At 38.1% G+C, this 57528-nt stretch overlaps 3 protein-coding genes across 3 annotated transcripts; 1 reads left to right on the top strand and 2 right to left on the bottom strand.

Annotated features, from left to right (window-relative positions):
- Positions 1-4088: 4088 nt before the first annotated feature.
- On the top strand, positions 4089-13009 carry slc47a3 (solute carrier family 47 member 3). The gene is made up of 17 exons (XM_088345168.1): positions 4089-4521; positions 5991-6092; positions 6173-6241; positions 7648-7796; positions 7860-7902; positions 8108-8152; positions 8222-8319; positions 8617-8714; positions 8864-8977; positions 9051-9118; positions 9188-9296; positions 10432-10507; positions 11255-11324; positions 11394-11526; positions 11611-11705; positions 11969-12002; positions 12127-13009. Exons 1-17 carry the CDS (start codon positions 4390-4392, stop codon positions 12330-12332), a joined length of 1641 nt encoding a protein of 546 aa, XP_088201294.1. The 5' UTR covers positions 4089-4389; the 3' UTR covers positions 12333-13009.
- Positions 13010-14341: 1332 nt separating this feature from the next.
- Positions 14342-30434, bottom strand: LOC148357753 (multidrug and toxin extrusion protein 1-like). The gene is made up of 16 exons (XM_088345167.1): positions 30252-30434; positions 28622-28723; positions 27456-27524; positions 27237-27385; positions 25387-25429; positions 25267-25311; positions 24746-24843; positions 24578-24675; positions 24361-24474; positions 21685-21752; positions 21500-21608; positions 19097-19172; positions 18035-18104; positions 17828-17960; positions 16906-17000; positions 14342-15318 (listed from the first exon to the last, which is right to left on the bottom strand). Exons 1-16 carry the CDS (start codon positions 30360-30362, stop codon positions 15028-15030), a joined length of 1671 nt encoding a protein of 556 aa, XP_088201293.1. The 5' UTR covers positions 30363-30434; the 3' UTR covers positions 14342-15027.
- Positions 30435-31666: 1232 nt separating this feature from the next.
- On the bottom strand, positions 31667-54574 carry LOC148357752 (multidrug and toxin extrusion protein 1-like). Its single transcript, XM_088345315.1, has 18 exons — positions 54524-54574; positions 50034-50324; positions 49858-49959; positions 48445-48513; positions 48210-48358; positions 48104-48146; positions 46334-46378; positions 44501-44598; positions 41966-42063; positions 41648-41761; positions 37498-37565; positions 37313-37421; positions 37171-37246; positions 35538-35607; positions 35333-35465; positions 35161-35255; positions 34310-34408; positions 31667-32454 (listed from the first exon to the last, which is right to left on the bottom strand). The coding sequence occupies exons 2-18, from the start codon at positions 50190-50192 to the stop codon at positions 32215-32217; spliced, it is 1767 nt and encodes a 588-aa protein (XP_088201441.1). The 5' UTR covers positions 50193-50324; positions 54524-54574; the 3' UTR covers positions 31667-32214.
- Between the last annotated feature and the right edge of the window lie 2954 nt (positions 54575-57528).

The raw sequence follows: 57528 nt of genomic DNA, 5'->3' as shown, positions 1-57528 counted from the left end.
TGTTGCAACACATCGGTTGAGTTGAGCAAGGAGGCTGGGAATCCCCTCCTCTGTATCAATTTCCTAGAAAGAGTCAAATCTGTAAACGTGTGTTCTTGAATCTAGCCACCTCCCACGAGGAGGGATATGGCTTCATATGTTTCATATATTTCATCCATTTTCAGCACCGCTTATCCTGAGTGTTTTATGTGTCGGTTATGTTAAGCATAAATGTTTTAACTAATAATGGAAACAATAATTTTGTTTATTAATTTTACTACATAAAAGTCCAAAAAGAGTGTTATTTCTATTAGACTACTACCATTCTTTTTCCAGTACTGGTGGGGATTTTTTCAAGCAGAAATGTTTATTCGTAATACGTTTTACAGTTTGTAATAATATTGTACTTATAGTGTTAACTAAATACTTGCTACATAGCGCAAAAAAACAACAACTGCTATAAAGCACAATCGACCAAAAACCCACCATTTTACTTTCAATTTTTGCCAACCCTTTTTGAAGTTTTGGGATGCAGGTAGCAGCATAATGAAAGACAATTATGTCAGCATCCTGTAGGTGAGCCTTGTGTTATGTAAAATAAATGCTAATTTCTTGACCCACAAATACTTTTAAAAATGCGTCTTTGTATAAATATTTAGTTATTTTTGCTTGTTATATAATTCTTTTTTGGGGGGGGGCTGAAACTGGCTTACCACTAGGCGACACTATATAATACAAACTGTCCATTTAAAACCTGGGTTCAAGATCAAAATAGAGACAATTACTGAGGCCGATACTGACACTCATATCCTTAGTAGTTTATATGATAGTTCATGTATTTTTTTTCTTATTATTTAAATCAGTACGGAACTGTCTTTTTTTTCAATGAATGACGTTTTTTATCCACTCATGGTTGACTATTGTCAAATCCCGTAACCACCTAGGTTATCGGTGCATCACTTCCTGTGGTGTGTCTCGGCCAAGCACTGGCTGGCGGCGCTCATCCCTCTTAATGCCTTTAATTGGGTAGGGGTTCCTGTTGGAGGCCACTGCACATCACCGAAAAACATCTAGCGAAAGAATGTTTTGGATTCTTGTGGCTACAAAAGAAAAACTTAACAACCTTAAAATACTTGTTGAAAATCAGGCCCAATAAGCTTTAATGCTTAACAAAAGAAAGAAGAAAAGAAGAATTTACTTTTATTGTCATTCTTTGTGACCATGCACACAGAACGAAATGTCGATACACCTGACCCGTACAGTTAAACTGTAACGAGCCGATGCAGCCGCAGCCAAACAAGGTGCAGCCATTTTAGTCATTAGGTGACCAAACCCCCCAATTCCAACCCTTAATGCCGAGCGCCAAGCAGGGAGGCAATGAGTACCAATGTTGTAAGTCTTAGGTATGACTCGGCCGAGGCCTGAATCAGCGACCTCCCAGTCTCGGTGCGGGCGCCCTACCATCTAGGCTACCGAGGAAGGAAGCCCAAGCAGGAGAGCACGAGACATCCCTTTTAAAAAGTTCAGACTCCTCTTCACCCCTACGAGTTGCTAAAAATTACATACTGTCCTTTTAAGTGTAACACTAACAAATTGAAGTACAATGCAGTACAATGCTGTAGGCTAGACCAGTGTTTTTCAACCCTTGTTGAACCAAGGTACACTTTTATTTATAAAAATGTTCCGTGGCACACCGTCCGTCAAAAATGTTTGAAAATGAAGTTATGTCAAATATTTCACTGTACTACCTCATAGGTAGGTAATTAGTATATAAAAAGAATAAAATAATACTTTAAAAATGATGTGGTTTATTTACGTTTTTTTTTTACAGTGCAATTTTAAACCGCTTTGTTGAACAAATTAAGTTATTAAATGTACTGTGCTACCTCATGAGAAGATAACTAGTATATAACAAGTATATAAAAATCTACTGCCACCTACTGATATGGATGACTATTACAGTTCTTCGTCTGAAGCAAAAATACTGAATGATGGTCTGATTTTTTTGGAAAGATAAAATTAGGCAAATTCCAGCAGCACATTAGGCGAGGTACACTGGGCTAGACTATCTCTAAAATGCAAAAGTCGTTAGAAAGCTACAATAGCGTCGACTCCTGGCAAAAACCAGACTGCACAAGATGACCCGTACGGGATCGGTCGTTTGATTAATGTTGAATGGAAGGATGGAGTATGTTCGTAATTTTGATAGAACAACCGATTTGAGATTTACAAAACAACTTTATGGGTCGGATACTAGCCAATAAAGGTATACATGTATTAATTTTTCGTATTTATGTAAGTGTAACCCTCGGTGTTCTGCTGAAACGTCCGTGTTGACGTTCGACCGTAGGCTAATCTGACAGAAAAAAAAATGTTTTCCTTCTTATCAAGTACAATTAGCAACACTGAAACCCAGAATAATTGCAAACAAAACCCCACAAGAAAAGGCGTTTCGGCAGAACACCGGCAACAACTGTTATGCCGAGAAATGCATCCCTGCCGAGATTTGCATCCCCTCGCTACTACAACCACTTTTACGTCGTTTTATCTCACTTTTATGTCACTTTTCGGGAATGTAATGGCGAACATATAACCAAAACCTGTCCGTCTTGCATTTGTTGGGAATGTAATCGAACGGTAATGCACACCGTATACAAATCACTTTTGAGCAGGTAACGTGTTCATTTTGCCTTTTTCAAATCGCTCGCATTGAAACCGTTATGCACTCTGCCATAAAGCTTATTCCTGCACCATAAGCTTAACGGTAGAGTGCATAACAGTCCTCAAAAATGATTTATATACGGTGTACATTACTGGTCGATTACATTCACAACAAATACAAAGACGAAGTGGTTTGGTTATATGTTCGCCATTACATTCCCGAAAAGTGATATATATAATAGTGAGATCAAACGAGGTTATAGTAGGTTATAGTATAGAATAGAATAGAATAGAATATACCTTTATTGTCATTGTTACAAAATGGGTTAACATATTGTGACAACGAAATTGGGCATGACACTCCAGTTTTACACATTCACAGTGAGGTATGAGCCAAGAAGTTAAAGGAACAGAGAAGATAAGGTTATAAAACAAGGGGGATAAGGCTATAGTTATAATTTACATGGTATTTACACAAGAAATGTCGGCATGTGGGATGTTACATACAGTGTTGTCGTGATACCGTTGGTATCGTAAGGGTTGTGCAATATTGCATTTGGTGCAAAGTCATCATAGTGCAAAAAATAGTCAGCATATGCATTGGTGCAAACATAGACAACATAGTGCAGAAAAAAGGAAATGGTCAGACATTGTGCAAGGTGAGCAGTAAACTAGCGAGGGGATGCAAATCTCGGCAGGGATGCATTTCTCGGCATAACACCACCAGCACACTTTGAAGTCTGCATTGTCTTCTAGGTTGATGTTGATATAGTGCAGAGGCAACAGGCTCATAGGTCGAAATGGGGCTGAGACGTTCACCTTTACTTCCCTTGTGAAACCAAAATAAGCACTCCTTACATTTTTGACGAATAAAAATCAACAGAAAATAAAACACCTAACTTTCACAACGGAACGTGCGAGTCAACATATCTTAACAGCGCAGAATTATTGACATGTCACACACAAGATGTTAAAACCACAATTTTACAGAGACAACCCCAGTTTATGAAACTGAAAGAAACACAAAGCGAAAACTAAGGTGTCTTGAGGTTTTTAGTTTTTCCTTGCCCTCATGTCGGTTTTAAATCAGGGGATGGCGTCATAATAGTCCGTGTTTTGCAATAATCGGTGGTCTGTGCAGCCCTTTGAAACTCTTTGTGATTAAGGGCTATACAAATAAACATGACTTGACTTGAAACGGACAAAATAAAACCCCTTGCTTTAATTGAAAGACAACACTGAAACAATAGACAGTGTAAGTGCACCTCCTAGTGACGCTTTTTACGAACTGCTCTACATATGTATTGCTTGAAATAATCTTCACACTTTTTAGGCATAAAACCCGCAGCAAGACTAGTACGCATGCGCAAGATCTGTGTAGCGAATAAAAAAACGTCAGCCGTCTCAGTCTGTCCCGTGGTGACGTCACAAAAGTAAAGAGCGGTCTTTCTCATCTGAGGCGGCACTTGTCATCTTATTCATTTATGAAAGGACGCGTGACGTTGTTCGTTTCCTTTCTGGAAATAACCGGATATAGAACAACATGGCTGACCATTGTAGCGTTATTTCATTTTACAGTACTTGATTATTTATTTGAAATATGTACTTCATACTATCAACATGAGTACCTAAACTGAAACCCCTAGGTTTTGTGAACGACTCATTTTCCTCTTCTCGCTGGTTTTGGTACTTTGGTCATTTTTCTTATGCCAAAAGGGAAACAATTACAGTAGTTTGGGGGGATTGAAAATGGAGATAAAAACCTGTTCGACGTCGTCGCCCCCCTTGAGAAGAGATTCTTTTCTGAAAAGATTTTGTCCACCACTCCCTGTCGGCTTCCAGGCAGAATTAAAAAACTTGCTCGTGTTGGCCGTGCCTTCGGTAAGTCACATTAACATTCCAGACAATAAACTCCTAAAGTACAATTAACATCCCGGAAAATTCAAACCCTACGGCCGGGGTGTCAAACTTATTTTATCCCGAGAGCCACATGGTAAAAAAATACATTTTTAACGGGGGCAGAATAGTAAATTAATGCAAATTAGTGTGTCTTAGCTGGAGGGCTGTGGGTCTTTTTGGAGGCTCACAGTTATCATTAAGAAATCAATCAGGGTTGGTGGGTTACTTTAAAAATGTAATCCAACACAGTTACCTGTTGAAAAATGTAATCAGTAACGTAATCCCGATTAGATAATTGCAGTAAAGTAACTTGATTGCTTCTAATTACCTTTGGGTTACTACAATACCAAACATGCCACTAAAAGAAAATAAACAAAAATAAAATTATTACAACTTGTCTTACCGGCAAAATACATAAATGTATACTTAATTTAGTATTGTAGTTGCAGGAATTAAAAAATAAATCCTTTACTGGCAAAATAAGAAAATGTATACTTTATATACGTAGCATTACAGTTGTGTTTTTTTTTTCTTATCTAGTTTTTTTTTGTGTTTTTTCGAATGCAAGATTTCATTATAAAACGATTATTGATAAAATAAGACACACACTCCAATGAAATTACATAACATGTAATGTAAATGGTAAATGGTCTGCATGTCTTGTTTAAAACAAAAGTTTGGCTTGAAAGCATCATTTAACTATGGATGGCCTTTTTTAAGTCATCAGTATTATGGTCGCTGATACCACTATCTGCTGCCTTTTAGTTGCTATTTACCAATCAGGAACATCCCCTATTGTATTGGGATTTAAAGGTATTTTACAAAAATATTTATTTGCAGAAGGAAGGACATTTTCTGTACTAATTGTATCAGTGTGTGGTATTAGTATCATAGACTACTAAGGATATCAGTATCGACCTGAGTAATTGTCGCGTCTCTATTTTGATTCTGAAACCAGGTTTTAAATGGACTGTTTGTATTATATACAACTAGCGGTAAGCAAGTTTCAGTCGGAAAAAAAACCAATATTGATTTAAATAACAAGCAAAAATAATTAAACATTTATACAAACATGCAATTTTTAAAAGTTTTGTTGGTCGAGTAATTAGCCTTTATTTTACATAAAGCCCACCTAAAGGGAGCTGACATAATTGTCTGTTATCATGCTGCTACCTGTATTCCAAAACTTCAAAAAGGCTTGGCAAAAAAAAAAGAAGTAAAATAGTGCGTTTTGGTCACTTTCAGTCTCTGCAGTTTTTATTCCTCATTGTGCTTTTTAGGACTTATTTTTGCTTGCACTAAACTATATAGCCTCAACTAATAATCAAATAATATACACTGTCCCTTTAAGACCTGAATCTTAACCCTCAAACATGACTGTACCTACCTCTTGTTTTACATTCAAACCTGAAGTGAGTTTGTAATCCTAACAACTTGAATCCATCCTGCAGAGTCTGACTGAGCTCTTGGTGTATTCTGTGAGTTTGGTCAGCACTGTCTTTTGTGGTCATTTGGGAAAAGTGGAACTGGACGCAGTAGCTCTGGCTACAGCAGTAAGTATCATACATTATCACTTTGGTCTTAGGTGCGTGTCATTAATGGACAACTGGACAAAGAGTCATTTCATCCACAGGTTGTGAACGTTACAGGGATATCAATCGGTATTGGACTGACATCAGCATGCGATACTTTAATTTCTCAGGTATGAGAACTTGACTGCCTTACAAAGAGAAAATCCCCTATCAAGAATTTCTATTTTGCATAAATTATCTTAAAAGATACTTCCATTTATTTTTAGTTTCAAGATTATGTCATCTGTATTTGTAAATAAATGTTCTCCCCAATTATCTCTGATATAAAGTTTATTTTTATAAACTTAACAAGCAAACGAGCCTTGCCAACTTAGTTTCTCATGTCGTGAACTTGCCTGTTACGTGAAGGCAAATTACTTCAATGCTATGGGTTATACAAAATTTCATGTTGCTCTTTTTTGTGTGTGTTATTTTAGTTAAAATATAAAGGGCACAAATTCCAACAAAGACAAGTGGCAGTATAGGATTTCTCATGAGATGCATCTCATTAGCTGCACTGCTTATCCTCAGTAGGGTCGCGGGGGTGCTGGAGCCCATCCCAGCAATCATCGGGCAGTGGGCAGGGCCACCCTGAACTGGTTGCCATCCAATCACAGGGCACACAGGGACAGACAACTCGCTCGCTCATTCACACCTAGGGACAATTTGGACCGGCCAATCCACCTGAAATGCATGTCTTTGGAATGTGGGAGGAAACCGGAGTGCCCGGAGGAAACCCACGCAAGCACAGGGAGAACATACAAACTCCGCACAGTAAGTTCGGCAGCTGGATTTGAACCCACACAGGGGGTTCCCAAGACCTTAGAACTGTGCCGCTCACGCGCTTTTCACTGCGCCGCCGTGCTGCCCAGTATAGGATTTTATAAGTTTTAATGACACGTCTATATTGAATACACAGTGGTTTCTTGTGTTTGAGGGAACTTATGATTGGTAAAATCGGTGGATTAGTAACTTTTATTTTACAAGTATTATGCAATGACATATTCAAAATCTAAGCTTAAAATACACTTCTATTCTATAGCATATAAATAACCTATATTTTAGGTTGACAATATCAGGGTATGGTGTCATAATCGTCTGTATAATAGTTTGCAATAGTCTTTGATCTGTGCAGCCCTTTGATTCTTTGTGATTAAGGGCTAAACAAATAAACATGACTTGACTTGACTTAATCATTGAAACCAAGAAAACATTCTTTTCACAGGCTCAAGCATTTGTTTAAGAAATAAAAATACTGTATATTTGACCTGCAATTGTTTTTGTACAGACAATTTCAATGCATGACAAATTACACAAAGCATATTTGTGAATCAACGTGAGAAGGATTATTGTAAATGGAATCCCTATATTAAAACTATTATCGTGTAACCCACAAGGCCAATTTCAAGGTTAAAATATTTATCAAAAGGGCACTTAAATATGCACGACTTTCAAAATGGTTGCACATTTTATTGTGTATTCCCTTTGGGATGGATATCTGTTTTGTAATTATGCTCAAAATGGTTTCCTGTGTCAGATGTACGGCGCTCGTAATCTTCTAAGGGTCGGCGTGATTCTTCAGAAGGCCATCCTCATCCTCATTTTGACATGTTTCCCATGCTGGGCTTTGTTCATCAACACCGAGCCCATTCTATTGCTTCTGAGACAAGAACCCGAGGTTGCCAGGTCAGCCATCAATTTTTTTTCTTCATCTTGATCTATGTTACTTTTGTGGTCATTGCCTCTCAGGTTGTCTCAGTTGTACGTGAAAATCTTCATGCCAGCACTTCCTGTGAGTAGGGAGAATAACCTCAAACTTTAAAGATGATTAATCAAGATGTTCTGTATGTTGGGCCTTTGCTACTTTGAGGTGGACACCATTTTTACAATTGCTTCCTGGCTTCGAGACTTAAAAAATCTTGACAAGCAACCTGTATAAAATTGGCTTGAAGAAGTACTGTTTTGCTTTTCATGTCCTATTAAATCTTTGTTTACAGGCTACTTTCATGTATGAACTTCAGTCGAGATACTTGCAAAACCAGGTGATTTACGGTCAGTCTGGTTTGATGTACCGTATAAACATACTAAACCACCCTGCATGTCTTTTTCAGGGAATTGTCTGGCCCCAGTTGATCACAGGCTTTGTGGCCAATATTATCAACATCTTTACAAACTACGTCTTTGTTTTTTCATTTCAATTGGGAGTCATGTGAGTATCAGCCATGTCAATTGAAAAGCAGAATGTAAAACCCCAACATGATTTGCAGTATTTGTTTTGTACTAATTTGACCACGATATTCCATTTGACCGTTTTTGGAATACCAATGTCATCCTTAGCCGTCAATGGGAGTAAAAGAGTTATAATTTTTTTCTCATTTGATATAAATGCTAACTTTAATGGGTCACACGCAACACATATTTGTAGGTAAAAACTTTAACATGTGATGTATACTTACTTTGTTTGACTCGACTAATTGCTCCCCCCACTTTAAAATGTCCTTGCCAGAGGTTCTGCTGTTGCTAACACTCTGACCCGGTTTTGCATGGCTGGCATTCTCTTCGCTTACATATTGTGGAAAGGTCTTCACAAGGCCACTTGGGGAGGTGAGTGCCAAATACCCAGGGAGTGTCATTTTATCTTGTAGGTATTGGCAAATTTAAGAAAAACACGAATTTATAACAGCTCCAGGTTTCGTGAGGTTTAAATTTAAAGACAAACATATAATGGCAAGTTCTTCTTGGACTGTGTGCAGGTTGGTCCTGGGATTGCTTGAAGGATTGGGGCTCATTCATCCGCTTGGCCATCCCAAGCATGGTCATGATGTGTGTAGAGTGGTGGACCTTTGAGTTAGCTATCTTTCTAGCAGGTACTGCCACCTGATACATTCTTGCATGTTAGTTTTGCACAGCGGCCTGTTTAAAATTTGTTCCACCCCACAGGTCTCATCAGTGAAGTCGAACTTGGAGCTCAATCAATCATTTATGAAATTTCGAACTCCGCTTACATGGTGGTTCCGATCCGATTTTGGAGCGGATTTCAAGTATGACAGAGTGCTAATATTGCGTTTTCCTGTTAGCTTCCTGTGGGGGTGGCTGTGGCAGGGTCTTTCAGAGTGGGAAATGCTCTGGGATCTGGAGACACAACGCTGGCCAAATTGTCTGCGAAAGCTTCCTTGTTATGCACAGGTAAGCCTGACAGCAAACTCTGCTTCTTTTGTTTTGGAACCTACCGAAAAAACAATAGTTCTGCATTTTTAAAATGTTCTGCATTTCTGCATTTATATAGCACTTTTCAAGTCAATGAAGACCTCCCAAAGCACTTTACAATGTGCTTCACACTTTCCCTTTTACACACTAAACCATAGCAGCGTCAGCCATGCAAGGTAACTACCTGCTCATCGGGGGCATTAGGGATTCAGTGTCTTGCCCAAGGACACTTCAACATATAACTCGGAGGAGCCAGGAATCAAACCTGCGATCTCTTGATCCCAATACGAGTGCTTTACCTCCTGAGATACTGCCGACCTAAAACCTGAGACTCTTGTTTAACGGGCATTTATGTCAACACGTGTAAACGCCCGGTCTTAGGAGTTTAAATCCCAGTGAAGAAGGTAACCCGTTAGATAAGCTGCATTCACTTTACCTGTACCTATTTCCGTGCATACCGTTGATTTTGTATTAATGAGATGCACTGGTTTGACTGTTTTTACTCAGACATAAACTTGTATTTTCAAGTGTTTAGCTCTTTTCTGTAAATTGAAGACACAATTAGGGGCTGATGATGGCAACCACTGGTTAAATTATGAACATTTTTCCGCATATGGTTGCTTTCCAAATATTTTACATTTGCAGAGCACATTTGGCTTATGCATGTTTTATGTATTTTTTGGGCGTATTTAGCCAATATTTAGAGATGGGACCATGTCATGAGATGATATTGTACATGAGCTTTTATCCCATTATCACCCAAAAAATCTGGTAGACATATGCAATTTGATGATAGTGTAGTTTTAGGATTTTTTTCACAAATGTATACTTTTTCTAATCAGGTTCATTAGTGCAAATCTTGATAATTCATATAAAATCAGGTCATTGGAAGCCTACTTATTTCGATAAAAAAAACAAACATTTCAAACATTTTAAGTACAGATCTACACTTCTGTGTGAATACAGTATGATCACTTTTTTTTAAAGATTGATGTTTTTTTTCATACTAAACAATATTGTATTATTTTATAATTTTCTATTTTTCAGTTTTAAAGTTCAACTTTACAATGGTCTGCTATTTTTAAATGCTCAAACTTGCTGCCTTTCTCTACAGCTTTTATTTCTGTATGCTTGGCGAGCATTTTTTGGAGCCTGAGACATTATCTAGGGTGGATCTTCACTTATGATGAGTAAGTATTATAATATATGAAGCAACCTCTTACTGAATATGAAAACCCCATTGTGCATTTTGCAGCCTACGTTGTGATACTTTGACTTTGACGGGTTCGTGTAAATATTAACCTGTTGTTGCACCCGGCAGCTTTTCTCATGTAATGGTGTTTGGCCTAAGTTTGTTTACGGACAGGCCCACCTTATACAATACGTGTTGAAAGTAACTGATAGAACCCAACAAGTAAATATTATAAATTGAATTCTACTCAATGCAAATTTCTTTTTTAATGTAGACTCTAGAAAAATGTCGCTTTTGGAAACTCATCTTGTCATCAGTAACAAAGTCAATGTTCTCATTTGATTGCTTTCTCTCTCGCTTTTTCTTTGATGGCCTTCCGTGCCTGAGTTTGTTTTGACCCCAGCTTCCAAAACAAAGTTAATAAGTATGAGGACATATGAGGAACGCTACGTGGCATTTGCATCTCTTGGTGTTAACAGACAATGATCGAGTTTGTTGCTTTATTTGGTCCATCAGTCAATTCAAAATCCTCTTAGCAAGAGTAGCCATCAATCTATTATCTGGCAGATATGTCAGCTTGAATTCTTTTTATCCCCGGTTTGTTTTTATTGTGCAAGGGGACTGTCACCCTAAAATAACAAAAAATGTATAGATTTGTATTTTTCACAACAGAAATTTCTAATCATTTTTTTTATTTCTAATTTTATTAACACCCTGCCTTTTCTTCTGGTTGTGTTTCTCAAAGACAAATCCAAGTAAAGGTGGCTGAGATTACAGTCTTCTACGCTCCATTTATGCTCTTAGATGCGATTGTGGTAAGCACATTCAACATATTTTAATGTTGAAGGTTGCTTTTGCATTATTTCCGAGGCTGTCTTGTTTAGGTGGCAGCAGGAGGGATCATCAGAGGGATGGGCAAACAGAAAGTCGGGGCGCTCTTCATCATTGTGGGTTATTATATGGTGTGTCTACCAGTTGGTGTGCCGCTGATGTTTGCAGCCAAATTAGGGATCAAGGGTATGTAACCCTTAGGTTACATAGCTACATAGCTAGATGATTTGGATGGCTATCACTTTCTTTTCAACCACTTGTCATATGCAGGTCTATGGATTGGTTTCTGTTCATCTTCGTCTGTGCAATGTTGCTTCCTGATTGTCTACTTGGCAAGGATGAACTGGAAGCAAGTTACACTTGAGGTAATGCTTTCAAACATATTTTTCAGTGGTTATCAAAGAAATCACAATCTAATGATGAACTTTTAACTGTGTAAAAGTAAATTTACGTAACCATGTAATTTTAAGAGTGATCAAACATATAAAGGATAATATTCAACACACGTGAGTATTGCTTTTGTTGCTGCACCGTTGTGTTCATACAATTAGTTATAACAGTTCTATACCATTTTAAAAATGTTTTTCTTCTTTTGGTTCTTCTTAAAAATGTATTTCTTGCTTCTCAGGCTCAGATTAGATCTGGCTCAAGCAACACTTCAGGTAACGCTTTTAAACCTATCTACAAGATAAAAAAATAAAAAAAACTCCTAAGAGCAACTCGAAAAAGCCACCATTCCTGACATGTCATTTTGGATTTGGTTATCGCTTCCCCACCTGACTGCAGACGTGCAGCATCAGAGTGAAGGACTTGAGCTGTTGCTCGCTGAGGAGAATGGGGAGGAAGAGGAGAAGCAGACGGCAGAGGTGGCGAGTGCTCCAGACCAAAAGAAGTTAATCCTGCGTCGAGGTCTTCTTGTGGTCCTCATGTTCGGTATTCTGATTTGCGGAATTGTGATTAATCAGCTGTTGACAAACCACTTAATCACCTGATACACTACAAGTGTTTAAACACATGAAGTTCCAGTTTATTTTTATAAAGCACTTTTTTAAAAACACTCCTTACAATCATTCAATCACTGGGCACACTGTCGATTGCTGTGCGGGAACATCCAGTAGTTGATGATATTTACCTAGAAAATAGTGATGTGTCTTATCATGGTGTGGTTAACAGTTGTTCAGCGCTAGTTAACAGCACCAAGCTGTGAAACCCTTAGAGAAGTAATATATTAAAATAATATTCAAACACTTGAGTGGTCTAATAAGGTTCTCTCATTAATTTTTTTACCTTTTTGTTAAATTATATTCAATGAATTTCCATACAGGGATGAATAAAGTATCTATCACTATAAAAACACAAGTCTTTACCTAGTAGCTCTTATGACTTCTGAGTTTGAAGGGCAGTGAGTAAATTGTGCAACACTCCCCCTTTTTATGAAGCTGTTTACAACATGTACTGAATGTATTTTCCGGTAGAAACATCTGTGTAAAGTTTTTGAATGATAGAGCAAAATGTGTTGATTTGTGACAATTTCTGCAGTGGTCCATTTCTTGTATGTTATTTTGAAGGTTTTCTGCCTTGAAGAGTGGTATTCGTGTATCACTGAAGTTTGATTTGTCACAGCAACCGATTTTGGCAACTTTGTTTATTAAAAACGTAGCTAATATAACTCACATAAGTAGGCGCATATATGTAATGTTAGGATATGAAGATTATTGTTGTTAACAGCCGTTCTGTGTGTTAACAGAAAAGTAAAAATTGATAACAGACATGAACCACAAGACAAAGTGAGCCGTACTAAATAAATTGCATTATTCCCAGTTCAGATTTAAAAAAACAAAAACTAATAACAATAACATGTAAAACTTGTGCTGGAATCATACAGGGAGTGCAGAATTATTAGGCAAGTTGTATTTTTGAGGATTAATTTTATTATTGAACAACAACCATGTTCTTAATGAACCCAAAAGTCTCATTAATATCAAAGCTGAATATTTTGGAAGTTGGAGTGGGGCTTTTTTAGTTTTAGCTATTTTAGGAGGATATCTGTGTGTGCAGGTGACTATTACTGTGCATAATTATTAGGCAACTTAACAAAAAACAAATGTATACCCATTTCAATTATTTATTTTCATCAGGGAAACCAATATAACAGCTCAACATTCACAAATATACATTTCTGACATTCAAAAACAAAATAAAAACAAATCAGTGACCAATATAGCCACCTTTCTTTGCAAGGACACTCAAAAGCCTGCCATCCATGGATTCTGTCAGTGCTTTGATCTGTTCACGATCAACATTGCGTGCAGCAGCAACCACAGCGTCCCAGACACTGTTCAGAGAGGTGTACTGTTTTCCCTCCTTGTAAATCTCACATTTGATGAGGGACCACAGGTTCTCTATGGGGTTCAGATCAGGTGAACAAGGAGGCCATGTCATTAGTTTTTCTTCTTTTAGACCCTTTCTTGCCAGCCACGCTGTGGAGTACTTGGATGCGTGTGATGGAGCGTTGTCCTGCATGAAAATCATGTTTTTCTTGAAGGATGCGGACTTCTTCCTGTACCACTGCTTGAAGAAGGTGTCTTCCAGAAACTGGCAGTAGGACTGGGAGTTGAGCTTGAGTCCATCCTCAACCCGAAAAGGCCCCACAAGCTCATCTTTGATGATACCAGCCCATACCAGTACCCCACCTCCACCTTGCTGGCGTCTGAGGCGGACTGGAGCTCTCTGCCCTTTACCGATCCAGCCACGGGCCCATCCATCTGGCCCATCAAGACTCACTCTCATTTCATCAGTCCATAAAACCTTAGAAAAATCCGTCTTGAGATTTTTCTTGGCCCAGTCTTGACGTTTCAGCTTGTGTGTCTTGTTCAGTGGTGGTCGTTTTTCAGCCTTTCTTACCTTGGCCATGTCTCTGAGTATTGCACACCTTGTGCTTTTGGGCACTCCAGTGATGTTGCAGCTCTGAAATATGGCAAAACTGGTGGCAAGTGGCATCTTGGCAGCTGTACGCTTGACTTTTCTCAGTTCACGGGCAGTTATTTTGCGCCTTGGTTTTTCTACACGCTTCTTGCGACCCTGTTGACTATTTTGAATGTAACGCTTGATTGTTCGATGATCACGCTTCAGAAGCTTGGCAATTTTAAGAGTGCTGCATCCCTCTGCAAGATATCTCACTATTTTTGACTTTTCAGAGCCTGTCAAGTCCCTCTTCTGACCCATTTTGCCAAAGGAAAGGAAGTTGCCTAATAATTATGCACACCTGATATAGGGTGTTGATGTCATTAGACCACACCCCTTCTCATTACAGAGATGCACATCACCTGATATGCTTAATTGGTAGTAGGCTTTCGAGCCTATACAGCTTGGAGTAAGACAACATGCATAAAGAGGATGATGTGGTCAAAATACTCATTTGCCTAATAATTCTGCACTCCCTTTATTGATGACATCAGTTTTGTATCGCACTTAAAGATTATAACTGGACACCCTACATTTCATGAAATAGTCCTTTGAGACTTTTTGTAATTAAGGACTATACAAATGAATGTGACCGATGTACATAACGATTTTCAAAAGGAAACAAAAAAAAAACCATTTGTAACTACTATGTGAAGACAGCAGATTCCCTCCAAATAAACTGTGAGTCACATAAACACCATTTCTAACGTCAAAATGACCTGATCAATAGCACGTTCGATTAGGCGGGTTGGATGAGGTAGTCAGATTTTTTAGGGGGCATACGGCCACTGGGAGTGGTACGAGGACGTATATGCATGTGCCCGCCCCCATCAGGGTGAATGCGGCCACCAGCACCAGGCCTCGCCGAAAAAGTAGCTGGCCAGTAGAGAGCAAGTCTGCGTCCGCCTGCCTCTGTGCAACAGCGTCTTCTTCGTAAACATCAGTTTGGCACTGCTCCTCCACAACTGGGCTCATTAAGGCCACGTGTGCGTATTTCTGGGCGCGTTTTACTGCCTTGAAAATAATAAACAAGGAAATTATTAATAGAAAATAATATGTTGTCATTGAAACATGTCAAATGTATTTTCCGCACTATAAGGTGCACATCAGACTTAAGGTGCATGAACTGTCGAATTCTGTAAGAGCTACCATGCTTATTTGTGTATAACCAGTGTCTGAAATAATGTCTGCCCGGAGTGTGCATCTTTTACGTCGGGTGTACAACTTACAAAACGTCTCTGCCCGGGTGGCCGACAACTTTTTCAAGAAAAAAAACGAAATCTTTCCTTTTTTAATTTTTTTTAGACAGGATGGAATGGTAGCTTGTTACAAACAATTGCCTTATTCCGATTTCGAAATGTTCGTTCGGTTTGGAAATTTCGGTTTGTTTGGCAATTTGCATAGTCTGCAGCCAATGAAAAGCCTGCATCGAATAACTTCGTGCTTCCGGAATTTCCTGACAAGGATAAGGTCGTGCTTTTTCACATTATTTTCCAAAGTAGAAGCACAGTGAACACAAAACATGGTAAAGTGGTTAGGAATCAAGCCAAAACCTCAGCCCCAGAAGAAAGATTCTAAAGAAGCTAACAAAATTGATGACGCTACAAAACATAAACATACATTAAAAGCATCGTGGAAAGAGGAGTTCACGTGGCTTGTAGCAGACGACGCAACGCAAACATTGCATGAATGAAGATGAGTAAATGGTACATACTGACGGCAGATGGAAAACAGCGGTGTCATGGTTGGGCAGGCAACTTTTCAGAGTTTTTGCCCTGGTGTCCGGTAACTTTTTGTCATGAGTTTCAGACACTGAAATCATTGGGCTCTTTGTACACTTATGGCACATAATTGTGCCATGAATAATCTGTTTATTGCAGATTAGAAACACCGTAACAAGAATCAAACCACCAAAATCACGGTGGTTAGGGCATTAACACTACCAATAAACCACCAATGTTGCAGATGACATATGAAAAATGTATTAGAGCTTATCTCATCGTCACACTATTTTTACAGTTCAAAAAACACTGATTTGCATAGTGCATTCTGATGGGTTGAACTGTCTCTCCACTTCTGCACCTGTGCGTAAATAACCTTTCGGTTTAATATGTATATGTTTGTAAAAGAGCTTGTATAGTATTTTTTTGAAAGACTTCCTACTTTTGTCTTTTGCAACGTTATTGACGCACAGTTAAGTGGAAATATTGTTTAACCTATCAGAATGCACTATGCAAATTATTGTTGTCATCACCCAGAATAAAACCTTACAATGAGATGAGCTTTAATTTCTTTTTGTGTGTAATGTGTCAAGTGTTGACCCCCTTACTGCCACAACCCGGGTTCGGATAACTTTGCACACACTGTATTTCAATTTGAGCCAGTGATGGGTATCGATTGATCAATCATTGCTCAAATACAGAAGTATACAGTAAAACATCATATAGTAACGTACACCTATAAATACTGTATGCATTTCTGTATTCTGTGGTATACAGTATAAGGCACATTGAGTTATAATGCACACTTTAAAATTTCTGGCCAATCTATTTTTTTTAAGGTGTGCCTTATAGTTCGGAAAATATGGTAATTGACATTTACCTCCTCTGTTATTTTTTCCCAGTCCAGCTTAAAGATGATAATGATGTAAATGGTGGACTGCAAGATCAAGCAAACAAGGATCCCCAGCCAAAAACCTTGGAAGATAAAATATCAGTGGTAGTGTACGGGTATTTTGGATGAAGCAATATTCTTCATTGCAATTCAATTAGACACATGAATTAGCAGTGTTCCTAATTATGCTCATCCATACGTTTTGCAGGTTTTTTGGAATACAATGAAAATACATTTAAACACATTTAAAGACAAAAGGGAGGCAATTTAAACAATGAATACATTTTTAGATTCATCCATTTTACAACCAGGGCAAAAAAATTAGCAATCTGTGTCATCGTAAACAAATGTTATCTTGTTTCACAAATATAGAGTACGTTAAAAAATCATACGAACACATCTCTTTATTTACTGTTGGGATAATTCTATTTAGAATTACATTTGCATTTATTGTCATTGATAACGCAGTGAACTTTGTTTTAAATGAGATTAGACATGGCACTACAGGATAAACACAAAATGAATAATAAAAGAAAAATTAGATGAAAATAACGTCAGTATTAATAGGCAAAATTATTTACAAGTTAGTCCTTGTAAAGTTGTATGTGCATTGCAGCTATATTGCTGGATTAACAGGATGACATTTATTTTCCCACCTGAAAAACTATAGTTGTGCTAAAACTATCCTAATTTAATACTTTCAAATTCAAAGTAAATAATGTGCCTAGTTGTGAACATTGGATAGTACAACAATCATCAAAAAGAAGGAACGGAATTGATTTTGAATTCTTATTTTTGATTCTCTACAAACAAAGGACAAACAAAACATAATTAAATCTTTATGAACCCGAGATGTGAGTTTAAACTTTCATGAAAAAGAAATAAAAAGCAAAAACAGAACTTGACCTACCTAAAATTCCAAGCTTTGCCGCAAACATGAGCGTCACACCAAGCGTGAGTCCGACGCCATAATAACCGATCAAGTTGGCCACGGCTGGAATCTTTTGCTTTCCCGTACCCAGAAAGATGCCCGTGCAAACTGACTAGACCAATGCAGATACACAAATATTGACTGCTTGTTTGCTGTGATTGCTCACTAGATTCATGCAAGACTCACCACAAGGCCATCGAAGAACTGAACGAAACAGTAAGCGTTCATCACGCGAGATACCAGAGAGACAATCTTCCTGTAACAAGATAAGGATCCTATAGATTTTCATGTCCAACCCAATATCAATCCATGTTTCAAGGTATTTATATTTTCACGAGCGAACATGCTAGAGGAGAGGAGTATTTTATTTATTTTGTGCCAACCTATTCGAAAATATTAAATGCATGATACCCAAATGTAAAACAGCAAACAATTCAAATTAAGAAGTCAGAGGGAATGTATTGAAATGCCATTTAAAATTATTGAAGAAAGTAAGGCTGGAAACTATTTTTTTGAAAAAGAAGAAAGGTTTTCCATATCAAAGTCATATTTCTGTCAGGGAAGCTTGTTATTTTAACAAAATAATATTTGGGAAGTGATTCAACCCTGACTGATTTTAAATAAATTAAGCACAATAATAATTTGAGTAGGGCAGCACGGCGGCGCAGTGGTTAGCGCATGTGCAGCACAGTTCATGTCTTGGGAACCTCCTGTGTGGGTTCAAATCCAGCTCCAGACTCCCTGTGTGGAGTTTGTATGTTCTTCTGTGCTTGCGTGGGTTTCCTCCGGGCACTCCGGTTTCCTCCCACATTCCAAAAACATGCATTTCAGGTAAATTGGCCGGTCCAAATTGTCCCTAGGTGTGAATGAGCGAGTGAGTTGTCTGTCCCCGTGTGCCCTGTGATTGCCTGGCAACCAGTTCAGGGTGTCCCCTGCCCACTGCCCGATGATTGCTGGGATGGGCTCCAGCACCCCCGCGACCCTACTGAGGATAAGCGGTGTAGCTAATGAGATGAGTAGAGATGAGAATAATTTGAGTAAAACAATAAATTTTATGACAATAAATATTAGAGATTTTAAATTCAAAGATGATTTGAAGCAGGTAGACTCATAAAACTTGGAATATATATGTTTTATGTTGTAGTTTTATATGGCATGAGTCAAAATTTACCAAGAAAAAACTGTGTTGGCAGAAGTTCTGTTTCAAACTTTGCACAAAGTAGATTGTAAGTGATTTTGTCTACTTACTCATCGGAGGTGAAGATGAAGCCGATAACTGATTTAGTGCAGCCAAGCAAGATTCCTTCGGCAACTGTAATTGCAGCTGAACACACGCACAAAAAACCTCGGAATTACAGAAAAAGTAGTAGTGACAAAAGACAAAAAAAAATTGTTTTGTGGGATTTAAATAAGTGACTTTTTGGGGGGAGCAGGTGATAGATAGATAGATAGATACTTTATTCATCCCTGCAGGGAAATTCACATTTACAGCAGCATCCCTTCGCTGAAACAATACAATAATAAAGCAAAAGGAATACAATATACAAATACCCAATGTGACGTGCTAATACCCACTGTAGCGTGTTGTATAGAGTATGCTATGCAGCTGGGTTTCAAAAACAATGGCTCCAAAATTTTAGAGCATGTATATAAAAATAAAGAATGGGATTTACTCCCCTGTCTGAGTGAAAAGAAATGTATTTTTGTAATACCAATTTATCTTTAATTTTGACTTTTATTTTTGCCACAAAAATGATCCTCCAAAAAATCAGGAAAATTGTATGAAAACAACATTGTTATTCTTGGAGAAGTAAATATATATGTCAATCAATTTCTATGATTTTTTTACCTTTCCATTAGCCAGTGCTATAAGGTTATTATTCCAATTTTATAGCGAATCTCAAAATATGCATTTTTTTTTTAAACTTTTTATTTCTCACACCAATTTTGACAGAGGTTTGATTCCACCATCTTACATCAACACAAAATATATACACTTGACACACTCATAAATAACAGAAGGAACAACAAAGAAGAAAAAATACTATTAATAGAAAAGAAGAATAAATGTTCATACAATACATCCATACAAAAAGAAATATATATATATAAAATAATAAATAAAAATATACACCCAAAAAAATAATAATAAAAAAAAAAAAATACCATAATAAATAGGGGGAGGTGTTTAGACATCAAGTAAAATTTGTGTGATAGGCTTCCATCTTTTCTCGAATTGGTCAAGTTTCAGTTGAAGTCTTGCAGTGATTTTTTCCATAATGTACATTTGCTTTAATTTGTCTCTCCATTGTTTTATGTCAGGAGGTTGTGGTTTCAGCCAGGACACTGTGATCATTTTTTTTGCTACCAGAAGCATTACCCTTAGTATATATTTCTGTTGACCAGATAGTAATTCTTCTGGCAAAATTCCTATTACGTAAGCCTTTGGGTCCAACCGCAACTCCCAGCCAGTAATTAATTTTATTTCTCTCTGGATACTTCTCCAAAAATTTAATATTACAGGGCAATTCCAGAAAATATGTGTAAAGTCTCCGACCCCCCCACAGTTACGCCAACATAGGTTTGAGGTATTTTTATATTTTGAAGTGATAGAGGGTGTATAGAAGAATCACATTTTTACTTTCCATTCAAACTCCCTCCATGTCGGGCTGTTGGTTATTTTGTGTCCCTCTTTCAATGTTTTTTCCCATTCGTTGTCTTTTATCGCTACATTAGTTTCTTGATCCCATTTTTCCTTAACTGCCATGTCCTCATTACTGAGATCCATTCTCAGGGCTTTATATAGTTTTGATATAACCCCCTTTATTGATTGTCCTTTTGTATATGATATTAATAATTCCTCTACCTTAGTTGGCTCCTTACATATTTTCCCCCATTCCTCGTGTTTCTGGAGGTAATGCCTTAGTTGCAAATATTTGTAAAAATCATTTCTGGGTAGGTCAAATTCTTGTTGGAGTTGTTCGAATGATTTCATTGCCTGTGCTTCCAATACTTGGGTAATCAACATCAGTCCTTTTTGGGCCCATTTTTGAAACCCTACCTCCATAACCCCAGGTTTAAAGTCTGGGTTTTTTGCTATTTTGGTAGCCCTATTCACAGATCTTGATATTTTTAATGAAAACTACAAAAATTGAGAAAAAAAAAACATCAAGAAATGCGCAATTTTGTATTGACGATGTTTAATGTTCCTTTATGTTTATTTATGGTGTCTTAATGCTCTCTGCTGGACACTTGCAGTTTTGTTAGGCAGTTTATTTTTGTCTTAAAAGCACTTTCGACTTAAAATGGTGCTCTTAAATGCTAATACAAAAAGTCAAGTCATGTCAAGTCATGTTTATTTGTATAGCCCTTAATCACAAATGGTCTCAAAGGGCTGTACAGACCACAGATTATTGCAAACTACGGACTATTATTACACCATCCCCTGATCTAAAACCTACATGAGGGCAAGGAAAAACTCAAAAACCGCAACATGAGGAAAATGAAGAAACCTTGAGACGCGAAAAACACTTTTAAAATCTGAAAATTCTCTTTACACATTCTAAATGTATGATTTTCCATATTTGGCAGGTCTGATAGTCCTTCAAACTTAACCTATATGAATATAATATTAAAAATATGCAAAATTACCAGAGAGGGTAAGCGCCACCTTGGAGGCGAGGATTGCTCTGCTAGTGTCGCCGGCTCCGAGTGCATTGCCTACCCGAACGCATGCCGCGGCCTGGATTCCGAAAGGCAACTACAGGTACAAAACATGTGACAAGGAAACAAATTTAAGAAGCTAAAACATATCTGATGGTTTAAAACAATTTTACCATGTAGGCCATTGTGGACACCATAGTCACTGCATGCTGAGCGGCCAGCTCGTCTTTACCCAACATCCCTAAACAACAAACATTTCTAAATAAAGTACACCAGGGGAAAAGATGGTAAACTCAAAAAGTAATGGCATGTGTTTTGATGGGGTTTTTCTAAAATATATAAAGACTTTAATACTAATTTATGCTAGTGATAACTAACACATTGACAAAAACGTTCCTCGCCAAAATTGAACTGCTGGATTGAAGTACCACCAGAAGAGGCTCAACTAGCATAGTGGAGTGAAAATGTGAATTTTTTACATGTGTGGCCAATATGTCAAAGTCATGGCTTGCGGGCTGCAACGGGCTCTCAAAAAGGTTTTCTGCGGCCCCTGAGATGATCTTTTTTCATCGTTGTAAAGCAAGAATCGTTGTGATTTTTGTTTTTGTTACTGTACGTTACTTCTTACTTCTAATAGATTTTTGCACATCATTGTTTTGTAAAGGAAAAATTCATTCAGTCATGTGAATGTTTATAGCTTTAATAGCTTTAGAAAATAGCTTTTACAGTGTTATTACTTTTTTCTTTGAAGTAAATTTATCCCACTTTTGTTAAAATAAAAACTATAGATTACTGAAAGTGCCTGAACAATCCAGGCTTCTTTCATTTAATTTGCATGTTACAGGGATTTTTATATAAAATGAGACTTATCTTTTCTGCCTGTTGAAAGAATACTTAACTGACAGAGCCATAAGTAAATACAGTATTGATTTATTGGAATATATTTATACGTTTTCCAGTAGGTTCATTTATGTTCACAAGACTATATGCACATACATGCCAAGGTTTTGACATTAAAAAACGGTAGATCTTATTGCACACTCTACATGTGCTTGTTTAAAAGTGGCAAACTTATACTAAAACAGAATTTAATGTTGGAGCGTCTTATTCATGCACAACTTAGTTTTGCTTCAAAATAGTCCTTACAGCCGTAGACTAAAATACTACTCTCAAGGCAAATATTTTTGTTTATTTTTGAAAGTAAGGTCAGATTTTTTAAAAGTCATTTTTAAGGCGTAAAAAAACAGTGGTGTGGGGTAGGTATGTTACTATCATTGTTTTCTTTGAAGTTTATTTAGCCCACTTTGGTAAAATAGAAGATGAAAGCTACTGATGGTGCCTGAATAGTATTGGCTTTTTTCTTTCATGTTCATGTTATGGGGATTATCTGCCTATTGAAAATGGAAGATAACTGAAGAAACACTGAAGAAATGTATATATATATATATATATATATATATATATATATATATATATATATATATATATATATATATATATATATATATATATATACCGGGTATATATGTAACGGGTGTGATAATAACTTTTATTTTATTGAAATTCCTGCTAAAATATGTGTATAGTTTTTGGTAAATGTCCTGCAATGCTGAGTCCAACAGTGCCATCTGCTGGTATGGGGTGGGGTTTGGTTTTGGCTTCTAACATGTGACCAGGAGGTGGGGTTTGTTGTCAGTTTTACCAGAGTACTACAAAGGTAAGACATATCTTTTGGTGCTCCACAAAATAAGTTAATTTTAAACTTTATAACCCCAGCTGACAAATCTCTCAACATGCATAGTAATGTGATTGATATTGTCAAGCTGTTTAGGTTTCTTTTCGTTTTGTTTCTGTTTTACTAAATATTAATTCCCCTTGTAGAGATCAAAGAGATCTGACCCAGCAGAAAAAAAGCTAATGTTGTGACTCATCCATTTGCAGGTAAATTGTACCCATTTTTATACTCATTATTGTTTTTATTCCTATTTTTCATATACATTAAAAAAAAGGATGATGTTGGTTAAAATTCAGAGTAAAGAAAAACATGTTGAATTCATTGTAAACGTTAAAAATCCACTATACGATCTCTTGTTAAAAGTATCTTGTTAAAATGCAAAGATTTATACATGTATTGTGATATTCTAAAATGTATTTTATGTAAAGTGAAAAGAAAGCTCTTTGATATGCTTTGTTGTCAGTTTTACCAGAGTACTACAAAGAGATCAAAGAGATCTGACCCAGCAGAAAAAAAGCTAATGTTGTGACTCATCCATTTGCAGAAACTGTAATAATAAAAACCTCATCATCCAGTCCAGCGTGAATGTGGATCTTTGGTGGGACACGTACACCGCGGTTACATATATATATATATATATATATATATATATATATATATATATATATATATAGTTTATCTATTCATATTGGAATGTATATGTTAGGTTCACTAAACTGTATGTGTCATAAAAATGTTCAACATGTGATCAGTCTAGCCCTTGGCTTGTAGCTTTATTTTTTATTAGGCCACCTGACTTTGATTCGCCCAACCCCTTTTTTACAGCAACAAAGATAGGAACTATAAAAGTCATGTTACTATTATAACATTCCGAACAGTGGATGTGAAAGTTAGACTTTAGGTAGGTAACATCCCAAATGAAAACATGGTGCCAGGCAGCGAGGATTTTTAGTTTAGTAGATTGGGAAGTTCAATACATAAAACAATCATCTACATAAATTAAGTGATTACAGTATTTGTGTAGCTAACTGGGTAAACCAGGGGGCACAAGATGCACTGTATGTGGGTAAAGTGTTTGTAGTTAGGAATCTACTTTAGCTAGGCGGGTAGTTACCCGCAAAGACTCCCACCAACTCAAAGAGCCACCACTCAAAACACTTCATGAGCATGCTCGGAACAGCTAGCCTCATGTAGGAGCCCCACTCTTGCAGACATTCTGTTGACCAGCCTGCAGCACAAACCAAAACTCACTTAAGTAAACCCTGCAGAACCAAGTGAAAAAAGCCAAAGGAAGAGCATAAGGCGGAGCTAGCAGTCCATCAAAGACTCACCCCCCCAAGTCAATGTGTGCAGTTTCTTCCAGCGGATGTAAGCATATAATAAAGCGCAGAGGCTAATCTGAGAAAGCGTGTTGGCAGCTGCGGATCCACTAGAGGGCGCACAGACAGGCGGATTATTTCATGCAATTACTTCTGTTTATCAGACTAAAATCAACTTACTATGCACCGAGATGAAGCCAGTGTAAGAACACGTAGTTGATCATCAGGTTGGCAACATTTGCCATGGCTGCAGTGTACATCTGGGGGAGTATTATACCCTAAAAACACACAAGTACACAAGGGCCTTTTAAACTGACACACCTGTACCTTTGTTGCTGTTGTAGTCGTTTTTGGCACACCATCTGTTGTAGCTGTGTGATTGGTTCTACCCATGCATGCCCATTGGCTTCTGAGGCTTTTAATTTTTTGCGGCCCCAAGATGTTTTTTTTTTTTATCGACCGATATGGCTCTTTTAACATTTTGGGTTGCATACCCCTCTTAGATGTATTAAAATACAATGCATGTTTATAAGGTAGTTCATGTATTTTTACGTATTATTTAAATCAGTGTTCTTTTTATGAACAAATTTATATACCATACCACTAAGAGGCACTAAAATAATACACAATACCCCTTTAAAGCAAATGTCAACTTCCCAAAAACTTACACATTCCATGCTAAATAATAAATACCAAGTTACCTGGTTCTGCAAGTAAGATGCTTGAAGACTGTGTAGAAACATTGCCTTTAAGATCAAGATGCTGTATCACATTATTATTTTCATGACAACACACTGTTGTGGCATAACGTCGCAACTTACTGGCACGGCGGGCAAGTAGGCTGTGATGTATAGATGTGCTATCCTGAAACAAAGAGGACTGCTGACACATTTCCATACCTGTCAACTTAAAGTTTCCCTGTTATACGTTTTCGATATATTACAAATTGTAAACCCATCTGCAGGGACAAGAACATAACAGTGAAATTAAAGATCAGACTCATGCAAGCGCTGGTTACTTCCATCTTCCTCTATAGACTCTCACAGCAAAACTGAAAAAATAAAATCCAACCCGTGGAGATGCCTTGCTACAGGAATTTTCCAGGCATCAGCTTCTTAGCCCGTGTGACAAACGAAACGGTGTGCAACACCATCAGAGGGCAGATTATTGGACCCTACGAAGAACTGATGCGCAGAAGGAAACTTCAGTGGTGTGGTCACATCACAAGATCATTAGGACTGACCCCAAAAAATCTTCAGGCAACAGTCTAAGGGGTCAGGAGGAGAGGAAGACAGAAAAAGAACTGGTGCCAACCTTGCCACGACCCCAAAACAGGCCAGGGGGTGGAGAAAGCTGTCCAGAGTTGCGTCCTCATTGGTGCACTGACAACCCATGCGGTTAAGAGAACCGTGAACCATGAAAAAATTGTAAACAACATACTTCTATTCTTATACAGAAAAAAAAACTTGTTTTTCGTTAGGCTGATCTCATCTTTCTCATTTCAGCTCTAATCCTGATTGTCTCGGTCACCGGTAACCAACGTCAAAGTCATTGTAAGTTGTCACGGCACATTAGCAAACGTTATCTTTGATCAAACACTTATTTTGTGCACATATTGTGCCTTTGTCAATAAGGCATTGTATGCGAATGCGCATCGCGTTCTATCCGTTTCTACTGTATACCGTTAACCTCATGCAAAAATGGCATTACTGACAATAATTTTTTTTTCAAGAAAAAAAGCTAATAATTGTTACATTTTTAAAACAGTACCTGCACTCAGTCTTATTTTTTTAAATCACCAATTGTTTAGAATTGATACCACATAATGGGTTTTCAAATTAATCATTAAATGGCGAAAATGTTTCCATGCAATAGTGGCCTTACTGTTTACAGACATCTCATGATTAATTTGTAGGAAATATTAATGCAAAAACAATATCGTGTGCGATAATGGCCTTAGAGTACGTCATGGAAAGTTGAAATATGGAATCAAGAATATTAATAATTCCAATATCGAAAAGTTAATAAAAATATGAATAACTGAGACAGTCTTCCCACCACTCATGTGAAAAAACAAAGAATCCCCCCAAAGAACCATTTTCGCATAACGTTAATCATATATTTCAAGGTCAGGCGTTTGTGTTATGATCAAAGAATCAATCGTGAAAGCAAGCATGGAAAAACCGACAAGAAGAGAAGAACTCCAGGATCAGGTCAACACAAAAAAGAATGTGAATCTTTCCAAAGGGAATATGCTGTGCGGAATAAATCCTCAACTAAAGGTCACATCCTGCCAATCTATAAGTTTTCCCCCCACTTTATACAATTTGAAATTTTCGAAAAATGTACGCCGTTTACTTGTTAGACCAATCTTGGCTTGCCCATTTTGGCTCTTATCTGGATTATCTCAATCACTGCTAGCAGACGACAACGTCATTATAGATAGCTAATATAGTATTGTGCCGGTATTCTACATAGTCTGTCTTGCTGTGAGTAAATAGGTGCCGCGTTGTGTTTGTAAATGTTATTATCGCTTAGTAAGGGGAATTGCAATCATTAATAGGGAGAGCAAATTGGCAGAGGTAGACAGGTATGAATATGATTATGTGTTATTTGTCAAGTATGCAGCGGGTGTGCTGAGAGCAGGGTTGGTATTCCACGACTCAGTTACCGTGTGACCCCGGGTTCTTGGCCCATGAGCAACAGGAGGCTCTGGGCGTTGATGAGCAGCGCGCAGCACGGCAAACAGAATAACAGAAGGATGATGATGCCTCGCTGCAGGATTGCGCCCACGCGCAGCAGGTTCCCACCGCCGAAGGTCTGTTTTTGTAGACGTTTTTGTATGGATTTGGGTTGCATGAAAATAACAAATGTAGAAAGCTTTTCCGACCTGAGACACCAAGGTATCGCATGCAAGGGCGAGCCCATATCCCGTTGCCGCTGTCGTGATGTTGATGGTCTGAAATGAAGCCAAACATGTTTGAGGAAGTGACTGATCCTCCAAGGTGCACCAAAGTCTTTTAGAGGGTTTCGCAAGGTCCATTATTGTTATTTGTCAGTTTTGTACTGTTAGATTAGGCCTCTCAGATATTAGATAGAAGACTTGAGCTGATGATCCTCTAAGTAGCAGTGACTTGTTCCTTTCTTTGGCGTATAACTATAATAAAGCACCCTTGCACACATTGTTTGAACCAGGTGAGACCATTGGGTCTCACATTGGCACAATGGTGAAGTTATGTCCCCCCCCAGCGTTTTGCAGTTTAGCAAGCATTTAAGATATAAGAACGGGGCTGAGGTTCAGGCCCAACTTAACAATACTATTGAAATTGCATTGTTTTGTGGTGAGTATGCATCCCCTACTGGACAAATGAAAGCCACGTAAGGTTGTGTCTACTTTTTTATTTTAACATGTTTTCCATGTGTAACTGTTGAGCTGAATAAGCAGGCGTATTCTTTGTGGGGACAGAACAAGTAATATCAAAATGTATGTACTTTTCTTGTGTACTTATTTTAAGGGTTAGGGTTTACAGTTTGAGACTGTAACCCTACTTTGAAAAGCTTACTTGAACTCTAGCCTTAATTTGAAAGAATCCTCTTGCTAGTTTAAAAGTCCGGTTTGAAACCCTATCTTTATTTTAAGGGTTAGGGTTAGTTTGGGTTTGGGTTAATTTAAACCTTGGCCTGAGTTTAAAAGCCAGATTTCAACCCTTTTTCGCATTTTGAAAGCCTAGTTTTTAACCCTAGTTTGTAACCCTGTCTAAGTTTTAGAACTGTAGTTTCAAACCAAAGGTAAAGGTTAGGGTTTGGGTGATGAGAAATAGGGGTTTGGGTTAAAAGGTTAGGAGTTAGGTTTGGGTAATACACTTCCCAAGAGCACTTTTTAAAACAGAGGCTACAAGTGTCAACCTGTGCACGCCGCTGACATGTGCTCTTGAGAGTTATGCATGCATTTTAATGTAATTTCAGATGACCAAAAAATAATAAAAACAAACATTTTAGAGCATATTCAGGGTGCGCCAACTAATTCAGTTTGTCATGGGAGCAAAAAGCACCTACAGCAGAAGCTAATCCATATCCAGCCAACACTTCGTTGCCCAAACGTCCGCAGAACATTGTGACCACAAAGGGAAGCAGAAAAATGAAAATCCGAGACAGCAGCTGGAAACACACAACAAGCGGATTAAAACATAATGCATGATCAAGTGTATGGTTCAGAGGCGGTTTGTGGCCTGCGGACCTTATTTCACAGGCCCGTTTTAAGATTTATTTTTGTTGATAAAATCCAGCATTTTGTAAAATTCTACAGAGGCCTTATAGATGACAGTTTGGGTTCTTTTTAAAAGAATTTTTGTGCCTGTTAAAATATATTGGCCCCTCTACATACGAGCTACTGAAGTTAGAAGAAATTTGACATACAAGATCTTTTTTTGAGCCTGCATGAGAAAAAAATCCAAATTACAAGAATTTCCAGATTCCACCACTAGAGTGTCAATTGCTGCAGGCATTGTCCCAATTAGCATGTGCATTTGTCATGTCAAATTGTGTTTATAGCCCTTAATCACAAGGAGTCTCAAAGGGCTGCACAGACCACACATTATTGAGAACCACAGACTATTATTACACCATCCCCTGATCTTAAACCTACACGAGGGCAAAGAAAAACTCAAAAACCTCAACATGAGGAAAATGAAGAAATCTTGAGAATGGAGCGCGAGGTAATCCCCCTTCCAAGATCACCTGGCTGCAATGGATGTTGTAATAACAATAATACACAGATATCAACAGGAAATATTGGTCATTCATAAACTATAGAATAGAAGTGTGTTTAAAGCCTCGATTTAAACAGTTCTACTGAGGTTGCAGATCCAATCTCAATGGGAAGAGCATTCCACAACATCAAGGCTCTGGGGTCAAATGTGACACCTTCATTTTTGACTGAGTCACTCTGGGTGATATTACATTTGTCAATGTTCAGAGCAGTTTTTGGGAACAAGTCACGGCATTTAGATGGACCAATAACTAACATTCCGGTCTTTTCCTGCTAAACAAACCTGATTCCCCTTTTGTTGTTTTCTTTGTTTTATCATTCTCTCTCATGCTCCCTCACTCCACCACCATGCATACATATCCGTTAGCGAGTGTGATTTTAGTGATCAGGAATATGTGTTTTCCAGCTGTTTAGGGCTTACTGGGGTGGTTTAAAATATTTGTTGGTTTTCAGTTATTTTTGGGGAAAATTCGTTTGAGATGTAGGAAATTCTAGAAACAAGCTCAATCCGGGAACAAATTAATCCCAAATGTAGCGATAAATTAAATGGTATACTTCTAAATTTATTTCTGTATGTGATCCTGCACAACATTTCATAATACTGTACTGTACTTGATTTTAGAACATTATTATGATTACGTTTCTTTGTATGTGTTGTACTGCATTTTTAGAATTTTAGGGGCACATAATTACGTTTAAAAATGTTGTCAAAAAATGGACAGTGCCTAATAATTGTTAATGAACTTAGTTATTTTCTTGCTTTTTAGGTGTACCTCAAGGCTTAATCCCAGTCACCATTGTAATGAATATTTCAAGCTTTGATTGTGGATAAAATACCTTTGATTCTTGCATTTTTTTAACAACATGCATACTTTGCACTAAGAGATTACACATGCAGAAACAAGTGCGCCACCTCACCAAAGGCCCGGACATCATCAGGATGTGGTAAATTTCTTCTCTGTGGCTCGGAGGCATCTTGATACAAAACCAACTGCAAAAAGACATCTTTTCACTCGATCCCATCGCCATATTTAGTTCTGCACCACACACTCCAGCCCAGGTAGGCCTTTCTTTGACACCTCCCGTCTTTTGTTGTCACTTCAAAAGCCACTTTCAGGATATCAGAGAGAGGACAGAGCCTTTGCCTGCTTCCTTTGGAACTGCGCCAAGTGCAGCTGAAACAACTAAGATTGTTTGAAGAGAAACAAAAAAGGGAACGCATGCTGCAATCAAAGCAATAACTCGCACAAATGCATCTTGAGCTTTGTTATAGTATTATAACTACAACATTCAACAAGTCTGTAAAGTGACATTTTTAAGTTTTTTTCTATACTTTTCTGAGGTAAGCTTTGTTTGTTTATGGCTTCTTTTTTCACCACACCCCCTTTTTTGCATTCTAAACAATTTATCTACATGTTTTGACCGTTTTAGGACATGTTTCTGACCCAAATAGTGAGTGATTAGTTAGCATTTTCCAAAGTACAAATTCAGTCAAAGGCAGAGGGGGTTCTGCAGTGCTGTCTTTGAGTCCAGGAGCCGATGGGAGGGCATTATCTGCATGTCTGACTTTTGCCGCAATTATCCAACTATTCTACGGGCGTAACTAGCCTGTTTTGGGGGGGCTCAAGTACCCCCTAAATTCAACCAAAGCACCCCTTAAAATTATCACATTCTAAAAACTTTCTTTTCTTCAATAAAGGGTAAGGATTCAATATGATGAAAAACTGAAGATATCAAAAACAAAAATAAATAACTAAAACAAAACAAAAAAGTGACCAACGCAGCATTTGAAATACTGTACTCCACTGCCTTAAAATGGTTTCGTCCATTTGATCCCTAGCTCCGCTCACATATCATCCACATGGTTCAGAGGTCCCTGGTTTCATTCCAGCTACCAGCTTCCCTGTGTGGAATTTGCATGCTTAAATTTGCATTACCAGATTGATTGGTGACTCCAAATTGTGAAAATTGGTGTATGTTTGTGTCTGCCCTGTGATTTGCAACGAGTCCAGGGTCATCCTTGCCCACGGCCACCTATGTCAGCTGGGATGGGTTCCGGCACCTCGGCTACCCATAAGCAGTTCGGAGAAATGAATAAATGATCATTATATTCAGGGTTCCTATAGATGGTTGAAATCCTTGAAAATGCTTTAATTCCAATGTTCTGTTTTCAAGGATTGAAAAAGTGCTTGAATTTTGGGTGGCGTGATTGTAAATGATTGAGATTGTTGCCGTTTCTCAACAACTCCGCTCAGAAATGACGCATACACTTCTCTCTGGTGGCTTCACATTGCATTTATTATTGCATTTATTCTTCCTTCATAATTATTTGCAGTTGGCATTAGTTTGTACAGCATTGTCCAACGAAGCATTACGCCCTAGAGGACAGCTGAATGCTACACTTAAACATGACAATATGAAATGTGTGTTAGTGCAAGGATTACGTATCAATTATGGAATATCATTGGGTAGTGTTTATAGTATTATTTTAATATTGTTATTCATCATTTATCAGTTTTATGAGGTATTCATTCATTTAACTAATTCTCAATCCCACAACACGCTCACACAACAACCCATACAAATACACAGACAAGCCACCTGCAGCTGGAGATCTTTGAAAAAACAAATAGGGAGTGATGATGATATGTTACGAAGATAATATGATTAACGATAGGAATTGATTTCTGCAAGAAACACATCACAACACAAGGATGTGTTATGGAAATGAATACAATTAAAACAAAATATACAGTAAATGCAAGTGACCTTGTCGTTACAGACACACGACACCAAACATAAAAAAGTTTTCAATATTCTTATCTTTGACCGTAAAAAAAAAAAGTGTTGATTAAATAGCAAAGGTTTGGTCTTTTCTTCACTAGTCCGGCATTGTAACAGTTTGCAGGGGACTGTGCGTGGTGTTGATCATCGTGAGGTTGGCAGACTGCGGCAGCGGGACAAGGAGGTGAGTGCACGTGCCTACCGCCAGGAGCCCCAGCGCTGTAATCAAAGTAAGCCCTCGCCGCAAAACCAGCTGGGAAACGGACAGATGCCCCTTGTCCTCTTTGATGCCAGGTGTAGTCTTTGAGCTGCCATCAGGACTCTCGGCCTCCAAGGACTTGATGATTTGTATTGCAAGACAGGGACAACACAATTTATTTAGGAAACATGAATAATTGATCATCAAGTTTTTTCTATTCCTCATTTACTTAGTCAAGTTACTTAGTCATGTTCAACAGTTAGTGAGTTAATCCAGTGTTTTTCGATCCATCTGCCGTTGCACTTTGTCTGGTGTGCAGCAAGAATTAACCCAATTTTATCTTGACAGAAAAATAATTCAGTATTTTTTTTTCTTGTGAGCTGCCGAGTAACTGTAACATTTACTTATATCAGTAGGTAGAGGCAGATTACAATTTTTTTCACTTTCAGATCTGATCAGGGGGCAGCACGGCGGATGAGTGGTTAGCATGTCCGCACCACAGTTCTGTGGTCATGAGATCGAAACTTTCCTGTGTGGAGTTTGCATGTTTTCCCCGTGCTTGAGTGGGTTTCCTCCGGGCACTCCGGTTTCCTCCCACATTCTACAAACATGCATGTCTGGTTGATTGGCCGGTCCGAATTGTCCCTAGGTGTGAATGAGCGAGCGAGTTGTCTCTTTCTGTGTGCCCTGCAACTGGCTGGCAACCAGTTCAGGGTGTCCCCTGCCCACTGCCCCAAGATGGCTGGGACCCTACTGAGGATAAGCGGTGCAGATAATGGATGGACGGATGGATGGATAGATCTGTTCATGATAAATTAAGAGAAATTATTAAACAGATTATTTTGTTTGATCAAACTATTAAGGATCACACAATAAAAATAATAAACAATATAAATTAAAAATCTGAGCTAAATAAATAATTTTAAAAGATGTTGTTTATTTGACAAAAAAAAATCATTGAAACTGAAAAACGTTAGGGCGTAGTAAAAATGTTTTTGTTCCACTGGCAGAGGATTTTTGCTCACTTTATGTATTATTTATGTTTTCTTTTTTTTTTTTTTTTTTTTTTACAGAATACCCCTAAGAAAAAATATATAATAAAACCTTTAAAAATTGTGTTAGATTATAGCAACACCAAAATTACAGAACAGTCATTATCCAAAATTAATAACCCCTTTTGCCACAGAGAGCAAATGATAGAAAAAACAAATACTTTATAGTGTCATTATAATCTAAACTTAAAAAAGAAGCATTTAAATGGTGCCCTAAATTATTTTGTTATTGGAAAGAGTGCCTTGGCACAAAAAAGGTTGAGAAATAATAAGTTAATAATTGAGTTAATCAGTAACTCGCTGTCAGTTTGTCAGTTAGTCAGTTATTCAGTGAATTTCTGAATTGCTTATTCATAAAGGGACACTGTGTAATATTTGACCACTAGATGTTGCTGCAATGTGTAGTGCAACAGAAAACCAGTGTTAAAAATTACAAGATAGAATACAAACTCAATGTGACCGAAGTCTTCCTTTTGCCCAGCCTTTCTCAAGGTTTTTGGTTTTTGAGGTTACCCGTAGCAGCAAGATGGCAGACAATCATGTCAGCTTCCTTTAGGTTAGCCTCTTGTAATGTAAAATAAATACAAATACAAAAACCTTCAACTATTTGAAAATATGCACATTAATATGATAGTTGATGTATTTTTGCTCATCAAATCAAAATTGTTCTTTTCAATGAATGAAGGGTTTTTCTTTACCACTAGGAGGCACCACGTAATACACAATGTCCCTTTAAACTTTCACTACAAGCAAACTGGAGTTAACTTTGAGTCAACCTTTCAAAGACGCTTCTGACTTGGTTGTCCAATGATTTGACATTTGCGAGGGAAAGCAATTAAGGCTGCTTTGAGTTAACTCGAGTTAAACAACTAGTACAAACACTTTAACTGCACTCGTAGCACTCGTTCTGTAACGAGTTTCAAAAAATACTATTGACTTACATTGTTCTGCAGTTGTGTCAACTCTACCGTTTGGTTATTGGTTTTGCCGTTGAGGTCCAGTAAGGGCACGTTCATTTTCACTTGAGCTCGTTTCAGCGCCTGCAAAATAAAAAAAAGCGAAGTTGGCCAGTCTCTAAGCTAGGGGTTCCCAATTGTTTTCCCGTGAGGGCCACAAAATCTTTCCTTTCTCTGATGGGGGGGCCAGGGTCAGTTTGTAACAAAAAGTATGATGATTGTGGGATAGCCTAAACGTAAAAATCTTGTGTCATAAACTTTCATCTTAACATGTCAAAGATCAGTTTAATTGTCAGAATACTAGACCACAAGTGGTATAGATGACTTGCAGTATCACGTAGTGTGATACTGAGATAAAACCTGATGCCTTTTAATATTTCATATTTTAGTATATCACTGGTAGTCCAGTGGTAAGAGTTTGGTGCTCTCATTGCAGCAATCCGGGTTTAGGTTCTGTTACAATCAAAACTGAATGCGTTCTTTTTTTAGGTTAAAAATGCGCTAAAGGCGGACCACAGTTTGGATACCACTGCTCTAAGCACTACGTTATAAATATAATTGCCTATTTATTCCGACAGTCTTTTATCTTATTTTTCTCTTACAAGTCTATTCCTCTCCTCTCCTCTCCTCTCCTCTCCTCTCCTCTCCTCTCCTCTCCTCTCCTCTCCTCTCCTCTCCTCTCCTCTCCTCTCCTCTCCTCTCCTCTCCTCTCCTCTCCTCTCCTCTCCCTGCCCCCCCCCCCTTCTCCTCCCCTATCCTCTCCTCTCCTATCCTATCCTATCCTATCCTATCCTATCCCATCCTATCCTATCTTAGTAGCCGTTCCACATTAGCACCTCGTCCGTGATGCTTTTCCAGTTGAGTTTAAAGATGACCAACACAGCGAAGGCCGACTGTATGACCACACAAATAAGGATCCCTAGCCAAAAACCTGCAAAATGGGAACAACAGAAAAATTGAGAGTTGACTGCAATACGTTTGTGTCTAAACAAGATATCTGGCAAAGACCTATAATATTGAGCTTGCAGACAAACATCAGCACAACGGCGAGGGGGAGGCCGATGCAGTAGTAGCCGATCAAGTTCGCCACAGCTGCTATCTTTTGCTTCCCGGTTCCAGTAAAAATACCTGCGGACACGCCCTGAAGTATGACAAAAAAGAAAGAATTTTGTCATTTATTTTGGCACAAGAATTGAAAGTTTTTGTTACGCACCATAACGCCGTCAAATAATTGCAGGAAGCAGTAAATGGTCATCAGGTGAGACAGAAGATTGATGATCTTCCTGAAATTAGATCATGTTAGCACAGAATTGAAATACAATTTTTATCACCTTTAAACATTCAAAAAAATTGACCTATAAGTATAAATCATGCTACGTTAAATAATGTTCTCTTAAAATGTTTTTCTTGAAGGTGTATATTCTGTACTGTACTAAATAAGTTGACAATAAGCATGCCTACTTATCTATTTTCTATTACTATTACAATTTAATCATAAATTTTCTGACTATTCTTTCAAAGCCCATTTTTTTGTTTTTTGTTTTTACAAGGAAAAGATTATTTCTGGATTGAACTTTTCTTGAAATTCTCCTACCGAATGTTAATATGAAATTACTCTCCTATAAAATTACAACATATGACAATTAAATTTTCATTAAAAATGCACAACCAGATATATTAATCCTAAATTAATTTGTTCTTACACATTGGTAAAATTTATAAAATAAATAGATTTTATCTTTATTTATCTATTCCTTTATTTATTTTGTTCATTTATGTTTGCATTTTTTAAACAGATTTAGCTTTGAGACATACTTTCAATAATTCTTTCAACTGTTCATAAGGAGCAGATATATTTATCATAAATTCGTTACTATATGTTTTTTTTATATGGTTGACTGACAAGTACACAGTGATGTATGTTTTTCTTTAAAAAATATTTGTCTTTCATTATAGAAAAACATGACTGTATTCCTTTCATGAGCTTCGTTGCTGTTGAAGGGCCATTATGAGCATAACTAGAAAAAAAATACAGAAACGCATAATTGACTCATTATCGATTTAGCGACCTCGTCAATCCAAATCACTTTATTTTAAATGGTTTATTTAAATTTTATCACATTTATTTTTAAAGGCAGACTGGTAACCAAACATGCTTGCAATATGTTAATGTTTGACAAACACCTTTTGTTTTGAAAGGCCGCATAAAATTATGCAGTAGGAAGTGATGTGCAGTGAGGTTTATGTCTGATGAGGCACAGTCAGATTTACGAAAAAATTAACCAACATCTTATCAATTATTTGATTGTCAGGGCACAAAAACAATACATTATCTTTAGCATGGAAACAATGTTTTGTTATTTTACTTTAACTTATAAAAAATATTATGCACTGCTCCTTTTGAAGAAAAGCATCAATAGATAGGTCATTATGGAAAATTATTGTATGGCTTAACTTGCTGTTAGCTTGCTAATACTCTCACCAATTCTATGGTTTGGGGCTCCGGTGTGGGCAATAATGTTCTCACTATCGACCTCTCCCATGAGGCAAGAGACTTGCGTGCCACACTCTGCATCTGCAGATGCTCAGCACGGTAATACTTTATAAACTACTGTAATTGTCTTAAAAATGTTCAAAGTAAAATGTGATTATTTAACAATGAAAAAATATAACCAATTAAGATATGTTTAATTTTGTATTTCCCCGATGGCAGGTGAGGAATTGCCTCCTTTGACTGCACGGCATTACTAGCAATTAAATGTTGCCCCTGAGTTTCACACCAGTGTTCTAAAAATTGTTCATAGGAAATAGAGAGGAATGGATGCAACCTTATCCTAGAGACTCACGGGTCAGAGGTGAAGAGAAAGCCGATGACGGATTTAGTCGTTGCGAGCACGGTCCCTTGTAAAATTGAAAATCCAACTGCAACAAAAAACAATAAACGTCGCCTGACAGCAACCTAAAAATGGCATCAAAGCAGGATCTCACTTGAAAGTGACAGGGCCACCTTGCAGGTGAGCAGCGCCCCTATAGTGTCCCCGGCGCCAAGCGCGTTGCCCACGCGAGCGCACGCCGCCGCCTGGATGCCGAGCGTCACCTGAAGATTATGGACCAAACTTTGGACCCCAATTCCAAAATGGACACTGGAAACAGCCACGTCAAGCTCACCGTACCATGTAGTTTAAATTGGCCACTGTTATCAAGGCATGTCCTACTGCCAGCTCATCCGAACCAAGCATCCCTGCAAAACATAAAAGCTGAGATATCATAGGCTGCTTTCTGCTCAGTCTGCAGGACATTACTGGCTTGCAATATTACAGCACAGCCAACAACATTTTAAAACACATTTTTCATTCCCTGACCACATCACTACCCGAAACAGGTGCACAAGAATGAAAAATATATACAGTATAGACTATGTATAAAAAAAATGGGTATGTTGTCACGGTTGCCATGGCGCCAAATTGGACCCGCCCATGTGGCGCCAGCTGCGGCTCATTGACAGATTGGCTTTCCGGCTATTTAAGCTCAATGCCCTCATTCTTCCTTTGTCAGTCCTTCAACGAGCCTCAGCCTCGCAAGACGTGGGTTTTGAATCTATTTTGTTTCCTGTTGGTATTTCCTGTCCGGTATTGTTCCCGTTTATTTTGTCCTGTTTAATATTGGTTTCCAGTTTCGTTCCCGTCTAGTTTGTCCTGTTTAATTATGATATCCTGTTTTGATTTCAATCCTGTCCGTCCCGTTGTTTAATATCGGTTCCCAGTTTCGTTCCCGTCTAGTTTATCCTGTTTATTTCCGATACCCTGTTTTGATATCAATCCTGTCTGTCCTGTCCTGTCCAATATCTGCTCAGGCAATTGGTATCGATCTCATCGGCCTCTGGTTTCCTATGATTCCACGCCAGACTGCTGCCTAACGTGCATGACCCCCCATTTCCCGTAAAATAAAAGGCTTGTGTGAGAAACGTCACGCATTTGGGTCCTGGTCCGGTTCCTGACGTATGTATATCTTATTTATTGATTATTTTGGAAATATGTTGCTGCCAAATGCCTTTAATCTACTTTGCATTTCACTATTGTTCTGATGCATTTACTATTTAGGCTAGTCACCAAGCTCTCGATTGTGATTATGTTTTAAATTCCTTGTCAATAATATTCACTGATTCGTTATAAAAAAAAATAAAGAAAATTTTAATTCTAATTTCACAGAAAATAAAAGGATCAAAATATGTAAGTATAAAGATTTTTAAAAATATAGTATTGTACAATATGATACTCAGAACTTTTTTCCTCAGTATCAGTATTTTTTTTAGGACCCTGCTGTCAATGCTCATCTCTTAAGAGCAGGATGATGTTTCACACCGAAAGCGACCCGACAAGGTGTTGTATCTGACCCAGATATCAAGGCTTCTGGAAACCAGTACGATCCGTTTCATGTGGGGGAGCAGCCTGGAATGGGATGGGCACCGCCAGGCTGTATTTGCCCAAGACACACTACAGGAAGTGATACAGTGACGACCCTAGCGGTTAAGGGGCCTTGAACCTTAAAATAAATAAATTATTGAGCATAAAATTAACCACTATAAATACATTGGATAGCATACAAGTTTCGATATAGCAAACACTAAAAAACAAGTTGAGGAAAATAGCTTACAAATAAAAAAAAAACAACATAAGAATTGAAAGGCAAAATATTGTGGATAGCATAAAACAATAAAATAATAAAATAAAGAGAAAACAATGGACCACATACAAAAGTATAAAATACATTGGAGAGCATACAAAGATTGAAGAGCATAACAATGTTGATAGTATAAAATAATGAAAGAAAAACAATGGAAAACATGCAAAAATACAAAATAAAACAAATTGGAGAATGTAAAATGATTGAAAGGCATAATAATGTGGATAGTATGAAACAAAATTAGAAAAACACTAGAAAACATGCAAAAGTCTAAAATAAAGACATGGAGAGCATGAAACATTTGAGGAGAATAAAAATCTGTATTGCATACCATTTCGATTTTAAATGCAAGCTAAATATTTATTATAATATATAATTGAACCACAAAACTACGTTTTTCTGAGCGTATACATGTAACGGGTGTAGTAATAACTTTTGTTTTATTGAAATTCCTGCTGAAATATGTGTATAGTTTTTGGTAAATGTCCTGCAATGATGAGTCCAACAGTGCCATCTTCTGGTATGGGGTGGGGTTTGGTTTTGGCTTCTGACATGTGACCGGGAGGCGGGGTTTGTTGGCAGTCTTACCAGAGAGAACTGCAATGGTAAGACACATCTTTTGGTGCTCCACAAAAGAAGTTAATTTTAAACATTATAACCCCAGCTGACAAATCTCTCAACATGCACAGTAATGTGATTGATATCTTCAAGCTGTTTAGGTTTATTTTCGTTTTGTTTCTGTTTTACTAAATTATGAATTCCCCTTGTAGAGATCAAAGAGATCAAAGCCAACAGAAAAGCTAATGTTGTGACTGTAATTATATATATATATATATATATATATATATATATATATATATATATATATATATATATATATATATATATATATATATATATATATATGTATATATATGTGTGTGTGTGTGTATGTATATACAGTGCATCCGGAAAGTATTCACAGCGCTTCACTTTTTCCATTTTGTTATGTTGCAGCCTCATTCCAAGATGTATTAATTTAATCTCTTATCTCAGAATTCTACACAAAATACTCCATTATGACAATGTGAAAAAGTTTTTTTTTTTTTACTTTTTTTTTTATTTATTAAAAATAGAAAACTAAGAAATCACTTTTACATAAGTATTCACAGCCTTTGCTTAGTACTTTGTTGATCCACCTTTGGCAGCAAATACAGCCTCAAGTCTTTTTGAATATGATCCCACAAGTTTAGCACACCTATCTTTAGACAGTTTTGCCCATTCTTCTTTGTAATAAGTCTCAAGCCATTTTCAGATCTCTCCAGAGATGTTCGATCAGATTCAAGTCTGGATTCTGGCTGGGCCACCCCAGGACATTCACGGAGTGGTTCTGAAGCCAATCTTTTGAGATCTTGGCTGTGTGCTTTAGGTCGTTGTCCTGCTGAAAAATGAACCTTCGCCCCAGCCTGAGGTCAAGAGCGGTCTGGAGCAGGTTTTCATCTAGGATATCTCTATATATTGCTGCATTCATTTTTCCTTCTATCCTGACTAGTCTGCCAGTTCCTGCTGCTGAAAAACATCCCCACAGCATGATGCTGCCACCACCATGCTTCACTGTAGGGATGGTATTGGCCTGGTGAGCGGTGCCTGGTTTCCTTCAAACATGGCGCCTGGCATTCACACCAAAGAATTCAATCTTTGTCTCATCAGACCAGAGAATTTTGTTTCTCATGGTCTGAGAGTCATTTAGGTGCTTTTTGACAAATTCCAGACGGGCTTCCATGTTCCTTTTACTAAGGAGTGGCTTTTGTCTGGCCACTCTACCATACAGGCCTGATTGGTGGATTGCTGCAGAGATGGTTGTCCTTCTGGAAGGCTCTCCTCTCTCCACAGAGGAACGCTGGAGCTCTGACAGAGTGACCATCGGGTTCTTGGTCACCTCCCTGACTAAGGCCCTTCTTCCCCGATCGCTCAGTTTAGAAGGCCGGCCAGCTCTAGGAAGAGTCCTGGTGGTTCCCTGGTCTTCCATTTACGAATAATGGAGGCCACTGTGCTCATAGGGACCTTCAAAGCAGCAGAATTTTTTCTGTATCCTTTCCCAGATTTTTGCCTCTAGACAATCCTGACTCGCAGGTCTACAGACAGTTCTTTTGACTTCATGCTTGGTGTTTGTGCTCTGACATGCACACTCAACTCTGGGACCTTATATAGACAGGTGTGTGCCTTTCCAAATCATGTCCAATCAACTGAATTTACTGCAGGTGGACTCCAATTAAGCTGTAGAAAGATCTCAAGGATGATCAGTGGAAAAAAGATGCACCTGAGCTCAATTTTGAGCTTCATGGCAAAGGCTGTGAATACTTATGTAAATGTGATTTCTTAGTTTTCTACTTTTAATAAATTCAAAAAAAGTAAAAAAAAAACTTTTTCACATTGTCATAATGGAGTATTTTGCGTAGAATTTTGAGATAAGAGATGAAATTAATCCAATTTGGATTGAGGCTGTAACATAACAAAATGTGGAAAAAGTGAAGCGCTGTGAATACTTTCTGGATGCACTGTGTATATATATATATATATATATATATATATATATATATATATATATATATATATATATATATATATATATATATATATATCAAATTGTGATGCTTTTACCTGCAAAGAAACCCCCGAACTCATAAATCCACCATTCAAAACACGTCATGAGAGTGCTGGGAATGGCCAGTTTCATAAAGGAGCCCCACTCCTGCAGCGACTCAAGAGACCAGCCTGTAGAGGGCGACAACATCTCGTTTATTTAAGTGCACGAAAAGCTGGCCATGTTTTAATATTAAAAAGCAGCTGATATTGCCAAGGCTCATTATACTCTGGTGTCATGTATTAAATTTGCTTTGTCACATGCAATTTCTGATGAATAATATTAATTTAGTCTTATCAACTTTTGCATTTCGAGAACACAACTAATATATATACCTCCCCATGTTGTTTTATGCAGCTTCTTCAACCAGATGTAAGCAAAAAGGAATGTACATATGTAGATTTCTGAAAGGGTGTTTGCTGCTGCAGATCCACTGAAAAAGAAGTATCTGAAATATTACAAAAAACATTACAAGGAAATTTCAAAAATTCTTTTAAAGAGCACTTTTTTTTCCTGATCAATGACCTTGTCTGTCGAGTATTTTATGACAGTTGAGCGCAAGCGACGTCAAAGCATTCAATTTTAGTACAATAAAAAAAGAATTCAAAGCATTTAAAGCATGCATCCATTCGGAAGCACTCGAACTTTGGTGCTTGAAGCATTCCACGATTTGCAATCTTGCCACCAAGTTTCAAATATTATTGGAAAGAACAAGCAAGATAACAACCTGCCAAGTGTTAGCAAGCAAGCACCCTGGCAATTTGAAGTTAAAGTGCTAACCAAAGGGGCTAAACAGAGAATCTAAATGATAACACGAGCGCTCGATTGTTGTGTTTTACGTTTTAGCATTTAGCTTTGCTTTCTTGTCTTTACCGATTCCTATGTGAGAATCTTGTCAACGTGTACTGTAGCTCCTTCATAATGGTGATGATTATTGATGAACAACTTTATAGTGATTTTGCAAGAGTTCATCTACAACCAGCTAACTGGAGTGACTTGCAAGCGAACATGTTCAGTGTGAATTTACTCCAGCATTTACTCCAACCTGAGACTATTTAGACATAGATTATTACAGTGGTTAATGGGTGCATTCTGGGCCATGATTCAAGATTGGCGCTCACACTAGAAACTGAAATGCTCTCATGTATAAAAGCTAAATTTGTTTGTTCGTGAAGAAGGGTCAAACATGCTTACGACTAGTGCTGAAAAGGCCTCAAAAACCGATGTCAAAAGTTTACCTACTTATTGGTCAAACGTTTCCATAAAACCCGGTAAAGCGTTTGTGTTCATAAATACAGATAAAAAAAACTCAGTAACAGGACTGAGATGGTCTCATAAACGCATGTCAAAATGCGTACATATAAACATTTGTGTTCACAAATACCGATGAAATACGCTCACAAACAGTAATGAAATGCATGGCAAACGCTTCAAACACACTAGAAAATTTTTGTGTTTACAAAGACAGGTAATCTATGCTCATTAACATGCTGAAATGCTCTTATAAGCACATGTCAAATGCTTACCAGTGTTCGGAAAATTACTTTAAAAAGTAATTATAGTTATTCACTATGTCTTCCAAAGAGTAACTGAGATAGCAACTGAACTACTCTGTAGTAAAAGTAACTAACTGCCAGAGAAAGTAACTATTTCAGTTTCTTTAAATATAAGGTGTTATATGTTAAAGAATTAGAGCCGTTTCGTTCGCGAATGACAGGAGTCTTTTGCCGCATTCACCAATTTGCCTTTCCTTTTGGCGCTTCGGGAAATAATATATTCATAGTCATTATCTTACTATATGGTAGTCGCTATTTTGAATGAAGACATTATCCGAAAACAAGTGACAGCGGAAAACTGTGCCGCTAAAAATTGTGTCAGATGTGCGGGGGCATGCCAGGGTTGGTGTTCTGAAACCAAAACATCGCTTTTGACTGTCCGTTATGATAACGACGGAAAAAATATTTGTTCGATTAATCCGTTACTGAAAAAATAACGTCCTTATGTAACGCTGTGTATTTCTAACACTGATACTTACCCATACCCAGGTGAAAAGCTTCTGTAAATTCTGGTTACCTGAGTGTATGAAAGCCTTTGATCATTATGTTCACGGATCTCTTAACCCTACTTGGGTTGTCGGGGCACCACTGAGGATGTTACTCTGGACAGCTTTCTCCATTGCTGATGGTTTCTGGCCCGATTTCGGGTTTTTGCAAAGTTACAACTAGTCCATTCCTATCAGCCTTGTTCTTTATCTGTTATCCTCTTTTTTTGCCCCCCTTTGTCCGTGCCCCAGAGAATGATCATAAGTCCTGTGATGTGACCGTGCCACTTCATTTTTTGTCTGTGCGCAGTTAACAACAGTTCTTCGTAGGCTTCGGTGTTCCCCCAGATGGTGTTTGGTATGTCACATTGGTATGTAGCTGATGCCTTGAAGTCTCCTGTAGTATCTCCACGGCTTGGATTTGATTTTTTTCAGTTTTGCTGTGAGAGTCCATAGAGGAAGATGGAAGTAACCAGCGCTTGCATGAGTCTGATAGGGTTTAAGCTATCATGGCAATGTTTTCTGGTTTTGATACCTCTTCGATATGACAGGATATTTAAGCTTTTGACATGCGTATGAGAGCTTGTTTTACCTATCTCTACAAACACAAATGTTTCAACAGTTCGTCTAGGAGTGTTAGACCAGTAACACAATACACCATAAATGGTTCAATATTCAGTAAAAAAAAGTCAGATATTCTCTGTTTTGCTTTCCAATGTGTTTAATTACAGAGCATCAGAATTTGGAATTGTCAACTGCAATTGGAAACTGCTTGGTTTGACCTTTGCATACAGAACATTGAGTGTGTAAGAGTGAGTAGTAAACTTACTACACGCCGAGATCGAGCACACTTATGAAGATGTAGTTTGTCAGCAAGTTTGCCACATTCGCCAGGGCGGCGGCATACATTTGCGGTAGTATAATCCCCTAAAACGAAAACAGGACAGTTGAATGAGAGTTAAAACTTTAAAATAATCATATATATATATATATATATATATATATATATATATATATATATATATATATATAGAATCAACATTTTTAGGGTTACGGATGGATTATAATGGACAGTACGAGGTTCATCTGGTTCATATATACAGTAGATTAATCGTTGTGTACCGGAATCAGCCTAAATAGTTCATATCGAACATGATTGACTATAAATTACGATTGTGGTCATGAAACAAATTGCACTCTAATCCAAATGTGACAACGTATTTATTTTTATAATAATTATTATTTAATGAATTTGGTTCCCTCAGCGAAATTTATTTTAACCAATTCTACCAGGAGGGAACAGTCAGTGCTGTCGCAGCAAAGCTTGCGCCAAATGACCGATTTACTGCACCTGGCTTTTCCAGGCAGTCTACCATATGGGTACTAACCAGTCCTGACCATGCTTGCCTTCCCCAGATCGAGGGTTCTCAGGGTAGTATGTCCGTAAACGGGTTGTTTTACTGTAAAGTAGTACCTCTACATATGAATGTCTCTACACACGAAAGTTTCAGGTTACCAAGTATCTGTACGGGAAAATGTTTGCCTCTAGTTAAGAAGGCCTTAAATAAGTACAGTATGCGCTGTCATTCGCCGCTCCCAGAGTTCTATCTGGCAACCCGATACTTAAGCGTGAATCCCAGCGTGCTCTTCATGTCCCCTTTCAGCTTTGTTAACAGTCTACTGTATGGTACCGCTACGAAGAGCTAGCATTGACAACGAAAGACACGCAGAAAAGTGGACAAGGCGAGAATAAGATTAAGAGACTTTGTCTGGCCATTGAAACTAAGCAAGAAGTAATAGAAAGAAATGAAAAAGGGAAGCGGTCTTGTGACTTTTCAAAATGATTTGTCCTTAATATATCTATGATGGTCGCGAAAATGTGTGGATTACGAGGACATCGACAAGGTGATTCAGGAGCACAACGAGGAGCTTTAGACATAGGAGCTGCACGTATTTGAGGCGATGCATCACACTGCCATGCAGGTGGAGTTCAGAGATTTCAACAGCATGTTGATATTTTTGCTAAATTCTAGTCTCTGACTTCGTAGAAAGAAAAACTTTTGGCAAAAAACACTGCTGAGGACAAGGAAACAAAGAGGCCAGTCAAAAGGTAAAGTAATATTTTTATTATTTCCTTTATTTTTTGTTTATTTACATTATGTGTCTCTCGTTTCATGTTTATTTTGCAGAAATCTAATTTTAACATGTATTTATTTCATGTTTTGATGCCCTTTTATGATTTATCAAAAAAGAAAAGACAACTTTTGCGGATTAGCGCGTTTACATTCAAAAGTCGTCTCTACTTACAAATATTTCAGGTTACAAAGCTACTCCCAGAATGAATTCAACTTTTAGGTAAAGGTACAACTGTATATGTATCCAAAAGGTAGCGAACTAACGCCATACATAAACTTGCGAGTGGTTGATTTAGTGTTGATTCTTCTTTGGGTATAAGCAGGAAAGTTTGGTATTCCCAAAGAGCATTTTCTGGCAAAGAAAGGTCATCTCAAATATGTAACCATACTGAGAAATTACTGACCTGTTATGAGAGTTTTTACAGTTCTATGTTTTAAGGTGAGGAAAGAAACTTTGGACATCTCTTGGTTAATCTTTCACAATTTCAAGTTGATCTTTTAAAGGTCCAAACCAAGTGTTTGTTTACCTGATTTTGAAGGTAGGACACTTGCAGGTGGTAGAGAAACATCGCCTAAAGGGCACAGACACTTTTATCAGTCTCTTCAGTAAAAAACTGTAGTGGTACAGTGACGTGCATTCAGGGAAGGCGGTGTAGGCTGTGCCTCACCTGTCATCATGAAAATATAAAATGAAAATATATGAAATAGCTATATTTAAGTTCCTTCTCATTTTACTTCAAAATTTTTGGAATGTATTTTTCAAATTACTGTATTTTCACATCGTATTATGAATATGGTAATCCCTTGCTTAAACACAGTTTTATTTTCAGTTTTGTTACTTCACAGATTTGCATCGTGCATTGTTTTCTGCATTCTAAACAGGTAAACTGTTTCTCTGCGTAATATTTTCAGTTAGTACAGTAGTTATTTTAAAAAACACATGTACAAATGTTTCTACAATACTTTTATTATGGTTTTCGTTGGACCTAGGGTTACGGTTTAAGTTGGAGCTAGAGTCCTCATCACTGATCACCAAATGGTAAACTGCCTAATTTCTATGCACAGCATTGTCGTTTCGATCCCCTGTACAAATCTTAGGGTAAGGGGACTGCTGTTGGAGCCAGGGTTATTCAGTCACTGTTGGAGCTAGGATTATTACCCGGGGCAGCTTGAGAACATTTTGTCACTTGCACTCTCTCTGTGTTTCAGCTTTGACGGTTATAGTTTTGGTCTGAGCCGGACATAGAGTCAGAGTTTTGGGATCTCAAAAGAACTGTTAGGTCATCTGTTACAATACCCAGCGTCTCTTGGATGTGGGTTCAATCCCCATTTAAGCCAGTGCAAGTTTTGGGTTTGGGGTTTGGTTGAGTTAGGGTTTTGGTTGGTGTTAGGTATATGTTTTTGATTGAAGCTAGAATTCCAGTTTTAGTTTGGAATAGGGTTATTGCTGTAAGCAGGGGTTTGAGCCGTCATTTGTCAATTAGTGTTGGAACTACGTCAAGGTTTTGGTTGAGGATAGGGTTAGGGTTGGAGTTTTGATCAAAATCTGTGTATGCCATGAGTCTGATCCCTAGTCAAAGCAGTACAAATTATAGGTCTATGGTTTTGGTTGGAACTAGGGCTCCCACAAATAAAAATCCTAGAGTTTTTACTGAGTTCACCGGGGATTACAACTATAACCCTGTGAGTGTAGCAGTTAACCTACCAGAGCTGCTTTTAATTACAACCAAAACTCTAACCCTAGCCCAAGCTTTAACCCAAACAATAACCCTAGAATCGACATCCCTGTGTGTGGAAGACAAGCATTTTACTAGTTGAAATATCAGGGATGTCCCTATTGCTCAAAACCCTTGCCATAACTCCATCCAAAAACCTAACCCTAGCTCCAATCAAAACCCTAACCCTACCTCCAACCAAATCGCTATCCCTAGTTCAACCAAAACTGTAACCCAAGCTCCAATCAGGACCCTAAACCTTGCTCCAACATTAAACCATTGCTTCAAAACTAAGCCTCTGTCCCCTAAGGTTTGTATTGGCTTGACTGAGGATCAAACCCATAGACCTGTATGTTAAAATCAGGCATCCTAACAATTGAGCTACCAGTACTGTGGAATGCTGAAACCCTAACCCTAGGTGCTATGTTACTTTCTTGCTCTGGCAATCATGAACACGATGTAGGTTCATTCAATTGTAAATCTGTGCCTCACCAGACACGGACCTCACTGCACGTCACTGTGGTGGTGGTACAAAAATAGCCGGACCACATCATGATCATAGAACCCTTGAACCCAACCTACAGGTATGGCAGGTAAGTAGGCCGTGATGTACAACTGCGCGATCCTGAAATCACAAAGGTCAACGCGAGAACTGACAGTCTTGGTCCGATTTTGGCCGTCAGTTTACCGGGCAACCTCGGGCTCCTGGCCCATGAGCAGCAGCAGGCTCTGAGCGTTGAGTAGGAGCCCCCAGCAAGGAAGACAAAACAGCAGTAGAATGATGATGCCTCGCTGCAAGATCACGCCCACACGCAGAAGATTCCGGCCACCGAAGGTCTGTCACGGGGAGGGGGCTTTTTTAAAATATGACTCGTCCATAAAGAAGCCATCTTGATGAAATTGATTTGTGTTTTTCCCCAAACCTGAGCAACCAAAGTGTCCAGGGCGAAGCCCAAGCCCAGGCCTGTTGACGCGGTGGTCACATTGATTGTCTAGGCAAGAAAGACAACAAAGCGCAGTTCAATCTGGGGATTCACTAAAGTTGGTTACAAAAGTCACAAATTGATGACATTGACAAGTTTATCCTACACATAGAATGTTATCTTTGATGAAAGACAAACAAAAGAGTACAAAGAAGATAAAGTTCGTGTTGAAATCTAAGGTTAATAAAATACTGATTTAAAAGAATACACTAATGCATGTATGATAAAGTATATTCCCTTATATTACCCAACAAATAAATGTAGTATTCATAGATTAAAAATAAAAAAAAAAAACAATGCATCTCATTGTCGTCATCATCTTATTTATTTCTGTGTTAATCGACTCCTGCTCTTTGGGCCATTCCACTTTAAAGGGACACTGCGTGATGACGTGCCATTAGATGTTGCCGCATTGTGTTTTGAAACTAATACAATATTATATTTAATGTATGGCATCTGCATTTATTCCCAAATAAATATTATATTTATTTAATTCTATTACGCCCTGAGGCTGGCTGACAACCGGTTCAGGGTGTCCCCTGCCCACTGCCCGAAGATAGCTGGGATGGGCTCCAGCACCCCCGCGACCCTACTGAGGATAAGTGGTGCAGATAATGGATGGATGGATATTTCTATGACATTTTGTAAAAGATCACAATGCATCATCTATTAATAATAATGAAAATGCATTTGTTAAAAAAGAGAAAAAAATGAGAATATAAAGAGCACAATCTTCAGATGTATATCTTTATTATTTTTGAAGAAAATAAATTGTCCAATAAAACAATTGTAGGCTGTCTAAAAAAAGCAAGTCTGTATGTTATTTTATGTATTTCAGAAGGAAGATACTGGAATTGTTTATCATAGTTTTAAAACATAAAGAAAATACATTTGAATTTATTTTCTTTAAATTGAACTTCACTATAACAAAGGACAAACATTATTTTGTTTTTATTTTTCTCCCAAAAGGAAAACATGCAAGAAGTCGCTCTTGTTTATTGATCGTAAAATTCAGATTTTCACATATAGGCGCTGTATATCAAGAAAAAGCTTGAAAATACCAAGAATAAATAAATAAATAAATGTGTTTATTCCTGAATAAATACGGTATGAGCAAAAAATAAGAAAACTTTTTATCTTTCTGTGCACCCCGGTACTGGTTTGCAGCCACTACTGATGTAAATTATTGAGAATCTGCAAATATTTTACAAAGAACAATATTGATTATTTGTTTTATTTAGATCTGTGGGGTTTGTTTGTTGCTTCTTTAAAAACTGCCAAAATTTGCCATGAAAAAGGAAAAGTGCCAAAGTGACCTTACTCCATATGTGACCTTGCAAGACCTCTACCTACCGCAGAAGCTAATCCGTAACCGGCCATCACCTCATTGGCCAGGCGCCCACAGAACATGGTCACCACAAACGGAAGCAGATAACTCAAAACTCGAGCCAACAACTAAAAAGAAAAATCACATGTGAGCGAGTGACCCCCTCCCCTAGTGTCCCGGGAGCAAAAAAATGCCTGCTTACCAGGGGCCCCATCATCCTCAAGAGGTGGCACACCTCCTCCACGAGAGCCCGGGGCAGCTTTCGGTGAATCCGGCTACAGCAGAACATTTGGTGGCTTGCGTCTTTCTCCATGTTTGGTTCTGGCCGCAAAGTGTGTCCCGTTTGCTGCTTTGTTCCCATGATCAGCTCTTGTTATGCAAAGCTTAAAGGTTACTAATTAATCCCCCTGGAGGTCGGCCAGTTAGCCACTGCGCTAGCCCGCAAGAGCAAAAAACGGTCTTCAGCTTGGCACATTTGTATGGTTAATTTATTCTGTTGAATAAAATGAAATACAAAATTAAGAAGAAAACGTTTTCATTCTTAACCAGTGTTGGGAGTGACGCGTTACAAAGGAATACGTTCCGGGAATGCAATTATTTTCCCAGCTCTGTAACGTTTAATACGATTAAATGCCTACCGACTTTTGACCGTTCCTCCTCCGATTGACAAATTACCTTACAACGCTCAATTTCACAGAGTGGCCGTGTTTATATCTCCGAACAAAATACACCTGAATCTTGTTATGGTGGCGTCGTCTCAAGCACAGAGTACGATGAATTCCTCCCTATTTATATTCTGATATTCACAATACTGTATATACTCATATCCAAATATAAAAATAATACACTGAAATCAGGAGGCCAGTTAATAGTCCTTTTAACATTCCTGTAAAATTGGGATAAATTCCCAATCCAAGATGTACGCAAAGTGAACTCAATGCTGTTCTAGAACCAGTGTGAGAATATTTTGGTCTTTTTTGAAAGGTAACCCTCTGAGGTTTTGTCCCAGTCACTGCAACTGCTACTACCATTGAGTAATATGAGGTAGAGGACACAAAAACGAATTTTATATTCTTGCCTAAATGATTTTTTTAAATGCCTGCAGATGACTGTAGCATGGGCTTCCTATCTATCTATCCACCCTGGTCATATCCCTCGAGAGGGGAGACCGACAGCAAGACAAACATATACAAAAATAAATAAAACAAAAAAAGGGAAAAATAGCAACGACTTTTGGACCATGGCCAACCCAAATGCCCAAACACCCAAACATTTAAGCACCACGGCACTCAAGTCGGTCATGCTTTCACCCCTACAGATGTGCATCCTAATAGGTGAAAACCTAAACATTGTATTTTACACATTTTTCTAAGGGTAGGTTTAGGCTTTCCCAAAAACGGCCATTTGGAGACAACCAGTTTTAAAGAATAAAACATTTGCAAATGTGTATTTTGTTTCGCCCAATATTTTAGACATTGTGAAAGAGTTGTAAACGTTTGTGTTAAAATGGTGCGTAAAAATGAATCACTAGTCACACTACGCAAACTTATTTCCGGGTCTACTTTGAATACAATAGGTCTTAATATCGATTTATTCAGAATTTAATTGGTTAACCAATGTGTCAATCATCATTTAGATTGGGCACTTTTGGCTAGAGTTATTTGGAGGTAAAGCTGGCGTCATCATTTTCAGTAATACTGGCCTGTATTGGGTAATGCAGGCTGTGCACCGTGAAACCGTGAATTTCAGTGGCCAAGAGCCTATAGAAAATAGTTTTACTAGGTCTATTTATTTGTAAATGGGAATTATGGGGTTAAACAGACAGCTAGCAACAAGCAACGTCCATTGATACAAAGCTGCATTTCGGGGGAATTTTATCTTTTTTTTATCTTTAGGCATTATCGTGTGTTTTGGAGTAAATATTTTGCACGGTTGGATATACTAGACTCTTGCGGATGTAAGGAGGCGATGGCTCCGTACTATCATCGAATGTCATGGCTGCTAGACGACGTCTTTGATGAACTACTCAGGCTTTATAGTTTTCAGGGTTTTTGTTTCAGACTGACCGTGATGTTTCTGTGATGAGTGACTGCTGACATTGTACAGAAACATATTTCCTTCTCAACACCTAAGAAATCAAACCGCGGCTGTCGGAACGTTAAGGGGACTTATATGGTTGTGTGTCCCCAGTAGCAAAAGTTAGGCATAGGTGCGGAGGGGCTGTGGCTTATACACCAACAACAAAATCAATAGGGGAAACGTGCGCACAGGATTTACAATAAGATTGTGCTGACTTTCGGTCTTTTCATTTGTAAAGTTATTTTTTAGAATATACCATGCTTGTAGAAAAAAAACATCTTGAACAGGACCCAGAAATTAAGTAAATATTTAGGTGTTTTTAAACCCAGAGACAAAATTAATATGGATTGTATCTGCTAAGTTTTTGCAAACTTTCAAAATTGCTCAAACAAAGGAAGATGACAACTTTACAGCTTCCTCTACTTGGTGTAGCCGTTGTTTCCTATTTTTTTTTTAATGTGGCTATTTTAAAGCAGTTCCAGAGGGGCAGCATCAGTGCAATTACATAATGTACTTTTGTAGTAACCCACTCATTTTTGATGTCAGTAATCTAGGGCGTAAATGAGTTACTGTACATTTAAATCAAGCAATAAGTAATTGTAACTAATGACTTTTTTTCAGTAACACGCCCAACACTGCATATCACAGGGACCTCCGCTTTTATGATGTTTCTGTTGCCATAGAGACAGCGGGGTCTCCACATTTGAACCCTTAACTTGTTATTTACTTGATTTTGCAGCAGCAGCTGAAATGACGTCCTCCATCACGCGCCGCCACACATTTGCGCCCATCCAGTCAAAATGAGATTTCTCTGGAGGAGGGCTTCAAGGCCCTTCGGAGCGTATCCCGACAGGAGCCAATCAGACGAGCCGGCACTCAGTCGGGCGTGGAAATCATTTTGAGCATTTGGCTGCCACAGGGGAGGGAATAAGAATTCAGAAAGCCGCCATTGACGCCAGATTGCCTATGCGGCGGCAAAAAACGTTGTCGTCCGACGGGGAAGTGGAGTGCATCATCATCATCATCAATATGCCTGACGTGGATGATGTTTCGCTATCTGGGAAGAAGCCAGCCATGATGGCTCATTGTCACTCAATGGCAACAGCTTCACTTTTGCTGCTGTGCTTTTCTCCCTGGAAAGAAAGCCGTTTCACTTGTGGGCACACAAAGAGAAAAGCTGAATCGAATGGAGTTAAGCTTTGTAAGCCAGTTTCCTAGAATAGAGGCTGCCAGTGTTGGTCACGTTACTGAGAAAATGGTACTAAGTTACAGTAACTATTTACTAGTTACTTTATTTAAAAATGATTTAGTTACCCCCGGATTGCTACACATATCTGCAAATATTTTGACATACTATTTCATTGAACAACATTGAAGCTTATAAATCAGTGTAATTTTTTTTCCCTCTCAAAGAACTCAACATATAGCCATTAGTAGCTCAACTCCTGGTAACAAAAGTGAGTACCGGTACACCATAAAGTAAAAGTTCCTGAAGTTAAAAATGATTTTGCGCAACCACTTTAATCTTCCTGGCCCTGGATTTCACCAGAGCCTCTCAATTTTCTACTGGAATGCTCTTCCACTCCTCCCTGGCGGAGCTGGATCTTGTGCTTCTTCGGCTTGAGGATGCTTCACAGATGTTCTATTGGGTTTAGATCTGGAGGTGTCCTTAGCCAGTCCATCCCCTTTGCCCTTAACCCCTATAGAAAGGCCTTTGTTATCTTAGAAGTGTATTTGGCGTCATTGTCAGACTGAAACACTACCCTGCGACCCAGTTTATGGAGGAAGGGGATCATTCTATCCTCCAGTTGTTCACAGTACAATTTTGAGTTTGTGTTTCCCTTAATGAAATGCAGGTAACCAATTCCAGTTGCACTCATGCAGCCCCAAACCATGACATTCCCAACAACATGCTTGACTTTAGGCATGACACAAACATGTTTATTCTACTCACCTGGTTGCCGCCACACAAACTTTATACTATCTTAGCCAAGTACATAAATGTTTGTCTTATCAGACCAGAGGATATCTTTCCAGTAAACCATGGCCTCTGTTTACGTACTTTTTTTCATCGAGTCAAAGTGAAGCTTCTCCAGTGATGTTATGTTAAACTTTATAATGAAATCTCTGCAGAAATGTGAGGGATGTACTCACTTTTGTGACATACTGTACATGCATAGACGCCAACCCCTAAAAACTGCTTTAAAAAAGCCACATAATAAAATACATTGAATAAAACATGTACACCAACCTACGTTGACCTTCAACTTTTCAATGACACCTCAAACAACGCATTCCACTTTAGATGACATTCTTTTGCTTAACTGTCATCAAAACTTGTGTTTGTTTTGCTAGAGAGAGACCTCAAGCTGATCACTGAGGAGCAAAAAAATGGTAAAAGTAGGAAAAAACACTAATAAAGTTGAAATGCCACCCCACACCCCAAAAAAGATTAAAAAAAAAAGTTAATTCCAACGCGTCTAACAAATGGATGTACTTGCACACAAATTATGTGTAAATATTCCGCCATCTCCTGGTTTTAAGCCCTGATTGCAGCCCTAAGTTTTCAAATCCCGCACCCCACCTTTAATGACACGTTACAGTACTTCTTACCGAGAACAGTAATTGCGTTTCAGGAGTCTTGTCCTTTGTGCCTTAGTCCCAACACTGCTGACAAGAGTGGCACGAAATCAACTAATTTTTAAAAGTATTATTTTTTAAAAACCATTTTAAATATAACATAATTATATAATTTTTATTATATAATATATATATATATATTATATAATTTGGCGGGCTGGATTGTAGGCGGTCTGGTGCAATGGTAGAGTGGGGGGTCTCACAATCCAGGCAGCATTGTGACCATGTAAGAGTATCCTGGAGCAAAACAACGAACCCTTTGCTGTTTGTGTTTTGTAAGGTGAAAAGTGCTACACAAATGAATAACACACCTACCAAATTGACCAATGAGGAAAAGCTAGGACTGTGATAGCCAATCAGAGCAAAGTGAGTGACTTTGAGTGAAAGTGACAATATTGGTCAGCAGAGGAAAAGAAAAGATCCGCCGGCGACGTTTTGTCTTTGACACACAAAGAGTGTGACAACCTCAAAGAGCTCCCGGCTTTAAATTCATTAATAAATGTCAGACGGTGACAAGAAGCTCCGCCCATTTGGAACTGTCACTTGTCATTTGTCAGCGTGTGTTGTGGGTTAAAAGCTCCATTGGTGAATCATTTTGTGGCATTCTGTTGAAAGTGAAGTAAAACATCGTTTTTTCTCTTGGTAAAAAGCTCATGGAAGAAAATTAACATAATATTACAAAAATAGAAAAATGAAAGAAAGAAATATGAAATGATCTAAATATTGTGAAATATTGACAATTTCATTAAAGAATATGAGGTTTGAATTTTGTTCGGTTTTGTTTCTGTCATGATTACCAATGTGAATCACCTGTGCCCGCTCATTTGGCGCCAACCGCTGCGGGTTCTGATTGGCTCCCTGTCCTGACAATCCCGTTTTCAATCCGTCAACGGACCTCTGTCTTGCAAGACGTGGGTTTTGACTCGGTCCTGTTTTCCTGTTGGTATTTCCTGTCCGGTATTGTTGCCATTTATTTTTGTCCTGTTTGATATCAGTTTCCAGTTTTGTCTATTTTTGTCCTGTTTATTATTTTCTCCAGTTTTCAATCCCGTGTAGTTTGTCCTGTTTTTTTTCGATATCCTGTTTCATCATCTATCCTGTCTGTCCCGTCTTGTCCGGTATCGACCCCTTCTGTCCGATATCAACTCGGGCAATTGGTATCGATCTCGTCGGCCTCTGGCGTCCAATCATTTCACGCCAGACTGCTGCCTAACGTGCATGACTCCCCATTTCCCGTAAAAAGGTGGTTGTGAGTAACGTCACGCGTTTGGGTCCTAATCCTGTTCTGGTTCATGACAGTTTCAGTTTTTCAATCTGACTACACTAGCTAAGAAGAGAACAAAGAAAAAATGCTTAGTTTAAAGTGACAGTGTGTATTTTTTAGTGCCTACTAGATCAAAAATCTTGTTAAAAGCTGAGCAAAAATGTAAAAAGAAAAATGGCGCAGTCTGGTCACTTTGCTACTCTGCAGTTTGTATTTTCATTTGATGGTGCACTACACCATACAGCGACAGATAGTGGTCAAATAAGACACACTGTCCCTTTAAGTTCACGTCCAAGAACCAAAGTAAGCTGCAAAAAAAAAAAAAGATTTTGCTGATATCTGCTAATTAGCTGCAGCATGCAATCAATGCCAGATCCATTTCTAAAGCTTTCAATGACGCAATCAAATTCGATTCTATTTCAATGGGACGTTCTTCATAGATAGATAGATAGATAGATAGATACTTTGTTCATCCCCGAAGGGAAATTCACATTTCCAGCAGCATCCCTGAGCTGAGAACAATCGAGAACAATCGAAAATAACACGGGAGCTGCTGGAGTGGCTGCCATTCGTGACGGCGCCGGAAGAAAAGATTCAATTTGAATCATGTACAAACAAACAAACAATTGAATCATGTACAAACAAACAAACAAACAAAATATTCATGTTTCAATAAGTGGAGTGTTAATAAAATGGGGGGAAAATAATACTCTATTGAACAATGAAAAGTTGAAGCAAGGACAAAATGGTGGCTTGAGTGAGACGTTCATTGTGCACACTTGCACAAAGTCTGACAAGGAAAAGGTAAATTGGACATACACGTGAAAGAGGGCCATGTGTAGTTACGTATCAATGCTTGTTTGAATTCATTACTAGGAAGGTTTAAACATTGTTGCACTTTACACTGTCACAGGTAGATAGTACTGCAAAGACAGCAAGTATTTATTTATTGTATGAAAATGTAAAACTGCTCTATTCAATGTAATAGTTTGTAATATTATGTTATTTTTCTTACCTGTATTGAAACATTTTCCACCCATTGTTCGGAAATAAACTATATTAAAATGTACAGTTTACCAAATTGTTCGAATTAGTCATCTGACTCTATTAACCAAACATAACCTTCATTCACCTAACAATGCATGCTCGTTTTTTTTGTGTGAAAAGACGGACAAGAGACCGGCATTTCCACACGAGGGCAGATTTAATTTCTTAAATAATAAACTAAGTGAATTAGCCAAATTAACCGAATTCTTCGTCGAGCCTTTTCGCTCCATTCTCCCTCTCGCTCTCCGATCTTCTCCCTTTTTCGATCTTCTCTTGACCCACGTCCCTCCGCCCGCTTGTGTGCCGGCTCCTCCCATGGGCGGGCCAGGAACTCCCCACGTGGACTCCACCTCGTCTCCTCGATGTCTTGACCCCGAGCGATTATCAAATCAGTGCCTGGCCTTCTCCGTCAGAGTCCTGTTATCAACAGAACTAAACAAAACGTTCGCCTTTGGAACGACGTGACCTGTCATTGAACTTAAGCCTTCTCTGTGAAATATCTTCATTGCATTCAATAAAGGCAACTATCCTTTGGATATGCCGATAGAAAGTCTTTAATCCGATACCGATAGATATGGGAGGCCAATCCATTTTTACATGTTAGCATTTTGTGTTTTGATGGCTGACAATTTAATATCTTGATAAACAAAATTGAAAAAGAAATCAT

Source organism: Urocampus carinirostris, chromosome 10 (genome assembly GCF_059441175.1).
Source record: "Urocampus carinirostris isolate Australia breed hairy pipefish chromosome 10, RoL_Ucar_1.0, whole genome shotgun sequence".
NCBI lineage: Eukaryota > Metazoa > Chordata > Actinopteri > Syngnathiformes > Syngnathidae > Urocampus > Urocampus carinirostris.
The sequence above is the reverse complement of the archived record's forward strand: the minus strand, read 5'-3'. Positions and strand labels throughout refer to the sequence as shown.

Coding starts and splice junctions, on each gene's coding strand:
- slc47a3 (XM_088345168.1), top strand. CDS start 4,390: ATGGAGATAAAAACCTGTTCGACGTCGTCGCCCCCCTTGAGAAGAGAT. Junction 8,978..9,050: donor GTTAGCTATCTTTCTAGCAG/GTACTGCCACCT, acceptor TCCACCCCACAG/GTCTCATCAGTGAAGTCGAA. Junction 9,297..10,431: donor AGCTTCCTTGTTATGCACAG/GTAAGCCTGACA, acceptor CTTTCTCTACAG/CTTTTATTTCTGTATGCTTG.
- LOC148357753 (XM_088345167.1), bottom strand. CDS start 30,362: ATGGCGATGGGATCGAGTGAAAAGATGTCTTTTTGCAGTTGGTTTTGT. Junction 27,525..28,621: donor GATATGGATTAGCTTCTGCT/GTAGGTGCTTTT, acceptor GCTTCATTTCAG/ACCATCAACATCACGACAGC. Junction 24,676..24,745: donor TGGCTTCATCTCGGTGCATA/GTAAGTTGATTT, acceptor TGCGCCCTCTAG/TGGATCCGCAGCTGCCAACA.
- LOC148357752 (XM_088345315.1), bottom strand. CDS start 50,192: ATGGGAACAAAGCAGCAAACGGGACACACTTTGCGGCCAGAACCAAAC. Junction 41,762..41,965: donor GCATAAAACAACATGGGGAG/GTATATATATTA, acceptor CGCCCTCTACAG/GCTGGTCTCTTGAGTCGCTG. Junction 35,608..37,170: donor TTTCTCTTCACCTCTGACCC/GTGAGTCTCTAG, acceptor ATCTAATTTCAG/GAAGATCATCAATCTTCTGT.